Source organism: Solanum verrucosum, unplaced genomic scaffold (assembly GCF_900185275.1).
Source record: "Solanum verrucosum unplaced genomic scaffold, falcon-dt-bn FXZP01000049.1, whole genome shotgun sequence".
Classification (NCBI taxonomy): Eukaryota; Viridiplantae; Streptophyta; class Magnoliopsida; order Solanales; family Solanaceae; genus Solanum; species Solanum verrucosum.
In genome coordinates, this window is record NW_026020221.1 from 11,250,990 (window position 1) to 11,323,078 (window position 72,089).

Sequence of the window (72,089 nt, forward strand, 5' to 3'; positions counted from 1 at the left end):
GCAGGCGAGGGTAAGATTTTTAATTTTATGAATTTGTATTCTAAAAAACACAGTACATTGGATTCTTAATAGTTTATTTATACACAATTCATGAATTTTTAAATAAATCTGTAGGATCTAAGTCAATGCTATATGCTTCTGCTGAACTCCTAGATAAATCTATAGCTTCGACCTCGATTAATGGATTAGAAGGTAAGATTTAAAGTTTATTGATTTTGAATTTTTAAAAACATAAAATACTAAGTTGTTGAAAAATTATATTTATATATTAAATAAATTTATAAGATATATGTAGGATTTGGACCAAAGCTACATAGTTCTTTCGAACTTGTAGACAAAGTAGCAGCTTCAACTCTAATTTTAGGAGGCGAAGGTAGGGTTTTTAAGTTTCTGAATTTTGAATACTAAAAAACACAGTTTATTGGATTAATAATAAGTTATTTATACGTAGTAAGCAAATTTTTAAATACATATACAAGATTTGAGTCGATGCTGCTAGCTTCTATTAAACGCTTAGATAAATTTCTAGCTCCGGCCTCAATTACTTACCAAATTGTTGTGTACTATATGTTCAAATTGCAGATAGGAATGTCTTGTAGTGATAAAGGTAATTTAATAACTTTATGAATCTAAATCCATTAAGTCTCTAAAAGATATAGCATAGTATTCATTAAAAACAAATAAAGTAGAAAATTTATATTATTACCAACAATAAATATATTGTACAGATAATCTAGATTTATAACATATATTGCTTTCACATACAACTGTTATATATATTAAGTTTTTTATTTCAACCATAGGAAAAGAGGGGGAAAATATTATTTTTTTAAAACAAAAAAATGGATGAGAGTTTCAACTACATTGAACATTTTGAGATATGTTTTTCAGGTGCAGTTTCTGTTATTTCACTTCATCCAATTCTTGAATTCTATAGAGAGTCTTGGAGAGAGAGAAAATCAGGGATTGAGAATGTTGATTTGATAGATGATGCACAATCTAAGCTACAATTAGTTGGACAAAAGTGTCTAATGGAGAGTGATTTTGACATCCTTTGCAATGTTAAAGGTATGATGATTTATAATTTATTGTTTTGTTGGCTTCATGATAAATAATTTATACATATAAAGTGTATTTTAAAATATATATATATATATATATATAATTTGAGCCAAAGTTGAATGGTTCTGTAGAACCCATAGACAAAGCTCTAGCTTTCACTATGATTAATTAGGGGAAGCAAAGGCAAGTTTTATGTTTATGAATTTTGATATTTTCAAATCATACTTTATAAGGTTCTTGATAAGTTGATTATGCTTCTTTGCTAATTATAAAACACAGATACATGATCTGAGTCACAACTAGCTTCTGCTGAACTCTTAGATAAATCTCTAGCTTTGACCTCGATTGGTGGACTAGAAGGTTAGATTTTAAGTTTCTGGATTCTGAATTCTAGAAAATATAAAACACTAAATTGTTGGAAAATTATTTAAATATATTAAATAAATTTAAAACATATATGCAAGATTTGAGCCAAAGCTACAGAGTTTGTTCCAACTTGTAAACAAAGTACTAGGTCCAACCCTTATTCTAGGAGGCGAGGGTATGATTTTTAATTTTATGAATTTGGATTCTAAAGACACTATTCATTGGATTCTTAATAATTTATTTATACATAATAAGTGAATTGTTAAATACATTTGTAGAATTTGAGTCAATGCTACTAGCTTATGCTGAACTCTTAGATAAATCTTTAGCTTCGACCTCGATTGGTGGACTAAAAGGCAAGATTTTAAGTTTATATATTTTGAATTTTAGAAAACATAAAACAGTAAGTTTTTGACAAATTATTTATATATATTAAATAAATTTAAAACACATATGTTGGATTTGTACCAATGCTACAGAGTTCGTTCGAACTTATAGACTGAGTACTAGCTCCAACTCTAATTCTAGGAGGCGAATGTAAGATTTTTAAGTTTCTGAATTTTAGATTTCTAAAAAATACAGTTTATTGGATTCATAATAAGTTATTTATACGTAGTAAGGGTATTGTTAAATACATATACAAGATCTGAGTCACTGGTTCTAGCTTCTTTTGAACTCTTAGATACATTTCTAGCTCCAACCTCAATTACTTACCAAATTGTTGTGTACTATATGTTCTGTCTTGTAGTGCTAAAGGTAAATTAATAACTTTAAGAATCTAAATCCATTAAGTCTCTGAAATATATAACATAGTATTCATTAAAAACAAATAAAGTAGAAAATTTATATTATTACCAACAATAAATATATTGAACAGATAATCTAGATTCACAACCTATATTGCTTTCACATACAATTGTTATATATAATAAGTTTTTTCATTTCAATTATAGGAAAAGAGGGGGAAAAGATCTTTTTTTTTAAAACTAAAAAATGGATGAAAGTTTTAACAACATTGAACATTTTGAGAAAAGTTTTTCTGGTGTAGTTTCTGATTTTTCACCTCATCCAATTCTCAAATTCTATAGAGAGTCTTGGAGGGAGAGAAAATTAGGGATTGAGAATGTTGATTTGATAGATGATGCACAATCTAAGCTACAATCAGTTGGACAAAAGTGTCAAATGGAGAGAAATTTTGACATACTTTGCAATGTTGAATGTAAGATAATTTATAATTTATTGCTTTGTTGGCTTCATGATAAATAATTTATACTTATAAAGTGTGTTTTAAAATGTATATAAAATTTGAGAAAAGGTTGAATGGTTATGTCGAACCCATAGACAAAGCTCTAGCTTTTACTCAGATTAATTAGGGGAGGCAAAGGTAAGTTTTATGTTCATGAGCTCTAATTCTAGGAGGCGAAGGTAAGATTTTTAAGTTTCTGAATTTTGAATTCTAAAAAACACAGCATATTGGATTCATAATAAGTTACTTATACGTAATAAGGGAATTTTTAAATACATATAGAGGATCTGAGTCAATGCTGTTAGCTTCTACTGAACCCTTCGATATATTATTGGCTCCGACCTCATATAGTGGACTAGAAGGTATTTTAAGTTTATGGATTCTGAATTCTAGAAAACATAAAACACTAAGTCCTTGATAAATTATTTATATATATATATCAAATAAATATTAAAACACATATATAGGATATGAGCCAAAGCTACAGGGCGCTATCGAACTTGTAGACAAAGTACTAGCTCCAACCTTGATTCTAGGAGGCGAATGTATAAGTTTGATTTTGAATTCTAAAAAAACACGGTTTATTGAATTCTTAATAAGTTAGTTATTCATATTAAGTGAATTGTTAAACACATATACGTGATCTGAGCCAATGCTACTAGCTTCAGCTGAACTCTTAGATAAATCTTTAGCTCCGACCTCAATTAGTGGACTAGAAAGTATGAGTTTATGTAATGGATTCTGAATTCTATAAAACATAAAATAGTGAGTTCTTGATAAACTATATATACGTGTGTGTGTATGTGTGTGTGCGCGTGTGCGTGTGAGCGTGTGTGCGTGTGTGTGTGTGTGCGTGTGTGTGTGCGCGTGTGTGTGCACGTGTGTGTGCATGTGTGTGTGCGTGTGTGCGCGTGCGCATGTGTGTGCGTACGTGTGTGTGCGCGTGTGTGTGCATGCATGTGTGTATGTTAAATAAATTTTAAATTATATTTATAGGATCTGAGCCAAAGCTACAAGGTTCTGTTGAATTTTTAGACAAAGTACTTCCAACCCTAATTTTAGGAGGCGAAGGTAAGATTTTGAAGTTTATAGATTTTGAATTCTAAAAACTACAGTTTATTTGATTCTTAATAAGTTATTATACATATTAATTGAACTGTTAAATACATATACAAAATTTGATTCAATGTTGAACTCTTATATAAATTCCAGTTTCGCCCTGGATTAGTGGATTAGAAGGTAAGAATTTAAGTTTATCGATTATAAATTGTAGAAAACATAACACATTGAGTTCTTGACAAATTATTTATATATAATAGATAATTTTAAAGCATATATATAGGATTTGAACCAAAGCTACAAGGTTCTTTTGAACATGTAAACGAAGTACCAACTACAAGCATGATTCGAGGAGGCGAAGGTAAGACTCTTAAGTATGGATTTTGAATTCTAAAAATCATAGTCTATTGAATTCTTAATAAGCTACTTAATTTATACATATACAGAATTTGACTCAAAGTTGTTAGGTTATATCGAACCCATACACAAAGCACTAGATCCACCCCTGATCATTTTCTCACAGGAGAAAAGCCCCTTAGATATTGATCCAGAATCTGGACAACCTAGCAATGCAAAAGAAGAGGTGAAAGAGAAGAGAAAAAGAAAAAAGAAGCAATCTAGCAATGCTGATGGTGATTCTTGGTTGTCGGCTGGATGGGAAAAGATTGTAAAATATCGCAAAATGGGTAAACTTGCAGGCTATAGTTATAAGGTAACTAAATCAATTTTTTGAGTCTTTGTTATAATTTATATATATGACTAACTTTTTTATTTGAGTTGATTGTTAATCAAATTCCATTTTATTTTTGTGATATGCAGCTATATAAGGACCTAGGTGCAAACAAAACTTTTCGATCAAAAAAAAAAAGCTAAAGCATATATTGAGGAACAAAAAATCGTTTGAAGTTGACAGGTTATACAACCTTTATGGAAAATTGATTTTGTTCCTCAATTACGGCAAAGCTAGTTAATCTGAAGATTGGAATCCCATGGGACATGATGCAAGTTTTACCCATCAACTAGAAGATCAACATAGCAGGGATCTATGTCACATGCTTTGATGCAAATCATTGCCCGGGTTCCCTAATAATTCTTTTTGAGCCACCCAATGGTCAGGTGTGGTTCAAATTGATTTGCCCTGTGCTTTTTCTGAATTCTAGTTTGATTTCTCTTGTGATGGATGCTTTGTTTGTGTTCTACAATAGGCTGCCCTGCACACGGGGGATTTCTGATTTTGTGAAGAAATGACAAGGAATGCAGTCTTGCAGACTTGTGGTGTCCACAGTCTCATCCTAGATACTACATACTGTGACCCTCAGGTATTTAGATTGTTAATTCATTCTTGGCTATGAAGTCAAATAACCTACCAAAAATTATGTGCTTGGTATATATTTTAGGTAGTAAACTCAATATATGGTAATATATTTTGAGTGTCATGCCCTAGCCATAGAAGCAAACACTTTGAAGAAATTCTCTAGTATGATTATGTCACATGTATTATTAGCTGCAAGTGCAAATATAATTGAATTGCAGCGTATTTCGAGTACTTTCATTGAAGTTTGAAAGGAACTCTTTCAAAAGCAGGTGGAATTTACGAGGAAGCATTGTTGGGATGCCCTTCTTAGTTATGCTTGGCTTCCTTTTTCTAAAGGAATGATTACGAGTATTATGAATTATGGGCTTGCTAATTATTATCCATCTAGAACCAACTCCAGTAACAGCATTGGTGTTCATCTTTTCCCTGCTAACTGTAGTGAGATTAGGTAGTGCTATTTACAGCTTTTGATTTTCAGTCAAACTGATTTTTTGTGCAATATGGACAAAGTTGAAGGAGGACATTACAGGTGCATTTTAGAAATAAGTTATTTCGGTCGGTAGAACATGTAATGATACTTCATCTATGTTTTTTCTGAAAATAGTGGGTAGTGACAACATTCACAAACCTCAAGGTGGGGGGGTGGGTTATCTGAAACTTCCGTATAGTTTTGCTAGTAAAACGGGCTGAATTCTTGTTGTAGTGTATGCCTCTGCCTATATGCTATGTTGTACATATTATTTCATTTGTCCTGTTTCGGAAAGAAAGAAAGTTTGTGCTACTGATAGGGCGCAAACGGAGGTCGAAAGAACTTGTTCAAGTGCTTCCCGTAAGAGAATTCAGAAGAAAACTCCAGCCAAAAGTGCAAAATCTAAATATATTCCCGTGTATTGTTCTATCCTAGGAACACCATTCCGAGTGGTAAATACTCTAAATACATAACCTACTTACATGGGCTTTTGTATCATGTCAGTTCTTGGAAAAGTGCATAATATACTAATCAACATCATCTCTTCTACCAAAATTAGTAGGATGCTTGAAATACACATATATTATTGGAAGCTCTTCATATATATACACATTTGTTGGATTTACCACAATGGAGATTACATGTGTTGGTTCAAAGCAATGCCAGTGTGTATTTTATGTTGTACTAGTGGTTTAACTAACTGTATGATTTCTACGTCTTAATGCTTGTGATATTGGGTTATTGGCAATGAACATTATTGCACTATGACCCTATTTATGGGATTACACTGGACATGTTGTGGACAAAAAAGTACCAGACTTTTTTCTAACTGCTAAGCATATTGATTTCATTTTTTTTTAGTCAATTTATAATTTCCCTAGTGTTTATCATCAATAATAGAGGAATATCAATCAAGTTTGTCAGTTGCTGGTTTCTGGTTTTTTCTTTTTGTATGGTACATGTCCATTTTCCTGAACGATTATTAGTTTGAATTTTCACAGAAGATCCTTCTTGTTGGTAATCCGGTTTTAATAGTAGACTAGATTGATTTTGGTACAGTCAGTGTTAATGATCTCCCACATTATTCTATCCATTTAATTGATTCCTTGGTGCTTGTCAAATGTGCAAACTTGGCTTGTAAAAGCTGCAAATAATGACCTATGTTATGTGCTGATATAACTGTGTTCAAGTAATTTCATAGGTTTTTAGAGGAATTTCACGTACACAGTCGATATGTACTTGTAAAGGTGATGATTATTATTCAAAGGACACTTTGGTTTGCAGTTATTCCAAGTAAGAACTATTGACTTCCTCTTTTTTTTTCCCATGTTGCTGATCGAGGAAATGTTGCTCTTAGGCAAATTTCTCTTAGTCAGGAGGATTGTGGCTACCAGTACAACTCAGTGTCAACTATAGGTTTGAATCCTTTAAGAGTAGCTGACTTCTTTGATCTTCAATTACCATCAATAGTATCGGCTATCTAGAAGTGTTGAGTATTCTTGGTAGATATGTGATATAAACAATGCTTTATCTCTATCATTCTCTTACTTGGTATGTCCATATACTGACTTTGAAATCAGTTAGCTTCGTGGTGTGCTTACCATTTTCTCTTTCAGCAATGAAATGTATTCTGACGTTTACGTGTGGAGTTGTAAATCTACGGTGATGATGAGATCTCATTTTTTGCTAATATTTCTTTCAAGGGTAAATGTTTTAAATTTAGTAGAGTGAATTGAAGTTCAACTTGGTATGAGAAAATCAATGATGATGCAATGTGTTTCTTCTTGAGTAAAGACAAGTTTTGGGCTCTTTTATTCTGTTAAAGTACATATTGAGTTGAGTTTGTTACTGAAATCTGAGAACTTAGACCCATATTTGGCATTGGAAGGCCCTCAGGGATTTCTCAGCTGTCAAAAAAAAAATCTGATCTATACTTGCACTTGTTTGTGTCGAACTTTTCCCCTGCTCTATAAGCATATCTTGCTAGATCCAAGTAAAAATGTATTAACACGTAGTACTCACTCTCAGATGAAGATGTGAAAATTGAAAGTCAACGAGAGGGGGGGTGAATTAAAAATTCGTCCAGTCGACTTCCTGTGAGGAGTAGTCGACTCACCTGCAAGTTAGTTCAACAGTATAAAACAAGTTAAGATGCAGAAAGTAAATTGACATAGAATGTTTTATACTGGTTCGGATCACCGATGTGGTGGCTAGTCTAGTCCCCTTGGGTTTCCTTAAGAGCTTGGTGCGAACTTGGTTGTACAAAAAGTGTAATCTTCAAGTCATGTCTGATATGCAAATCAGAGCTTCTATGTTGACACTACCTCTACTTGTATAACCTACACTCAGAATCGTTCCTTCTCTTTTTCTTTTACAATTGTTCACTCTCGTGTACAAAGCTTTATGAAAGATGAAAGAAGATTACAATATAAGTTCAAGTGAAGTTGCACACTTCACAACTATGGTTGAGGAGGTTTATATAGGATGTGCTCTTTTCAGAAACCCAAGGGTGTTTGAATCAAGGATCATTGATTTTATCCTTTATTCGTTCGTGATTGATTTGCTGAGTCATGTCCATATCAGATATGTGCATGGAAAATCAAATCTTTCCTTGTGGGATGATCTTGAATCTTGACTAGTCTTCATGTCTTGACTTCATCCCTTAATTTGATTTTTCCCAAAAGTGATCTTGACTGCTGGACGATATTACTTCCATGAGTGTGTCTGTTGATTGATGCGTGTTGTCCTCTTAGATTTATTTAGAGGATATCTTCTACTTTGTCTTCATCTTGTTTCCTTGTGCGTCCCTCCTGATTCCTGCAAGTTGTTCCTTTTGATCTGATTGATCAAATATTTGCTTTCCTTTCTTAAGTAGCTTTATCCGCAAATCATCCACTTTCCTTTATTAGGAGAGTTTGTGCTTTGTGTTGTATCTCGTTCTTTTCCTGCATCAAGTGATGAGTTAGTTTTTGTATTGTCATTATTAAAACATTCTCGATTATATGAGGCTAACAATCTCCCCCTTTTTGATAATGACAACTTAATTGTTTAACTATAGAGATAAAGAAAAATGTAGTAAGACTTCCCTGAAATGTTGAGGTCCGTGTGAAGCTCCCCCTGAATTAAGTGCCTCTTGTTTGAGTGAACATGGACCTCGATCATTCTCCCCCTTTGGCATAATAAAAAAAAAGAGTAGTAGAAAGCACAAACTATAGTCCAGATAACACTAAAATACGAGAAAAACAGAGTAGGAAGGCTTGGAGCCTTCAATATACAGTCCAAAAGACATAGGGACACATCCCTGTTAGAAGTTGTCCAAAAGTTGCAAGAAAAGGAGATCCCAGATGTCAAATGATTAGAGCCCCAAAAGTACTTTAGAGTATTGATAACCCTGTCACTGAAAGAGTTGTAGGAGCGCTCCACATTTCTGGATAGGCTGGAATAAGAGGTTGGAACAGATATGGCAAGTTCGTTATTTGAAGAGTCGACTCCACACTTAAGAGAGTCAACTTGCCTGATTAGCTTATTAACAGTTGCAATGCCTTCTTGCTTTATACCTGTCATAGCAATACGAAGCTTACCGATATCAGAGTTGGTATCCTTTTGGAGTCGAAACACTTTTTCAACAGCATCGTGGAGAGTTTCTAATCCACGTTCCACAACCGTGATGCAAGTTTTCAGTTCATCAGAGTCCTGAAGCAAAACAACAGCTGACTCTACGGAGGTCTTAGTTGGCTTGGCCGCTTCAGATCGTTCTTGGAAAGAGTCCTTCTTCACCCACCTAATTCATACCTCCACATAGCCCATGTTGTAAAACGTGCAAGAGTCATAGGTGGCGCTGATCTCAATTGGTTTGAACTTGGAGAGATCAATGAGTTTGTCCACTAGTATTTGAGATATGAGAAACCCATACGGTAGACTTGCAGATGGATTTGATTCCTCAGCACTCTCCCACATATATTCCTTAAACCAATTTGCCTAGCTGATCCTGTATTTCTTAAGCAGACAATAGAGAACGAACACATCCCTGTTGGAGATGTTGCTCAGAAAGCCTTTCCTGGGCAACAAAGTGGTAGCAATACTATGCGCCAATATTCGATTTTCAAAACACAAAGATAAAGGGCCAAATTCGGACAGTTGTGCGTTGGGTTCAGCCACGACGGTTTTGGCACCTTCCAGGGTTACCTCAAAGTCAATAGGCCAGGAACCATTCATATAAGGAATAACACCAAAAAATTTAGTTCCAAAAACATCTTTATACAAGGGCTCACTAATAATAAGACGATTTACCAAAACTAGAGTTTCTAACTCACCACTATCACTTGATACATGGAGATTAGCATAAAATAATCGAACAACCTCTTCAAACACTTCAAGACCACAGAGGGTAAAAAGCAAAGACAATTTTTGAGCTTTAAGGAAAGGGCTTATCAGACAGTTTGAGTCGCGCAACTGACTGAGATTTACCACTCTACCAAGAACAATAGGATGAGACTTGAACCGTTCATACCTTTAATTTTGCTCCACCCCCTAGAAACGATGCATGTCCACAGGGAAAAGAGTTCCAGAAGAACTCGGTTTTGCTTTCTTTAAACCCTTTGTTTTTGCTGCAAACAACTTGCGCTTAGAGGACACAGGAGGGGAAGCAAGTGATTCATCAGATGAATCAGAGGATAAGGAGAAAACATCGGGGGAATTTGAGGAACGAAGATCAGAGCTTTTGAGAGAAGCCATCGATCATGTTTTAGGCATGGTGTGAAAGAAGACAAGGGAAGAGAGAAGAGAAAGAATGAGGGGTGAGAGGAGGGAGAAGAAGGGTTTTTATGGAGAGAAGAGAAATTAGAGGGGAACAGAAAAGGAAGAGACATAGAAAGAAAGGAAAAGACTTTTTACGGGGAGAAGAAACAACGGAGCACGCTAAACAAGGAAAAAACACAGAATAGTGTACGAAAATAGTACGATTTAAAATAAATAAGCAAATAAAAAAGGAAAAACAAATCAGTTTAGGGAGCAAAAATAGTAATGCCCAACCTATTTCGAAGGAAACAAAATCTTTCTTCAAGTAGGGGTTTTGTAAAAATATCTGCTAATTTATTTTCAAAATTAACAAATTCTAATGAAAAATCACCATTTTCAACATGATCACGAATAAAATGATGCTTAATGTCAATATGCTTAGCCCTAAAATGATGCACAATATACTTAGAAAGGCTAATAGCACTGGTATTATCACAAAAAATAGGAACAACTTCAAAAGATAAATCATAATCGAGTAATTGATTCATCATCCATAATAATTGAGTACCACAACTTCCCACTGCAAGATATTCTGATTCTGTGGTGGATAAAGCTACGGAGGTTTGCTTTTTGTTGTGCCATGAAATTAGGGATTGTCCTAGAATTTGGCAAGTACCACTAGTGTTTTTTCGATCATTTTTATCACCTGCAAAGTCAGCATCTGAGTATCCAATTAATTCAAAGTGAGAAGAGTGAGGATACCATAGCCCTAGTTTTGTAGTTCTAATCAGATAGGGAATGATTCGTTTTACTACAGTGACGTGAGATTCTTTTAGAGCAGCTTGAAACATGTACATTTGTAGACACTGAAAATGATATCTGGTATGTTTGCAGTGAGATAAAGTATAGATTCAACCATTCCATGATACATTTTTTCATCCACATCTTTACCTGGTGCATCTGTTTTGAGACATGTGGAAGGACTCATTAGAGTTCCCAAGGCTTTACCTTTTTTGAGCCCGAATTTTTTAATGAGCTTCTTGGTGTATTTGGTTTGACTAATGAAAGTTCCATTAGTTGATTTCTTAATTTGTAGTCTAAGGAAGAAAGAGAGTTCTCCCATTACGCTCATTTCAAATTCTCCTTTCATTAAACTTGCAAAGTTCTCACACAAAGAAGAGTTAGAGCTTCCAAATATAATATCATCCACATAAATTTGTACTATAAGAATATATAAACCAGATCTTTGAATAAAAAGAGTTGTATCAATTTTCCCCCTTTGAAAATTATTTTGTAGTAAAAAAGTACTTAATCTCTCATACCAGGCTTTTGGGACCTGTTTGAGACCGTAAAGAGCTTTAGGAAGTTTATATACAAAGTCGGGACAAGAGGGATTTTCAAACCCAGGGGGCTGTTTAACAAAAACTTCTTCCTTAATAAAATCGTTTGAGAAGGCGCTTTGACATCCATTTGAAAAAGTTTGAACCGTTTGAAAGAAGCATAAGCAAGTAATATTCAAATAGATTCTAATCTTGCTACAGGAGCGAAGGTTTCATCGTAATTTATACCTTCCTATTGAGAGTAACCTTGAGCAACTAAACGTGTTTTGTTGCAAATGACTTTTCCATTTTCATCCAACCTGTTTCAGAATACCCACTTGGTTCCAATGACCGAGCAATTTTTCGATCTCTTGATAAGAGTCCAAACTTGATTTCTTTCGAATTGGTCAAGTTCTTCTTTTACTGCATGTATCCAAGATTCATCTTCCATAGCTACACTTATCTGTTTGGGTTCCATTTGAGACACGAGAGCCAAAGAGGCTTGTTTTCGAAGTGAGGACCTTGTCTGAATTTTGTCGTTAGGTTTCCCAAGAATGAAGTTTTCAAGGTAACTTGCATTTTGTCTCCATTCTCTTGGAATGTTAGCCTTTTCAGCTGGGGTCGTCGACTGCTCCTCTATAATAGTTGACTCTTCAGTGTTAGGCGAGGAAGTAATTTGTGGAACTTCTTCAGTTTGCTTATGGGAAGGAATTTCATTGTCACCAGCTTCAGTTTCCTGTACTCTTGGATTAGTGTCATCAAAACCTACACGCACAGATTCTTCAACACTTAAAGTTTTTTTATTAAAAACTCTAAAAGATCTGCTAAGAGGGGCATAACCTAGGAAGATACCTTCGTCGCTTCGTGGATCGAATTTACCAAGAATATTCTTACCATTGTTGTAAATGAAACATTTGCAACCAAAAGGATGAAAGTAGCTAATGTTTGGCTCTTTTCCTTTCCAGAGTTCGTATGGAGTCTTTTTTAAGATGGGCCTGATAAGACACTTGTTAAGAATATTGCAGGCAGTACTTACAGCTTCAGCCGAAATATGATCAGGAAGATTTCGATCCAGTAGCATAGTTCTGGCTGTATCCTGTAATGAACAATTTTTCCTTTCTACGACTCCGTTTTGTTGTGGAGATCTAGGTGAGGAGAAATTTTGAGTTAATCCATTTTGAACACAAAAATCCTCGAATGCTTTGTTTTCAAATTCTCCACCAGGGTCACTATGAATGGTCGTAATGAAATAGCCTGCTTCTCTTTGAACTCTTAATATCTTTTACCTTGAAGGATGAACGAGTTTTCTTACCTATTTGATATGCATCACAAATGTGATTTTTCTCCAAATTTAATTTCGGGTTCCCAATAACTAAGTCCAATTTAGAGAGTTTCTCAAGAGCATGCATGCTTGCATGTCCTAGCTTTCGATGCCATAGCCATGGGTCACTGGTAACTGCAGTAAGATAAGTAAGAGAAGGAAAATCAACATTGTTCAGGACATATATAATATTTACTCGATCTCCGATGAGAGTGAGTTTTTTCTCTGGATGTTTGATAATGCAGCTTGCAGTGCTGAAAGTAACTTGAAAATCGGCATCGCATAGTTGACTAATGCTAAAGAGGTTGTGTTTAAGTGCTTCAACAAAGTATACTTTAATTAGATAACATGAAGAGCTAGGAGTGATGGTTCCTACTCCTGTTACTTCTCCTTTGGCATTGTCCCCGAATCTTACACATCCTCCATCAATTCTTTTTAGCTTTTTGAAATTTTCTTTCTTTCCACACATGTGTCTGGAGCATCCACTGTCAAGTACCCACATTCCTTTTTTGTAGGTTTTCTTAGACTGCTCTTGCAAACAAGAAAGATTAGTTTCTTTTAGGTACCCAAGTATTTTTGGGTCCTTGATGATTAGTAACTTTTGGTCTCCAAATCCATTTTGCAGAAGAGTATTTTCTACAATTGAAAGATTTATGACTAAGATCACCACAGGTATAACAAGTAATTTTAACAGAGTTCTCAGGGGAATGAGAGTTAGATATATATCTGTATGATCTGTTTGAATCATGATTAGAAAAGTTTCTTCTATGGAGTGTAGTTCTGTTGGATCTCATAGAAACTATGACTCAGTGATTTTCTGATGTTGTTTAGTTACATCTTTACTTCTTCTAGCTCTTCTGTAAGTAAGTCGGCTTCAATCTAAATTGCTTCAAGAAGAATCTGCAAGTCTTTCTTTTCTTGAGCAATTTTGTTGTATTCATCAATGACTTTCTGTAATTCATTAGCAACCATATCCAGAGAATTTTATAAGTCGTTGCAATTTGAACAATTAAAAGGTCTTACCTCACTTGTTTCACCTAGAGCCATGAAACACAAATTTGCCATTTCATCATGGTCATCATCAGTTGTTTCTCTTTGATCCCATGCTCCAAGAATTTTAGGATCTTCATTTCTCCGAGTGTTTCTTCTTCTTCGTTCTGGGCAATTTAGTTTGATGTGTCCTAGTTTTCCGCAGTAGTAACAACGATCATCATTCCTTTTAAATTCATTCTTCTTGAAATCTTGTTGAGGTATCTCTCTTCTGTGTCTGAGCATTTTTCTTACTCCTTGATTTATGAGAGATATTCCTTCATCCTGATTTTCATCAACTTCTTCTCCAATTTTAGATGTTTCAACTGTAAATGCTACAGTCTTCTTTTTATCGTCCTTGTTGTACCTATTAATATGATTCTGTTCATAGGCCATTAGGTTGCCTCAGAGTTAATCGTATGTCATTTTCTGCAAATCTCCATCTTCAAGAATGACAGCTTTAGTTTCCCAAGCCTTAGGAAGACTCCTAACGAGTTTCTTGACTTGTAGTGCATTTGAATACACCATTCCAAGTGACTTGAGTTCGCATACAATTTTACTGAATCTCGTAAACATTGATTCAACGTTTTCATCTTCGGCCATTTTAAACAACTCATATTCATTTACAAGAGAACTAATTCGAGCTTCTTTTACTTTAGTAGTTCCTTCATGAGTCACTTCTAGTTTATCCCACATTTCTTTTGCAGTTTCACATGTTGATATCTTGCCATATTCTGCTCCACTCACTGCACAATATAGCAAACTTATAGCTCTAGCGTTAGTTTGAATTACCTCTTGTTGTTCCTTAGTGATGTCAAATGATTCAGGGTCAAATGGCTTTTCAATGCCATCTTGATTTATCAATCCAGGAATTGGCTTTGGGCCCTTCTTGATCACTATCCATGTGTAATGATCCTCCTGGTCATGTCTATTTTTTGCCTTCTGTGTGTCATTTAGAGTGTTCCTGTAGCGATCCCAAGTCATTTATAACTTGCTGGGACTGATAGTTCAGTTACCTAGTCGTTCGTTTGGTTATTATACGGGTTTTAGTGTTTTTGGAGCTTATGAACCTTGAACGATCATCTTCGATCAAAAGTTCAAGAAGATAACATCGGAATTCAATTCTGACAATTCCATCAGCTCATAAAGGGTCATTTTAGGCTAGTAGCATGGTCAGCATGACTCCCGAGGTTTTCAGTGTGAGTCGGTGCGCTTAGGCGTTTTAACATTAAGTTTAAGCCTAAGTTTGACTTTAGTAAACATTCTGAATAAACGCACTCCGATGAGAATTCCGTCAGCGCGGTTAGCTCTGGAATATCGAGTTTGGTCTAGATTGACCCTTCTTTTGTGTCCCAAGGTTTCTGATTTTTTTCTGAGTCCTTTTGTCATTTTTGACTTAAAATGGCAGTTGAGTATGGGACCCACTTTTTCTCAAGATGACCTCGTATGGAAATTTTGACTACCACATTGAGTCTGGAATATTAAATTTGGTATGGTTGCATATCTTGTTTGCGTGCACGGGGTTCCGAACGAGATCGGAGCACCCCGTCGAAGTTTTAAGTTTTTGAAAGTTAATGCAGAAAAATCTACTATAAAATGCAGATATATCAACAACCCTTTTCCAAACTTAAAATCCTCATATCTCTCTCATTGGAAGTGCGGAAGCTTCATATTTTTGGTGACTTTGTTGTAGAGTGTTCAAAAGTTGTCGGGTGTACGTAATTCGAGGTAATTTCATGATAAACCTGACTGTTGTACCCTTTTTCGAGCTTTTGTTTTTGGCATTCTTGTTTTGGTCATATCACTTTCATTTTAGCTCAGTTTTGGGTGATTCAAAGCCCCACATGTTGGGAATTGTCGTGGCTTCATCATGGAGTGTACAAGAAGTGCGGTCACTATTAGATCCTTGTAAATTTCAAGTTTAGACTGCTCAATGTTTTCTTTTAAGTTGATTAAAGTGTGGTTTTTTTGCTTGTTGGTTTTTGTTGTGTTTTAAGCCTCGAATTGTGTTCCATCTTGGAACACAAGTTTGGGGTACTGTTTTGGGTCTCTTGACTGAGTCAAATTCGAACAGTTCGGTGCGGGTCCCACTATTCTCATTTTGACTCCAAAATTGACCCGTCTCCGTTTGTTGTGATTTTGGTGTCTAAACGATCGTACTAACATTGTGATCCTATATTGGATAGAGTGATAGCGTTCAAAGGTCGTTCGGAAAGGAAAAGCTCTGGCAAAGTGATTTGGATCCCGCGCAGTCGGTCTTAAGGTAGGCTACGACTTCCTTTCTATTAGATTGAGCATAATTGTGTAAAAGCATGTCGATTGGAGTAAATTGTGGTGGGTACCGGTTTCCTACTTTACTTTGATTAGATGCATCATGTTAGGATCGATTGGTCATATCTTGGGTATTGTATCATGTTAACCGATTTAGTAGAGTTGCATGCTTATGTGCTAAATGCTATTGTATGCTTGTATGATATGTGTTGTATGCTTGTTCATCCTTAATCGTAAGCATCATGTCCTTAGTCAAGGTTAGGCTAGCATTGCCTTAGACTTATGACCCGTGTGGGCTGGATAGCCTTGACTTTTTGCCGATTTCGTTGGGATGACTTAGCTCCTTGTAGACTGGAGTAGCAGACTTGAGTCTGATAGTTGAGCCTTAGATTAGGCGTTATCGCTGCTTGCTGCACTTCTGTATCTTCTCCCACTAATTTGTGATTTCAACGCATTCTCGAAGGTTCGGTGCATCACTAGAGACGTGGAAATGAGATAGTATAGGCTTGGAGCCTTTTCTGTGATTTCTTAGAGTGGACGACGTTCCATAGTGGATGTTGTTAGATTGGATCCTATTAGAGATACCATCACCCCCGGGATCGTTCTTTCTATCTGGGCTGGGAGCGTAATGCTGGCTGGGTAGACTCGGTGATTTTGGCTATCGCCCTCGGTCCTCTCTTTCTACCTGGGTTGGGAGAGTGCTTTTGGCTGGGTGTCCCCGGATTGCTCTTTCTAGCTGGGCTGGGAGCTGACTGCATGGTAGGATGACTCGCGATATCAACCTCACCCTCTGGTCCCTCTTTCTAGTTGGGTTGGGAGTGGACTGTTTGGTAGGGTGCCCCTTGGGGTCACTTTTTCTAGCTAGGCTGGGAGTGTACTGCTGGCTAGGTGGAGTCTGATGGGTTATCTTGGTTACTTTGGGCTGGGAGCCCAGTTTTCTTCTTTCTCAATAGACTTAGCTTTTTTGTGTACCTGTCGGGCTTTTGTGGGTCCGTTCAGGTTTTATTTAAACTGGTGCACGAGTGTACCTTTTCGGCTTCTGGGGTCTAGTTAGGTTTAGTTTAGTTGTACCTAGTTTATTTCTGGTATGCTCGTGTGCTTTCTTTTCATATCCATTTTGACCTCTCTATGTCTAGATTCTATCATTTCCTATTGTTTTTACCATTTTTGCTCAGTCGGCCTTTGATCCCTACTGAGTACCTGTTGTTTTGGTACTCATGCTACGCTCTGCATCTATTTCGTGATACAGGTCCCAGTATCAGTTACAAGCGGTGAGTAGTTCCAGCCTTCTTTCGCAGCTGTGATTCGGAGACGAGGGCGAGCACTTGGCGTTTTGCGTTAGTCTTGTCTCCTTCTTTTGTTTTAGCTAGTCTTGTTGCCTTTGAGACATGCTCTGTTGTGATCCACTTTTGGGACTTGTACTTTTTATTAAATAGCTCTGTACTATTGACTTCCAAGTTCTGGGAGAGATTTCTGTATATATTTATTTTAGTTTGTTTCTACCTTGTTTCCCTTGTTTAGATTATTGTTTTCGCTAGTTTCTGCCCTTACGCTTATTGCTTGATGTTCTGAGTTGCAGGTTAGCTTACCTATTTGTAGAGTAGAGTAGGTACCTTCATGACTCGAGAAATTGGGTTGTGACAAGTTGGCATCAGAGCCCCAGGTTCATCCGTCTCACTTGTACAGAGTTAACGTCTAGTAGAGTCCTGCGGATCGGTGCGGAGACGTCTGTAACTTATCTTCGGGAGGCTACAAGATGTCTTTAGGAAGATTTCCTCTTTTTTTCACTTTTGTCAACGTGTGTCTTATTGTTTCTTTGAAATCTTACTTGTTTCACTCTTTCACAGGATGGCTCACTCGCGGGGTGGCGCGGCCGGGGGTGATGCATCCGGGCCTGGAAACAGAGCCCCAACTTGGGGTATATGCCGAACCCGAGGTCGAGAGACGGCTGCAGCACCAGCCTAGGAGAGAGTGGAAGATCCAGAGCCAGTAGGGAACCCTCCAACACTTCGTATACCAAATCAGTCGGTGGGGCCAGGGCCAGCCCAGCCGCCACCCGGACCAATTCTAACTCCAGATCTCCAAGTCGCTATTGGTCAGCTCTTTGGTGTGCTTGAGGGTATACATCAGCCACCCGCTCCAGCTACACCAGCATTAGTACCGCAGGATCAGCCTACAGTGATGGCACCTCAGGTCCAGGTACCACCTGAGGGAGTGCAGCCCTTGGCAGCGGACAGACCTATGTTGCTTGAGGACCAGAAGATGCTTGATGTGTTTCTCAGGTTGACACCATCGAGGTTTTCTGGGGCTGTGGGTGAGGATTCCCACGAGTTTCTTACTACTTGTCGTGAGAGGCTTCGTACTTTGGGTCTAGTGGAGTCTAGAGTGGCTGACTTCATTGCTTACCATCTTGATGGGCCAGTCAAGAAGTGGTTGCACACATTCATTCAGATCATGCTAGTTAGATCTCCACCAGTATCATGGGATGAGTTTTCTGAGGCCTTGTTGGCCAAGTTTATTCCTCTTAGCATCAGAGACCGCCTCAAGGATCAGTTCTGTAGGTTGGAGCAGGGCTCCATATCAGTGGCAGATTACGAGACTAGGTTCCACGAGCTTTCCCGCCATGTAGAGATGATATTACCTACAAAAGAGGAGAGGGTTAGGTTCTTTCTCCGTGGGTTGAGATTACAGCTTTGGCTTTAGATCCAGTCCTTAGTTTCTGCGGGTCTATCTTTTTTAGACGTACTTGACCATGCCAGTACTATGGAGCATCTTCGTTGCGAGGCCCAAGGGGGTAGTGAGAAGAGGACTAGGGATGAGGGCAGCTACAGTGACTCCCGCCCCAGGTCTAGGGATTATCATGATTAGACCAGACGACGGTTTCGACAGGGTCAGTCTAGCCAGCCTACCGAGGCCTCTCTTCAGGCATCATATGGTGGTCAGAGCGAGCCCACTTTGAGTCAGGGTAGTGAGATGTTTCAGTCGGGTTCTTCAGGCCATGGTGGTCGTTCTTCTGGGAGTCACCCTCGATAGGGTTGCTATGAGTGTGGTGAGATGGGTCATTGGGCCAGGGACTGCCCTCAGTATAGTCGGGTTTCTTCTGCTCCTCAGGTATCTTCCTTATCTTTACCAGCACCTCCAGCTAGAGGCCGTGGTCAGGGTCAGGGTCAGGATCAGGATCGTAAAGGTGGTCATCAGGGTATACGGGGTGGTCCCCGAGGAGGTAGGTTAGGTGGTAGGTTTGATGGTCAGGGCAGAGGCAGACATAGCCATTTCTATACAGCTCCAGCGAGGGAGGATGCTGAGGCATCAGACAATGTGATCACAGGTATGATTATTTTATGCCAGTTGCCCGCCTTGGCTTTATTTGATCCAGGCTCTACTTTTTCGTATGTTTCTGTTTAGTATGCTTCACGCTTAAGTATGATTTTTGAGCCTCTGGTAGCACCGTTGCGTATGTCGACCCCTGTTGGTGAGTCTTTAGTAGTGGATTAGAAATTTCGATCTTGCTTAGTTACTATTCAGGGGAGTGACACTCGGGCTGACCTTATATTGCTTGACATGGTTGATTTCGATGTGATTTTGGGCATGGACTGATTATCCCCTTATCGCGCTGTTTTAGATTGCTTCTCTAAGACCATTACCTTAGCCATTCCTAGTATTCCTCTAGTGGTGTGGCAGGGATCTCATGGTAGCACACCATCGGGGTTATCTCTTTTATTCGGGATAGGAGGCTAGTGGCTAGTGGATGCTTATCATATTTGGACTATGTACGTGATATGAGTAAGGAGGTCCCTCCGGTTAAATCAGTTTCGATTGTTCGTGACTTCTTAGATGTGTTTCCTACCGACCTACCTGGCCTACCCCCAGAGCGTGATATTGATTTTCCGATTGAGCTTGAGTCGGGTACTCGGCCTATATCTATTCCGCCATATCGGATGGCTCCTGCAGAGCTCAAGGAGCTCAGTTTTTAGTTTCAGGATCTCTTAGGTAAGGGAGTTATCAGACCTAGTGTATCACCTTGGTGCACTCCTGTTCTTTTTGTTAAGAAGAAGGACGGTACGATGCATATGTGTATTGACTATAGGCAGTTGAATAAGGTGACAGTGAAGAATCGATATTATCTTCCTAGGATTGATGACCTATTTGACCAGCTACAAGGAGCTTCAGTGTTCTGTAAGATTGATTTGAGGTCTGGTTGCCACCAGTTGAGAATAAGGATAGCGGACATCCCTAAGATTGCATTTAGGACCCGTTAGGGCCATTATGAGTTCTAGGTGATGTCATTTGGGTTGACTAATCCCCTGATGCCTTTATGTACTTGATGACATGCGTGTTCAGGCCTTTTCTTAATTCCTTCGTCATAGTCTTCATTGATGACATTTTGATATACTCGCGTAGTAGGGGTGATCATGAGCAGCATTTAAGAGTTGTGCTCCAAACTTTGAGAGATCAGCATCTTTATGCCAACTTCTCAAAGTGACAATTTTGGTTAGACTATGTAGCGTTCTTAGGGGACGTTGTATCCAAGGAGGGAATTATGGTAGATCCAGCGAAGATTGAGGTTATTCGTGACTGGGCTAGTCCTAGCAGTTACTGAGATTCGGAGCTTCGTCAGGCTAGCCGACTACTACAGATGATTTGTGGAGGGTTTCTCTACCTTGGCAGCACCTCTGACCCGATTGACTTGTGTTGATGTTCCCTTTGTTTGGTCAGAGGAGTGTGAGGTGTGCTTTTTGAGGCTCAAGAAGTTATTGACCGTCGCTCCTATATAGACTCTTCCAATTGAGGGCAAGGGCTTCACGGTTTATTGTGACTCATCCGATGTTGGTTTGGGTTGTGTATTGATGCAACAGGGCCAGATTATTGCTTATGTGTCGAGGCAGCTTAAGATCCATGAGCGCAACTACCCCACCATGACTTGGAATTGGCGGCGGTAGTTTTCGTGCTTAAGATTTAGAGACACTACTGGTATGGAGTTCGATGTTAGATCTATAGCGATCATAGGAGTCTTCAGTACATCATTATCGAGAGGGACCTTAATTTGAGGCAACGTCGTTGGATTGATCTCCTGAAGGACTACGACCTCCCTATTCTCTATCATCCGGGCAAGGCGAATGTGGTAGCGGATGCTTTGAGCCGAAAGGCAGAGAGTATGGGTAGTCTAGCCTTCTTATATGTTAAGGAGTGACCCTTGGCTTTGGACATTCAATTCTTAGCTAATAGCATGGTTCGGTTGGATATATCAGATTCTAGATGCGTCTTTGCCTATAAAGGAGTTCAGGTTTCTTTGCTTGATAGGATCCGTGGTTGCCAGTTTGAGGATGAGGCGTTTGTGTCCCTTAGAGATCTAGTGTTAGCGGGTGATGGTGGTCAAGCTACCTTAGATCCTGATAGAGTGTTGAGATTCGCCGGCCGCATTTGTTTTCCGAGAGTTGGAGATTTGATACAGTTGATACTTTCTGAGGCCCATGAGTCTAGATACTTTATCCATCCGGGCACAACGAAGTTGTACCGTGATTTGAGGCAGAATTACTGGTGGAGTGGCATGAGGAGAGATATTGCTGACTTTGTTTCATGCTGCTTGTGTTGCCAGCAGGTGAAGGCCGAGCATTTGAGGCTTGGTGGTGAGTTTCAGAGTTTACCCATTCCGGAGTGGAAGTGGGATCGCATTACTATGGATTTTGCGGCTGCCCTACCGCAGACTTCTAGAGGTGTTGACAGCATTTGGGTCATCGTTGATCGATTGACCAAGTCAGCATATTTCCTTCCTGTTCAGTCTTTATTTAGCACCGAGAAGTGTGCTCATATCTACATTCTGGAGGTTGTTCGACTTCATGGGGTGCCAGCTTCTATTATATCAGATCAGGGTTCTCAGTTCACATCTAGCTTTTGGAGGACCTTTTAGGATGAGTTGGGTACTCGGGTTGACCTTAGCACAGCTTTCCACCAGCAGACTGATGGTCAGTCGGAGCATACTATTCAGGTCCTTGAGGACATGATGCGGGCTTGTGTTTTGGATTTTGGTGGTCATTAGGACCAGTTCTTGCCTTTGGCGGAGTTTGCGTATAACAACAACCACTATTCTAGCATTCAGATGGCCCCATTCGAGGCCTTGTATGGTAGGCGTTTTCGCTCTTCGGTGGGCTGGTTTGAGTCTACAGAGCCTAGGCCACGGGGTACAGATTTGATTCAGGAGGCTTTGGACCAGGTGAGAGTGATTCAGGATAAACTCAGGACGGCTCAGATAGGCACCAGAGTTATGTGGATCAGAGACGTCGACCTTTGAGATTCTCTATTGGTGATCGGGTATACCTCTGTGTGTCGCCCATGAAGGGCGTGATGAGGTTTGGGAGGCGGGGCAAGCTTAGCCCCACGTACATTAGGTCTTTTAAGATAGTTCGGACAGTTGGGGAGGTTGCTTATGAGTTGGCCCTACCTCCAGCATTTTCAGCCATCCACCCGGTTTTCCATGTCTCGATGTTATGCCTGTATGTTCCTGATGAGTCCTATGTGCTTCAGTATGATGCAGTCGAGTTAGATGACTATTTGACATGTGTAGAGAAGCTAGTTGCCATTCTAGATGGAGATGTGAGTAGATTGCACTCAAGAGCCATTCCTATTGTTAAGGTCTGTTGGAGGCATCGTTCAGTCGAGGAGGCTACGTGGGAGACCGAGCAGGAGATGCAGAGCATTTTCCTGGCTTGTTTGAGCCATCAGGTACTTCTTGACCCTTACTTTTGCGGACGAAAGTCCTTTTTAGTTGTGGATATTGTAATGACCCTCCTAGTCATTTTTGTGTTTTGCCTTCTTTGTGTCATTTAGAGCATTCCTGTAGCAACCCCAAGTCATTTATGACTTGCTAAGACTGACATTTCGGTCACCTGGTCGTTCGTTTGGTTATTGTGCGGGTTTTAGTCTTTTTGGAGCTTATGAATCTTGAACGATCATCTTCGTTCAAAAGTTCAAGAAGATGACATCGGAGTCCAATTCTGACAATTCCATCAGCTCTAAAAGGGTCATTTTATGCTAGTAGCATGGTCGGCATAACTCCCGAAGTTTTTAGTGTGACTTGGTGCGATTAGGCGTTTGAACTTTAAGTTTAAGCCTAAGTTTGATTTTAGTCAACATTCTGAGTAAACACACTCGGATGAGAATTCCGTCAGTGCGGTTAGCTCAGAAATATTGAGTTTGGTCTAGATTGACCCTTCTTTTGTGTCCCTGAGGTTTCTTATTTTTTTCCAAGCCCTTCTGTGGTTTTTGACTTAAAATCGCGATTGGGTGTGGGACCCACTTTTTGTCAAGATGACCTTGTATGGAAATTTCGACTGCACCATTCAGTCCGGAATATTGAATTTGGTGTGGTTGCATTTCTCGTTTGCGTGCACGAGGTTCCGAACATGATCGGAGCATCCCGTCGGAGTTTTAAGATTTTGGAAAGTTGATATAGAAAAATCTGCTATAAAATGCAGAAATATGAGCAACCCTTTTCCAAACTTAAAGTCCTCATATCTCTCTCATCTTTCAACCGAATTAGGCGATTAGAAGTGTGGGAGCTTCGTATTTTTGGTGGCTTCGCTGTAAAGTATTCGAAAGTTGTCGGGTGCGAGTAATTTGAGGTAATTTCACGATAAACCTAACTGTTGTATCCTTTTTTAAGCTTTTGTTTTTGGCATTCTTGTTTTGGTCATATCTCTTTCATTTTAGCTCGGTTTTGGGTGATTCGAAGTCCCACGTGTTTGGAGTTATTGTGGTTTTGTCGTGGGGTGTTCAAGGAGTGTTGGGCACCATTAGATCCTTGTAAATTTTGAGTTTAGACTGTTGCATGTTTTCTTTTAAGTTGATTAAAGTGTGGTTTTCTTGCTTGTTGGATTTTGCTGCGTTTTGAGCCTCGAATTGTGTTCCATTTTGGAACACAAGTTTGGGGTACTGTTTTGGGTCTCTTGACGGAGTCAAATTCGAACAGTTCGGTGCAGGTCTCACGATTTCTGTTTCGACTCCAAAATTGACCCATCTCCGTTTGTTATGATTTTGGGGTTTAAACGACCATACTAACGTTGTGATCCTCTATTTGATAGAGTGACAGCGTTCAAAGGTCGTTCAGGAAGGAAAAGCTTCGGCAAAGTGATTTTGAGCGCGTGTGGTCGGCCTTAAGGTAGGCTACGACTTCCTTTCTATTAGATTGAGCTTAATTGTGTAAAAGCATGTCGATTGGAGTGAATTGGGGGTGGGTACCAGTTTCCTACTTTACTTTGATTAGATACCTCATGTTAGGATCAATTGGCCATATTTCGGGTATAGTATCATGTTAATCGGTTTTGTAGAGTTGAATGTTTATGTGCTAAATGCTATTGTATGATTGTTCATCCTTAACCGTAAGCATGATGTCCTTAGTCTAGGTTAGTCTAGCATTGCCTTAGACTTATGACCCGTGTGGGCTGGATAACCTTGACTTTCTGCCGACGTTGTTCGGATGACTTAGCTCTTTATAGACTAGAATAGCAGACTTGAGTCTGATAGTTGAGCCCTAGATTAGGTGTTATCGCTGCTTACTGCACTTTTGTATCCTCTCCCTCTAATTTTGTGGTTTCAACGAATTCTCGAAGGTTCGGTGCATCACTAGAGACGTGGAATTGAGATAGTATAGGCTTGGAGCCTTTTCTGTGATTTCTTAGAGTGGATGGCGTTCCATGGTGGTTGTTGTTGGATTGGATCCTATTGGAAATACCATCACCCTCGGGATCGTTCTTTCTAGCTGGGCTGGGAGCATATCATTGGTTGGGTAGACTCGCTGATTTTGGCGATGGCCCCCGGGCCTCTCTTTTTAGCTAGGCTGGGAGAGTGCTTTTGGCTGGATGTCCCTGGGTCGCTCTTTCTAGCTAGGCTAGGAGCTGACAGCATTGTAAGACGACTCGCGATATCAACCTCACCCTCGGGTCCTTCTTTCTAGCTGGGCTGTGAGTGGACTGTTTGGTAGGGAGCCCCCTGGGATCACTCTTTTTAGCTGGGTTGGGAGTGCACTGCTGGCTGGGTGGAGTCTGATAGGATATCTTGGTTACTCTGGGCTGGGAGCCCGGTTTTATTCTTTCTCAGTAGACTTAGCTTTTCTGTGTACCTGTCGGGCTTATGGGGGTCCGGTTTTATTTAAACTTGCGCACGAGTGTACCTTCCGGGCTTATGAGGGTCCAGTTAGGTTTAGTTTTGTTGTACTTAGTTTATTTCTGGTATGCTCGTGTGCTTTCTTTTCATATCTGTTTTTACCTCTCTGTGTCTAGATTCTATCATTTCCTATTACTTTTACTCTTTTTGCTCAGTCGACCTTTGATGCCTACTGAGTACCTGTTGTTTTGGTACTCATGCTACGCTCTGCATCTATTTCGTGATACAGGTCCGAGTACCAGTTACCAGCAGTGAGTAGTTCCAGCATTCCTTTGCAACTGTGATTCGGAGACGAGGGCGAGCACTTGGCATTTTGGGTTTGTCTTGTCTCCTTCTTTTGTTTTAGCTAGTGTTGTTGTCTTTAATACACGCTCTATTGTGGTTCACTTTTGGGACTTGTACTATTTATTAGATAGCTCTATACTACTGACTTCCAGGTTCTAGGAGGGATTTTTGTATATATTTATTTTGGTTTGTTTCTGCCTTGTTTTCCTTGTTTAGATTATTGTTTTCGCTAGTTTCTGTTCTTACGCTCATTGCTTGATGTTATGAGTTGCGGGTTGGCTTACCTACTGGTAGGGTATAGTAGGTGTCATTATGACTCTAGAAGACAAGTTGGTATCAGAGCCCTAGGTTCATCGGTCTCACTTGTATAGAGCTAACGTCTAGTAGAGTTTTGTGGATCGGTGCAGAGACGTCTGTAACTTATCTTTGGGAGGCTACAGAACGTGTCTTATTGGTTCCTTGAAATCTCACTTGTTTCACTCTTTAATAGGATGGCTTGCTCGCGAGGTGGCGCGGCCGGGGGTGATTCACCCGGGTCTACAAACAGGGCCCCAGCTTGGGGTAGACGCCGACCCTGAGGTCGAGAGAGAGCTGCAATACCAGTCTAGGAGAGAAACGAGGATCCAGAGCCACTAGCGGATCCTCCAGCACCTCATATAGCAAATCAGTCGGTGGGGCCGGGGGCAGCCCAGTCGCCACCGAGACCAATTCTGACTGCAGATCTCCAGGACGCTATTGCTCAGCTCTTGGGTATGCTTGGGGCTATACAGCAGCCACCCGCCCCAGTTACACTAGCACTAGTACCGCAGGATCAGCCTACAGTGAGGGCACCTCAGGTCCAGGTAGCACCTGAGGGAGTACAGCCCTTGGCAGCGGACATACCTATGCCGTTTGAGGACCAGAAGATGCTTGGTGTGTTTCTCAGGTTGACACCACCGAGGTTTTCTGGGGCTGTTGGTGAGGATGCCCATGAGTTCCTTACTACTTGTCGTGAGAGACTTCGCACTTTGGGTCTAGTGGAGTCTAGAGGGTCCCACTTCATTGCTTACCAACTAGATAGGCCAGCCAGGCAGTGGTTGTGCACATTCATTCAAACCAGGCCAGTTCAATCTCCACCAGTATCATGGGATGAGTTTTCTGAGGACTTCTTGGCTAAGTTTATTCCTCGTAGCGTCATAGACCGCCTTAGGGATCAATTATGTAGGTTAAAGCAGGGATCTATGTCAGTGGAAGATTATGAGACTAGGTTCCACGAGCTTTCCCGCCATATAGAGATGATATTACCTACAGAGGAGGAGAGGGTTAGATGTTTTGTCCGTGGGTTGAGACTACAGCTTTGGCTTAAGACCCAGTCCTTAGACATAGTTTCTGCGGGTCGATCTTTTTTAGACGTAGTTGACCATGTCAGTACTATGAAGCATCTTTGTTGCGAGGCCCAGGGGAACAGTGAGAAGAGGGATAGGCATGAGGGCAGCTACAATGACTCCCGCTCCAGGTCTAGGGATTATCATGATAGGACCGAACGACGATTTCGACAGGATCAGTCTAGCCAGCCTACCAAGGCCTCTCTTCAGGCATTAGATAGTAGTCGGAGCGAGCGCAGTTTGTGTCAGGGTTGTGAGGTGTTTCGGTCAGATTCTTCAGGCCATGGTGGTCGTTCTTCTGGGAGTCACCCTCGACAGGTTTGCTATGAGTGTGGTAAGATGGGTCATTGGTCCAGGGACTGCCCTCAGCATTTTTTTATTGCTTCTGCTCCTCAGACAGCTCCCCCATCTTTACCAGCACCTCCAGCTAGAAGCTGTGGTCTAGGTCAGGATCGTAGAGGTGGTTATCAGGGTATACGGGGTGGTCCCCGAGGAGGCAGGTCAGGAGGTAGGTTTGATGGTCAGGGCAGAGGCAGATAGAGCCATTTATATGCAGCTCCAGCGACGGCGGATGCTGAGGCATCAGACGATGTGATCACCTATACGATTCTTTTATACCAATAGCCTGCCATGGCTTTATTTTATCCGGGCTATACTTTTTAGTATGTTTCTATTTACTATGCCTCACGCTTAAGTATGATTTATGAGCCTGTGGTAGCGTCGTTGCGCGTGTCGACCCCCATGGGTGAGTATTTAGTAATGGATCAGGTATTTTGATCTTGCTTATTTACTATCCAGGGGAGTGACACTCGGGCTGACCTTATATTGCTTGACATGGTTGATTTCGACATGATTCTAGGCATGGACTAGTTATCCCTTTATCGCGTTGTTTTAGATTGCTTCTCTAAGACTGTTACCTTAGCCATTCCTGGTATTCCTCCGGTGGTGTGGCAGGGATCTCGTGGTATCACACCAGTTGGGGTTATCTCTTTTATTCGGACTAGGAGGCTACTGGCTAGTGGATGCTTATCATATTTATCCTATGTGTGTGATGTGAGTAGGGAGGTCCCTCCGATTAAGTCAGTTCTGTTTGCTCGTGACTTCTTAGATGTGTTTCCTACCAACCTACCTGGCCTACCCCCAGAGCGTGATATTGATTTTCCAATTGAGCTTGAGTAGGGTACTCGGCCTATTTCTTTTCTTCCTTATCGGATGGCTCCTGCAGAGCTTAAGGAGCTCAGTGTTTAGCTTCAGGATCTCTTGGGTAAGGGAGTTATCAGACCTAATATATTACCTTGGGGCACTCCTGTTCTTTTTGTTAAGAAGAAGGATGGTACGATGCGTATGTGCATTGACTATAGGCAGTTGAATAAGGTGACAATGAAATTTATATCCTCTGCCTAGGATTGATGACCTATTTGACCAGCTACAAGGAGCTTCAGTGTTCTCTAAGGTTGATTTGATGTCCGGTTACCACCAGTTGAAGATTAGGATAGCGGACATCCCTAAGACTGCATTTACGACCTGTTATGGCCATTATGAGTTCTAGGTGATGTCATTTAGGTTGACTAATCCCCCTGTTGCCTTTATGGACTTGATGACGCGCGTGTTCAGGCCTTTTCTTGATTCATTCATCATAGTCTTCATTGATGACATTTTGATATACTCACGGAGTAGGGGTGATCATGAGCAGCATTTGAGAGTTGTGCTCCAGACTTTGAGAGATTAGCGGCTTTATGCCAAGTTCTCAAAGTGCCAGTTTTGGTTAGACTCTGTAGAGTTCTTGGGGCCCGTTGTATCCAAGGAAGGCAATATTGTAGATCCGGTGAAGATTCAGTCTATTCATGATTGGGCTAGGCCCAACTCAGATACTGAGATTCAGAGCTTCGTCGGACTAAAAGGCTACTACAGATGATTTGTGGAGGGTTTCTGTACCTTGGCTACACCTCTGAACCGGTTGACTCGTGTTGATGTTCCCTTTGTTTGGTCAGAGGAGAGTGAGGGGAGCTTTTTGAGGCTTAAGGAGTTATTGACCGTCGCTCATATATTGACTCTTCCAATTGAGGGCGAGGGCTTCATGGTTTATTGTGACACTACCGGCATTGGTTTGGGTTGTGTATTGATGCAGCAGGGCCGGGTTATTGCGTATGTGTCGAAGCAGTTTAAGATCCATGAGCGCAACTACCCCACTCATGACTTGGAGTTAGCGGTGGTAGTTTTTGCGCTTAAGATTTGGAGGCACTACTTGTATGGAGTTTGATGTGAGATCTATACCGATCATAGGAGTCTTTAGTACATTATGAGCTAGAGGGACCTTAATTCGAGGCAGCATCATTGGATTGATCTTCTGAAGGACTACGACCTCTCTATTCTCTATCATCCGAGAAAGGCGAATGTTGTAGCAGACACCTTCAGCCGGAAGGCGGTGATTATGGGTAGTCTAGCCTTCTTATCTGTTGAGGAGCGACCCTTGGCTTTGGACATTCAGTTCTTAGCTAATAACATGGTTATGTTGGATATATCAGATTCTAGACGCGTCTTTGCCTATATGGGATTTCAGTCTTCTTTGCTTGATAGGATTTGTGGTTGCCAGTTTGAGGATGAGGCCTTGGTAGCCCTTAGAGATCGAGTGTTATCGGGTGATGCTGGTCAGGCTACTTTAGATCCTGATGGAGTGTTGAGATTCGCCGATGGCATCTGTGTTCCTAGAGTTGGAGATTTGATACTGTTGATACTTTCTGAATCCCATAAGTCTAGATACTCTATCCATCCCAGCGAATATGTATCGTGATTTAAGACAGCATTACTGGTGGAGTTGAATGAGGAGAAATATTGTTGAATTTGTTTCTCGTTGCTTGTGCTGCCAGCAGGTAAATGCCGAGCATTTGAGGCCTGGTGGTGAGTTTCAGAGAATATCCATTTCAGAGTGGAAGTGGAATCGCATTACTATGGAATTTGTGACTGGCCTACCGCAGACTTCTAGAGGTGTTGATAGCATTTGGGTCATCATTGATCGATTGACCAAGTCAGCACATTTCCTTCCTGTTCAGTCTTTATTTAGCACCGAGAGGCTGGCTCGTATCTACATTCGGGAGGTGGTTCGACTTCATGGGGTGCCAGCTTCTATTATATCAAATCGGGGTTTTCAGTTCACGTCTAGCTTTTGGAGGACCTTTCAGGTTGACCTTAGCACAACTTTCCACCCACAGACTGATGGTCAGTCAGAGCGTACTATTCAGGTCCTTGAGGACCTGCTGCAGGCATGTGTTTTGAAGTTTGGTGGTCATTGGGACTAGTTTTTGCCCTTTGGCGGAGTTCGCGTATAACAACAGCTACCATTCTAGCATTCAAATGGCCCCGTTCGAGGACTTGTATGGTAGGTGTTGTCGCTCTCTAGTAGGCAAGTTTGAGTTTACAGAGCCTAGGCCGCAGGGTACGAATTTGATTCAGGAGTCTTTGGACCAGGTGAGAGTGATTCAGGATAGACTCAGGACGACTCAGAGTAGGCACCAGAGTTATGCCGATCGGAGACATCGACCTTTGAGATTCTCTATTGGTGATCGGGTATTCTTCCGTGTATCGCCCATGAAGGGCATGATGAGGTTTGGGATGCGGGGGTAAGCTTAGCCCCAGGTACAATGGGCCTTTTGAGATACTCCGGATAGTTGGGGAGGTTGCTTATGAGTTGGCCCTACCTCCAGCATTTTCAGCCATCCACCCAGTTTTCCATGTCTCGATGTTGTGCCGGTATGTTCCTGATGAGTCCTATGTGCTTCAGTATGATGGAGTCGAGTTGGATGACCGTTTGACATGTGTAGATAAGCCAGTTGCCATTCTAGCCAGAGATGTGAGGAGATTGCATTCGAGAGCCACTCCTGTTGTTAAGGTCCGTTAGAGGCATTGTCCAGTTGAAGAGGCTACCTGGGAGACCGAGCAGGAGATACAAGAGCAGTTTCCTGGCTTGTTTGAGCCTTCAGGTACTTCTTGACCCTTACTTTTGTAGACGAAAGTCCTTTTTAGTAGTGGATATTATAATGACCCTCCTGGTCATTTTTGTGTTTTACCTTTTGTGTGTCGCTCGGAGAGTTCCTGTAGCGACCCCAAGTCATTTATGACTTGCTGGGACTGACAGTTCGGTCACCTGGTCGCTCGTTTGGTTATTGTGTGGGTTTTAGTGTTTTGGAGCTTATGAACATTAAACGATCATGTTCGATCAAAAGTTCAAGAAGATAACATCGAAATCCAATTCTGACGATTCGATTTGCTCGGGAAGGGTCATTTTAGGCTAGTAGAATTATCGGCATGATTCCTGAGGTTTTCAGTGTAAGTCGGTGCGATTAGACATTTTAACTTTAAGTTTAAGCCTAAGTTTGACTTTAGTCAACATTCTGAGTAAACGCACTCAGATAAGAATTCCATCAGTGTGGTTAGCTTCGGAATGTCGAGTTTAATCGAGATGACCTCGTATGGAAATTTTGACTGCGCCATTGAGTCCGAAATATTGAATTTGGTGTGGTTGCATATCTCGTTTGCGTGCACGGGGTTCCGAACGAGATCGGAGCACCCCGTCGGAGTTTTAAGTTTTTTGAAAGTTAATGCAGAAATATCAGCAACCCTTTTCCAAATTTAAAATCCTCATATCTCTCTCATCTCTCAACCGAATTAGGAGATTCGAAGTGTGGGAGCTTCGTATTTTTGGTGGCTTCGCTATAAAGTGTTCGGAAGTTATCGGGTGCCCGTAGTTCGATTAGGTTCATAAGGAACCACCAGCACTAAGTCGACTTCAAAGACTCTCCACTGATTAAGTTTTTTGCATACGAAAATGGAATGACCAACTTCAAATGATCATATCTCTTAGAATTTAAAGGGTTACAAGTTTCATCAACTACCAAATTAAAGGTCTTTGAATCTTTTTTTCCAACGCCACTAATCATTTGTAAATCTGAGTCCACAGTAAAAAGTTATAATCATTTTACCAAAGATGCTCCCGTCTGAAAATTTTGTCCACGCACTACGAGTCACAACATGGTTCATACTTTGATTGTAACCTTTGTACTAGGACCCGCAGAAAAGTTTAGAGAGTCCAAAAATTTGACCCAGGCAACCACGAGTCATACTAAGGTAGAATAAGAAGAGAAAGAACTTAGAAGAATTGTGATCGTATTTCCCTCAATTCATTTGTGGTTACAACAGAAATATATATTCATGTTTTACTTTACAAGATTTCTATGAAAATAAGATAACTGATACTAAAACATAACTAGTACATAATATAGAGTTCTACTGACGATAAACTAGTGAAATAGATAATGAGAGGCAGACAAATACATGTATAACACCTTAGAAAAAGAATGGTTGCATAGTTGACTGCAGGTTCAAGTCTACGGGTCTTGTTTACGGATCGTATAAGGATCTACGGTCTGTAGAAGTGATTCAGATAAATGCCTTAAGAATTTATTGATTTATTTAGATCTATGAAGTTTTCTACGGACCACCAGGATGGTCCTTAGAATGTTATACGGTCCGTAGGAAGTGGTCATAGAAGGGTTCCAGACTTAGGTTGAAAATTTGTTGGACTTTTTGGTTCTACGGTTGGGTCTACGGTCCATAGAATTTCAGACGGACTGTAGATTTATATCGTGAAAATAGATTCAGAAAATTGGACCCAGTAACCAGTTCTATGGTTGACCACTACGATCCGTAGAAGTTTATACAGACTGTAGGTCAACCCATATGACCCTTCTTGCATTTAGTCTTAAAGGGTATTTGGGTTTTCCTATGTATTTAATACATATACTACGTCAGTTGAACCCTAAATCTAATCCTTATAAATACCCTTCACCCTTCGATATTTCCTCCAACTTATTCATTCCTCAAATTCATAAATTCTCTCCAACGGTTCTCTCCAAAAATCTTCTCTCTAGATCAAGGAAGAAGAAGCTGAGATTCTTCAAGTTCAAGTCCCCTTTCTTCATCATTGCTTAGGGATTCAATCAAGGTATGTAGGGAGTTCATAAATAGGTTCCAATCACCCATTGAGTCCCCAAAGTTTCTTCAATTTTCCAATTCAATTTCCAAAAAAAATATTGATTAGGTTTTATTTAATTCCTTATGAGTTCTATTTATATCGATTCAATTGCTTGATTATGATCTAGTTTTGATGATTTAGACTTAATTACATGCTTTTCAACTAATTATATGTGAAGCCATGCATTGATCTATGAATTTTGATTATGTACCCTAACTTACATGAATTTATGAAAAAACTTGAATCTATGAATATGTTTTTATGACATCATGCATATTTTTATATAAGCAATGTGTATGACTTAAGTAAGATTATAGATGAAGTTATCTATATGTTCTATGAAGTTTGCCTACATGACATGAATGATATCTTGATTTTCCCTCAATGCTTTTGGGCTATTCTCCTAAATTAGGCCTTGATTAGTATGCTATCCGAATATCCTATCAATGATTATAGATCATGCTTTTAAGACTATTTCTTTTAGTAGTAGGGCATGTTTAGTACGAAGTTAATGACTATGGGCCTTATAAAGCATTATGAAAAGATCATCAATGGTGAAAGATTTTCTCACGCATGGTCTAAGGAGCTACTCTATGATGTTTCTAGCTTGAATTAGTATCTTAATTGTACTTTTCCATGGATGATAATATGAATATAATAAATGACTATTCCGTGGGAGTTTAATTAGCACCGAGTGGCTTTCAGGTGGAGGCTCAATTAGGTTAGTCTCTAGTATAAACCTCTAGTTCTAAACTATGTGCCCACGTAAGAGTTGTCTTAAAATACCTAGCTAGTGGATCCACATATAGCATATGATATGATGTGTACGGGTTCTACCTTGGCAAGTAGAATTCCCTTCTTTCGGTATGACGGATATACCAGATTCAATATTATAGCTCACATGGTCTATGTCAGTTAATGGTAAACTTCTCACAAAATGAACTAAGTTAATTATTAATGTTTTATGAAGCTTCCTTTATGATTTAAAGATGCATTGGCCATTTTCATGATTTATGAATCTTCTTAAGTGATTTTACTATGTTTTAACTTGGTCATACATTTCATATTTTTTTATTACGTCCCTTTATGATCACATCTAATGTTTTAGTGCATTCCCCTCATACTTAGTACATTCCATGTACTAATGCATACTTATGCCTACATTGTTTCAGTAATGTAGGGCTTGACTATTCTTCTCCCTCCGTTCATGGCTAGTTGATTGTATTAGAGACTTGAAGACTTAGTGATTCCTCATACTTTGAGAACGATGTCACTCTTATATGTTTTCCTTATTAAAGTTTTCAAACATTATACGTGATGTATGGGTTACGTCCCAATCACTTCTATTGATGTTTAGATGGCTTGATGTGACTATGTTAGACTTCCACTTTTGTCAAACTCTTTTATGATATAAGATTGTTTCTTTGAAATCTCTATTTCTTTTATCTTGTATGATGTATGCTAAATGACTTGTGTAGGGCCTCTCGGGGTCTTATACGCCATATCACATCTAGGGTGTACATTGGGTTGTGAGAAACTTTGTATTCAGAGCTCAGGGCTTAGAAAGGTCCTAAAATGTCTCACAAACCACGTCAAGAAGAGTCTTGTTCAAGAGTGTGAAGCGCACCATATTTATGAATAAGAGGTTATAAGATGTTTAGGAAATCTCACTTCTTTCATTACTCAAAAGTCGTGCAATATATTTTATCTCTATAAAGATCCTCTTCTAATTCCTGTTTATACTTCATAGAATATGCCTCCACGAAGGAATCCCGTGAGGAGGAATGTTAGTGAAAATGTGGAGGCCGAGGTTCCTCAAGTGTCGGTTGACCCTTTGGCCGAACAAGTGAATAATGATGAGTTTCGAGCCACATTTCATGCATTGGATCATGCTATGATGGCTAAAGAAAATAAGGAGGTTCTGGCTCCCGTGCACCTAAGGGTGGGTATGAAGGCAACAAGGGTGAGGGACTTTACTAGGATGAATCGCCCGGATTTCTTCGGCTCCAAAGTAGAGGAAGATCCTCAAGAATTCATCGATGAGGTTCACAAGATTTAAGAAATTATAAGTATCACTTCAGTAGAAAAATTGGAATTGGCTTCTTACAAACTCAAAGATGTTGCTCAAATTTGGTTTAATCAATGGAAGGAAGAAAGGGCAATTGATGAGGGTCATTTTGATTAGGAGAAGTTTAAGGTTGTCTTCCTAGATAGGTTCTTAATTCTTGATATGATGCAGGTAAAGGTGCTTGAATTCATTAATCTTCGTCAAGGCAACAGGAGTGTCAAGTAATATGCATTGAAGCTTACTAAACTATCGAACTATGCTCCAACCATAGTTGTCGATCCAAGGGAAAGGATAAGTAAGTTTGTGTCGGGTGCTTTCGACTTGGTGGTCAAAGAATGCCTAACCACCATACTTGTTAATGAGATGGATGTCTACCGCTTGATGATACACACTGAACAAATCGAAGGAGAAAATCTTAAGGAAAAGGGTAAGGATTCAAAGTGGGCAAGAAAGGATAATGGTGATTTGTCACATTCAAGGCCTGGTGGAGGTAATCATTCTCAAGGTAATGGTTCTAGTGAGAAAATTATGTCTGAGTGTTGGAGGTGTGGAAAAGCCATAGTGGTCTGTGTCTGGCCGATTCAAATGAATGCTTTAGTTGTCAAAAGAGTGGTCACAAGGTGAGTGATTTCCCATTTCTTTCTACTAATGGAAAGGATGGTAGGCAAGTTCAACCTAGTGGTTCCGGTTCAGGTACTCCAATGCAAAATAGTTTCAATGCACTTCGGGACTCAACAAGATCCCAGATGCAGAAATTGGTAAGTTATGATCTTTTAGCTTGTGGTTATGCTTTGCTTGATTTTGGGTGTTTCGTTGGCTATGGTAAGACTCCATGTATGGTAATTGTGTTTGAAGTCGACCTTGAAATCTTTGTGAAAATTCCTTAAGCATTTACTTGTATCGATGGTTTTGTGGTTGTTAAGACTATGGTGCTATGCTTGGGTTGAGGGAGATATATTTGAAAAGAGTACTGAGGTTTGATCCTAAGGAGGAGATAGTGTTTTTTACATGGTTGGTATGTGTGTGGAACTATTTAAATTATTGGGAGGGTTCTTTTCTATGGTTTGGTATGGGAAAGGCCGGAGGCGATGTAATGTCTTAGTATCCCTATCTCTTTACGTTATCTTCGGGTTTAGTTTAAGGAATTAACCTCTCATGTTCACTCTTTAGGAGTCTTGTGCTCTTAGTCTTGTGCTCTTAGCCATTCTCATGTTTTTCATGCATGCATGCTTATGAAAATTTTGAATTTTGAGATTTTTATTTAGCTTCATTGATTGCTTCTTGATGATGTGCATTTTGTGTGTGATTTGCATGTATGTTTATGAAAGGACGTTCTAAAAGTATGTTTTAGCTTGGAGTTGATATTCCTCCTTGATTATGTGCATTTTGATGAAATTGCATTCATGTTGGGTTGTTAGTTTCTCTCCTACTCTATTTATGCAAGCTTGAGTCTCATTCGAGGATGAATGTTCCCAAGGGGAGATATTGTAACACCTCAGATAAAAAATGGTTGCATAGTTGACTACAGGGTCAAGTCTATGGGTTCTGTTTACGGACCGTATAAGGTTCTACGATCCGTAGAACGGAGTCATAAAAACCGCCTTAATGATTTCTTGATATTTTTGGATCTCTGAAGTTTTCTATGGACCACCAGGACGGTCCGTAGAAGGTTATACGGTCCGTAGGAAGTGGTCGTAGAAGGGTTCCAGACTTCGTTGAAAATTTGTTGGACTTTAGGTTCTACATTGGGTCTACGGTCTAGAAGTTTAGACGGACCGTAGAGTTGTATCATGGAAATCAATTCAGAAATTTGGACCTTAGTAACCAGTTCTACGGATTACCAGTACGGTCCATAGAAGTTTATACGGACCATATGATCCTTCCAATAGTTATTCTTAAAGGGTATTTGAGTCTTTTCCTATGTATTTGATACCTATACTACATTGTTTTACCCCTAAATCTAAGCCCTATAAATACCCTTCACCCTTAGAAATTTCCCCCAACTTATTCATTCCCTCAAATTCCTAAATTCTCTTCAAGGTTCTCTCCAAAAATCTTCTCTCTCAATCAAGGAAGAAGAAGCTAGGGTTCTTCAAGTTCAAGTTTCCTTTCTTCATCATTGATTAATCTTTCAATAAAGGTATGTAGGGATTTCATCATTGGTTTCCAATCACCCATTGAGTCCCCAAAGTTCCTTCAATTCTCCAATTCAATTTCCCAAAAAATTGATTATGTTTTCATTCAATTCCTAATAGGTTCTATTTGTTTGGATTCAATTGCTTGATTATGATCTTATTTTGATGATTCAGACTTAATTACATTCTTTTCAACCAATTCAATGTGAACCCATGCACTGATCTATGAATTTTGACTATGAACCCTAATTTACATGAATTTATGAAGAAGCTTGAATCTATTAATATGTTTTATGAAATCATTCGTACTTTAATGAAAGCAATGTGTATGAAATAAATAAGCTTATAGATGAAGGTATCAATATGCTCTTTGAAGCTTGGCCACATGACATAAATGACATCCAGATTTGTGCTCAATGCTTTTTAGCTATTTTCCTAAATTAGGTTTTGATTAGTATGATATTTGGATATGCCATCAATGATTATAGATCACGCTTTTAAAACTATTTCCATTAGTTGTAGGGAATTTTTAGTATGAAGTTAATGACTATAGGCCTTATAAAGATATTATGACAATATCATGGATGGTGAAAGTTTTTCTCACGCATGGTCTAAGGAGTTACTCTACGATGTTTCTAGCTTGGATTGGTATCTTAATTGTACTTTTCCATGGATGATAATATGAATATGATTAATGTCTATTCTGTGGGATTTTTACTTAGAACCGAGTGGCTTTGAGGTGGAGGCTCAATTAGGTTAGTCTCTAGTTGCAACATCTAGTCCTAAACGAAGTGCCCCCGTAGGAGTTGTCTTATATGACCTAACTAGTGGATCCATTTATAACATATGATATGATGTATACGGGTTCTACCTTGGCAAGTAGAATTTCCTTCTTTCGGTATGAGATATATACCAAATTCCATGTTATAGCTCACATGGTCTATGTCGGTTAATGGTAACCTTCCCACAAAATGAACTAAGTTAATTATAATGTTTTATGAAGCTTCCTTTATGAATTAAAGATGCATTGACCATGTTCATGATTTATGAATTTTTTAAAATGATTTTACTATGTTTTAACTTGGACATGCATTTCATGTTTCGATTATGTCCCCTTATGATAATGTCTCATGTTATATTGCATTCTCCTCATACTTAGTACATTCCATGTACTAATTCATATTGTGCCTACACTGTTTCACTAATGTAGGGCATGACGATTCTTCTCCCTCCGTTCGTGGCTAGTTGATTGTATTAGAGACTTGAAGACTTGGTGAGTCCTCATACTTCGAGGCCTATGTCACTCTTATATGATTTCCTTATTTCAGTTTTCAGACATTGTACGTGATGTATGAGTTACATATCAATCACTTCTATTGATGTATTAGATTGCTTGTTGAGACTATGTTAGACTTCCACTTTTGTCAAACTCTTTTATGATATAAGATTGTCTCTTTGAAATCTTTATTTATATTATATTGTATGATGTATTCTAAGTGACTTGTGTAGGACTTCTCAGGATCTTATACTCCATGTCACATCTTGGGTATATTTTAGGTCGTGAGCACAGGGAACTAACACTCCCCCCCCTCCTCAAGCTGATGGAGGTAGGCAGTGAAGACGCAGCTTGTCACGATAATAGAGATATGATTTTGAACCCAATGGCTTTGTCATAATATAAGCAAGTTGGTCAGCGCTTGCTATGAATTTTACAACTAAATTGCGATGGTTTACCATGAAAAATAAGATTTGAAGAAACGTAGATGGCGCCAATGTGTCATACCAGAGAGTTGATGTAAGGGTATTCAAAAATTCAAGCTCCTTAAATAAGGAACAGATCCACAATATATACTTCAGATGCGACGTTAGCCAAAGTTTTGTGTTCACTTTCAGTAGATGAACGAGCAATAGTGGGTTGCTTTTTCGACGACCATGAAATTAAATTGGACCCCATAAATACTAGATATTTGCCAGTGGATCATCTATCATATCAAGGAAGCCAGCCCAATCACTATCCAAGAAACTTTGGAACTGCAAGGTTGAATTTTTTGAAGTGTAAACCATGAGAACTAGAGCCGCGCAAGTAACGAAGGACTCGTTTTGATTGCTTGCCAATGAACATCTATTGGACAGTGCATAAATTGAGCAAGCTTATTGACTGAGAATGCAAGGTCGGGGTGGGTAAGAGTTAGGTATGGAGTGCCCCAACAACCTTTCTATACTACTCTGGATTTGCAAGAGGACTACCCATGAATTTTCTTAAGTTTGGCGACATTGCCATAGGCGTGGAGCATGGTTTTGATGTCTGCATATTTGTTTCAACTAGCAACTTTTCTACATATTTCTGTTGAGTGAGCAAGAAGCCTTCAGTGTGGGGCTTTACTTATATGCCCAAAAAATAATGTAGCTAGTGTACCCAAGTCTTTAACAGGAAAGACCTTTTTTTAAAACCAATGAAGAAGTCCAACTTGCAAGGATCTGAACATGTTAATAAGATATCATCAACTTAAACAAGAATAAAAATTTCAGATCACCTTGGCAGAGAATGTAAAGGGAGCTATCAGCTTTTGATCGAGTGAATCCTGATTGTATTAAGAAAGTTGATAAGCGATGGAACTAAGCTCGTGGAGCTTGTTTGAGGCCATAGAGTGACCGATGTAGTTGGCAGACATAATCCGAACAGGAAGAGTGAACAAAATCAGTTGGTTGCTCCATGTAAATCTCATTTTACAGATGTCCATTCAAGAAAGCATTCGAAGTATCAATTTGTCTTATGGGCCAGTGATGAATTGTTGCTAGCGAAACCACAGTGAGAACATCGGTAAATTTAACAACAGGAGAAAAAGTTTATTTATAGTCTACACCACATTGTTAGGAGTATCCCTTTTGCCACTAAGAGAGCCTTGTACCTATCAATATCACCATTGGATTTCCGTTTGATTAGGAATATCCATTTGTTCCCAATAATATTCTTACCAGGTGGTCGGGAACTAAAGTAAATGTTTGATTTTGAAGGAGTGCATTTAGATCATCTTGCTTTGCTTGTCTCCATTCTAAAATAGTTTTGCTTGTGCTAATGTTGTTGCCTCTGCGTACAAGTAATTTGGTTGGGTTATAACTGTGAAAGCACACCGTTTGGACATGGTGGTAGGACGCAAGATCATGTCATGAGTTCAGGAATTACTGGATTGTGGAGGTGGTTCGGGCGAATATTGGCTGAGATCAATAGGAAGATCTATGGCTCTATTTGTTGTTGGAGTTGAGGATAGGGTAGACTCAGATCCAAATGAATTTTCAAGAGCTACCTAATAATGTGACTACTATATATTTCAAGACTTTTACATATCTACTTTTGGCTTTGTGTGGCTAAGCACTTCTTTTTTGAACCATGAAAGAAGAGCCATGAAAGAAGCATTTGATCCTTTTTGAACACCTCTTAACGTATTACTTAAAAGTGATATTTTACCAATAAATAACTTACCAAATTGGTGTCTACTATATGTTCAAATTACAGATAGGAATGTCTTGTAGTACTAAAGGTAAATTAATAACTTTATGAATCCAAATCCACTACGAACATTGAATTTTGTAATCAATTAGGTAAGTCTCTGAAAGAAATAACATAGTATTCATTAAACAAACAAATATAGTAGAAAATGTATAATATTACTAATAATGAATTTATTGTACTATCTTGCTTCACAACATAACTAACAAACCGAAAATAAAAAAGATGAAAAAAAAGAACTAGCTTAGTCTATAGAACTCATTGTGTGTCTTTAAGGAATTTAATCCCCTCACTGTACACAAGGTTGTGGATTATTTTCTCCCAAGATAAAACGAATAACTTTTAAGAAGTAGTGGTACCTCAAACTTCAATAACTTCGACAAACTCAAAAGTTAGAAATGAGTTCATACACATATTCTATTTTGTTTGTAAGAAAATGTATGCAGAAGAAGGAAAAATCGATTTAGAAAATGAGAGAAAACCCCTCTATTTATAACCAACAAAGGGTAATATGAAAAGGTGTTACTTGTGCCTTATCGGAGAGGTCACAACTCTTTGGAAAAGGAAAAATCTTTCAAAAAGGTCACAATCCTTTGAAAAAGTCACAACCTTTCAGAATGGTCACAATCCTTTAGAAAAGACACAATCTTTTTTTCTAACACACTCCTTCGGAAAAGTCATAACCCTTTAGAAGAGTCACAACCCTTTATTTCCTATTCATACCTTTAAAACCCAACAATCTCAAACATGAATGGGGAATGACTATTGTTAAAATGTATGTATGAAAAACTGTGTGATTCGTAATTAAGGATTAATTGCATGCCTCTGGATAAGTAGGTTTCTCTTTAAACTTTCTGTAGTGAACATATATCGGATATACTCGATCAATTGGTAGATTTGATATCTTTGAACCATCGAGCATTAGTATATACCTTGACAACATAAGTCACACAATCAACCCTTTATTTTTTTTGATTTTCTATGTTTTGTTTGTTTCAGTCATGAACACTTCTTGGTTTATAAGTGCATCGAGATCTGGCCTTACTAGATTCTCGTTGAAGTGGCTTACACTTCACACTTACATAGATTACTTCTAAATGTGTTATCTCATAGATTAAAAATCCCTAATGTCTTTATCCTTGTTACTGAACACTATCTCATCATGAGAATGAACCATAAATAATTTTGATAATGTTGAACCACCATCAATAAGTTTGTTTGATCTCCTTGAACCTAGATCTTGGGATCTCTGGTCTTCTAGGTAGAGTTACCATTACAATGACTTGTCCTCAGCCACAGTCCCATTCCCTTTGATGATCTATCAACTCCCTCTCTAGTTAGGCATTTTGTATGTGGATCCAACACATTATTCTTTGACTTTACGTAGTCAATTGTGATAATGCCATTAGAGAGTAGTTCTCTAATGATATTATGTCTACGTCTTCTATGAAGAGACTTTTCGTTATACATCATGCTCCCTGACCTACCTATTGCAGCTTAACTATCATATTGTATGCATATTGGAATCAAAAGTTTTGGCTAAATAAGAAGATCTTTCCAGAAATTATGGAGCAATTCAGCATCTTCATTGGCCTAATCTAGAATGGTAAGAATATCTTTGTTGGATATTTGTTATAATGCAAAACATAGTTTTTAAGTATATTTTAAACACTCCAAAACTATTTTCATTTTCATCTAATGAGTTTGATTGAGATAATTCGCGAGCCGATAAGCATAATATAATTGTGAGTCACATTTGCCTTTATTCTTTTGAAGTGCAAAATCTCACATTTATTGGAATCTTAGCAGTACTAAAATTTAAATAATTTTGAATTCATTTACCATCATAATGTAACAACCCAAAGTACACCCTAGACGTGACATGGTGCATAGGACTCCGTAAGGCCCTACACAAGTATCTTAGCATACATCATACAAGATAATAGAGTTTAGGAGTTTCAAAGGCAGTTTATATCATAAAGAGTTTGTCAAAAACGAAGCGGAAGTCTAACATGGCCTCAAAGCCATCTATTACATCAAGAGTGATTTGGACGTAACCCATACATCACTTACAATCTATAAAAGTAAGGACAATAAGCAATAAAGGGTTCGGTCCTCGGAACATGAGGGCTCACCACTCTCCAAAAGCTACTAAGGTGATCAATAGCCATGAGAATGTGGAATCTGAGCGTCCGACCCTACAGTTTTGGAAAGAATGTAGGTAAGAGTATGAGTTTGTACAAAGAATGTACCAAGTATGATAGCAATGCATAAATGTTACAAAATCATATTAAACGGACTTTTTATGACATGCAAATATCAAGTTAAAAGTTAACATAAGAGGTTAGAAGCATAATCATGATCATGGTCAATGAAAGTTGAAATCATCTTTCAACATATGTGAGATACTTCTAGAAGTAACCTTAGTTCATCATTATTGCGGGAAGTAGCCCTAACTGACATATAGACCATGCGATCTATAACATGGAATCCGGTGTCTATCCCACACCGAAAAGAGATGTCTTCCTTGCCAAGGTAAGAACCATAAACTTCTAGCTTAAGTGGATCCACTAGCTAATGTCTATCTAAGACAAATCTATGGTGGCACATAGTTTATAGGACATGGGTAATCACCTCTTTTCCACTTGGAGCTAAGTATAAATCTCACAGAAAAGTCATTAGTCTTTACTTGTCTTATCATTAAGGACATGGGTAATCACCGCTTGTCATGGAAGGCACATCAAGTAGCCAATCCAAGGTAGGTTTCATTAGAATAGCTCCTAAATCCTAATTCAAAGTTTTGTTGAGAAAACCTTTCAACTCTAAGAATCCTTTATGTGAGAAAACCCTTTCACGACAACAACATTGATGCTTTACTCTCAAAGCAACTTAAATTATTTTTTATCAATTTCATAAAGAACATGCATATCTTCATAAATTCATCTTGCATAGTTCAAACCCCACATTGTATCATCATAGTCTAGAAAACATGGGTTATGCATGGGTTCATGGGGAATTCAACTTAAAACATGCAATTACTTCAATTCATGCATAAGAAGATATAAAACAATAAATTGGATCAACATTGGAAGGAACCATCACAATTGAATAAAACCCTAATTTGATTGGGGAATCTAACTTTACAAAAATGGAGAACTTAGGAACCCTATTGAGGAAAGAGCTCCAAAGGTGAAGACTATCATACCTTGATGCCAAAAGCTTGCAATCAATGGTGGATTTGGAGACTTGATCTTGAAACCCTACACCTTTTCTTCTTCCTTACAGAGAGATATTTGAGAGGATGAACTTGTTCATCTTCTTTTTTGGGAATTTAGGAGAATCAATTGAATGAGTAATTTGGAGGTCAAAAAGTTTATATAGGGCCTAGGGTAAAGGGTAAAACGACATAGTATTGGATTAAAACAATTATAAAAAGACCCAAAAGCCCCTTTAAAATAACTATTGAACCTTCACCAACGGTCTAACCTACTGTTCATAGGTCCTACCACAGACCGTCCTGATCGACCGTTGGTGGGTTCAGAGACCACCATCTTGGCCCCCAACTACGAGACCCCATATATGGTCTATGGGTCCACTTACGGACCATGCTGTGGGTCCCAACTTTTGATCCTATAATTTCACTAAGTTTGGGACTCACCTATGAGACCTACATACGACTCGTGCATTGAATGACGGACTATCCTGGTGAACCATAGAAGAGTACTGGGACTGGACATTTTTCCTGAACGTGAACATGCAACCACGATTCCACCTACGATCTGTGGTCCGACCTATGGTTTGTCAGTGGTTCCTTCTGTACTGACACCACATCTATGAAACCTATAATCTTCCTTCTTTCCGAATCTGAGATGTTACACATAGTTTGGTCAAACTTCACATGCCATTATTTGGGTGTTTGTTTTAGTCCATCAAGTGACTTAAGAAGTTTTCACACCTTCTTTTCTTTACTAGAAACCACAAAGCCTTTAGGTTGTTTCGTGTAAATTTCTTTTTATAATTCTCCATTTAAGAAATTTGTTTTCATATCCATTTGATGAATTTGAAGGTCATATACCACAACTAGTGTAATTAACATCTGAATGGATGTAATCCTCGTTAGTGGCTATTATGTGTCAAACTAATCAAGGCTTTTTTGTCTAAAGCATGTGACGACACATCTTGCTTTGCATTTTTCAATAGTTCCATCAACTTTCTTTTCTTTTTGAAGATCCACTTTAAACCCAACTGCTTATTTCCTAGAGAAAGATCAACCAACTCCCAAGTATGGTTACTCAAGATTGAATCAATCTCAATATTGACAACATCTTTCCAAAAGAATGAGTCCACGGAAGACATAGATTTTTTGAATGTATGAGATTCATTTTCAAGAGAAAATATTACAAAAATTAGATTCAAAAAAAGATGTCCTTTGACATTTACGACGCCTTTGAATCTCTTTATTAAGTACATTCATCTATGATATTTTCCAATTTTGTTTAGAGAACTCATGTTTAGTTTTATACGGATAAATGTGTTCAAAGAACTCAACATTATCTGATTCAATTATCACATTATCATGAATATTCAGATGTTCGGACGTATGAACAAAAAATCAATATGGTTTACTGTTTGTAGCATATCCATTAAAAATGCGGTCCATAGTCTTAGGTACTATTTTGACTCATTTAGGTATAGAAACTTTGGACTTTGGCTAGTCACCCCAGCTGTGTCTTCAAAATTGTTCAAGAGTTATTGTTATTATAGATAGACTTTAAAGGGAGACAAGCAATTTTCTATACAACAAAGCCTGAACAGACAAAACTTTTTCTTGCTCCCTTTATGAGCAAAACTTTTTGTTATTCCCCTTTGTTGTAAGAATAGCTTACCCTACATGTTTTGTGGTAAACCTAAACTTATAAGTAAGACATTCATCATTTCCTTCAAAGTTAGGTTTTTTCTTTCCGTAATTTCACTAGATTGAGGTGAGTATTAGACAATAGTTTGATGGTTGATTCCATTTTTCAAACATAATATCTATTGCAATTGTCAATAAAATTTATGAAATACTTTTTTCAACCATGAGATTTTGTTGAATTCATATAAAAAATGTTAGTGTGTATCAACTATAAGAGATTGGAATTCCTTTCAAATTTTGTTCTTACTTATTACAATTTTGTGAGATACAAATATTGTTTAAAGTCAGAACCTTGTTAGATGTCTTTTTCGGAAAGACCTTCTCATAACATTCAATATTGGCTATACAAACATTGACAAATGACATTTCACCAATGTTCATGTCTATTCAAATAATTATATTTTAATAGACATATCTTTTCATGAAAAAATCACAAGTACATATATAATTTGGTAGTTTTATACTAGTCATATCATATTATACTTGTAAAAGAGAAATTTAGCGACCACAATATCAATACACTTCAAGAATTTTGTGCTTCTAACACATACAAGAATGTCATTTCAAAAGTATTTGAAAATGATTTTCCACATATTTTTTCCCATGCCTTCTCATTGTATAGTATCAAAATACACATTGATAGCATGAAACTTCTTTTGGAGATAATATTCTACAAAAGAATTGTAGTGTTTCAATTCTCTTTGACAATTTTTACAAAATGTCAAAGTTTATTCCATAGAGACACCCATTGCAGGCGCAAAATCACTAATTTTATGTCACTAGTCTTGATTTTAATCTCCAGAAACAAAAAATACAACATTGTTTCTGGTTAATGATGAAGTTTTTATATTCTTCAAATCATTTAGCCTTAATATTCCCGATGAAGTTTTTATACTATTCAAGTTAGAATATTCATTCAAATAGAGTGCTCAATAAATTAATGAGTTTTTATATTCTTCGAACCAAATGCAAAATTTAATTTATCCAATGAGACTTTTAAATTCATCAAACCAAAGGAGTAGAAAATCAAAAGATTTTAGTCTCCTAAGAATCAAAATTCATACTAAGTGGAAAGCTACAAAAAAAAATTATCTACAACCATAATATACATTATTAATAATAAAAATATAATAAACAAGGGAAAAAAAAATAAAACCCGATTTTTACTCTCGTTGAATCTTTTCTATCTATCAACAATGATGCCATGCAGGTTACTTTTCTTGCTAATTTTTTTCCCGCTTCCATCGTACTCCATTTTTCTTAGAAGGCATTGAATTCAGTGAGAAACTAAACTCATGTTAAAATATTGTTCGAAGACAACATCTGTTCATTAACTTCTTTTCACAGTTAGATAAAAACCAAAAATATAAGAAAAGATAATGAAATTCCTTAAGCTTGTTATCTCCTGTATTCAAATTAGCAAAGTGTAAACAATAAAGATAAAAAGAAAAAAACTATCTGAGTCCACATAACTCACTATGTGTTATTAAAGAATTAAATCCCCTTATTGTACCTAAGGTTGTGGATTATTTCCTTCCAAGATAAAATGGATAACCTATTAAAAAAGTGGCGGTACCTCAAACTTCAATAACTTCGACGAACTCAAAAGTCAGCAACGAGATCACACACAAACTCTATTTTAATTGTAAGAAAATGTATGCAGAAGAAGGAAAAAATTGATTCAGAAAAAATGGGAGAAAACCCCTCTAGTTATAGCGAACAAAGGATAGTATGAAAAGGTGTGAATTGTGCCTTATCATAGAGATCACAACTCTTTGGAAAAAGGGACAACCTTTTCAGAAGGTCACAACCCTTTGGAAAAGATCAAACTTTTCAGAATGGTACATCTCTACTGATTACAATCTATTTTGTTTGTGGATTTAGCCATTTTTATGCCTTTGATGCTTCACCAACATCGAGAAATATACACTTATTGCTTTTGTCATCAAGCTTATTCCTCTTCTCGTCGGAAACATGTGCATAGGTAATGCAACCAAAAAATTCAAAGTAATCGATAGTTGATTTTCTTCCACTCCAAGCCTCTTCTGGAGTCATATTTTGAACAACAAATGTTGGACTTCTATTAAAGCCATGAATGCTCCAATTAATTGCTTCAGCCCAAAAAGCTTTTTCCATTCTTCCTAGCAAACTCTGCACCATATTGAGAATGGTTTTATTCTTTCTCTCTGATACACCATTTTGTTGTAGTGTAAAAGCAGTGGTGAGCTCTCTTCAAATTCCATTAGATTCACAAAAATATTTAAAGACTTTTGAGAAGTACTTGCCACCACGATCAATTCAAAGAGTCTTTATGACCTTTCCAGTTTCATTTTCTACATGAGCCTTGAAGCTTTTAAGTACTCCAAAAGCTTCTGATTTTTCCCTGCAAAAAATACATCAAAATTTTCCAAGAATAATCATCTGTAAAGGTAATGAAATACCTTTTACCTCTATTAATAAATGATTTAATTGGGCCACATTTATCAAAATGCACCAGCTCCAAAAGATCCTTCGTCCTCAATGATTCCCTTTTGGAAACTGAAATCGATGTTGTTTGCCAACAACACATTCCTCACAAACTTAGAAAGGAATGAGTATTTCAGGAAGGCCTATCACCATATTTTCCTTTTGAAGAGTTTTTAATCCATGTTAGTTGTAGTTTTGATGATTTGACAAACCCAGGAACCTTGTAAACGGACCTGATACGATGAAAATGTATACACAACTGCCAGGCTGGAAAAAGTACAATTGTTTGGTTCACAGTCTCAAACAATGGCAGAAGTGACAGAAACCTTAGCCAATGGCATGGCTTCGAAGGTTGTGACTATTCTTCATATATATTATGTCCAATAGTCATAACCTTAGTTTTTGCAACTTGAAAACTCTCAAGAACTCTTGCAAAGGATACACAAAAGTGAAGAATCATCCTCAAGAACAACAGGGACCTGATAGAGCTGCAAGCTTAGTTGTCTTAGGATTATTTCTTCTACAAGTATATTGTAAATTTGTTCCTAAATCTGTAAGGGATTCAAATATTGTGTTTTGGTTGAAAAGTCTAAATCGGTTAAGGGTAACTGATTTAGTGGGCAGCATCGTTTTGTTGCTTAGTCAAAGTCTAAGTCATCTAGGATGGCTAGTTTAGTGGGCAACCTGTGTGTTGCTTAGTTGAATCCTAAGTTGTCTAGTGGTGATAGGTTAGTGGGCAGTGTGGCATCTGCTTACGCTCCTCAAGTAATAGAGTTATTACTTGGTTGTGATATTAATAGCTTTTTCTCACTTTGGTTGTAACTGGGTTTCACTTTTGCTTAAGGAAGATTAGTGAAAATAGTTGAAAATCATGTGTGGTAGGTCGTGGTTTTACTCCCTTAAGCAAGGAGGTTTCCACGTAAACTGCTTGTGTTGTGTTCTTGTTATTATTCACTCTTCGTTACTGTTCTTGTTGAGTCAAGAGACCTGGTCCATTGACTGAGAGTGGACGCAAGCATTCTATTAATTGGTATCAGAGCAGGTACTCTCTAGTTGGTTAACACCAAGAGAGATAGTTTTGCAAAAGAATGGTTGCTCCACTGAACCTCAAAGAAGGACAATTTTCAACACGACCTCCTCGTTTTAATGGTCAATTTTACAGTTGGTGGAAAACAAGGATGCATGACTATCTTATGGCTGAGGACAGCGAGTTATGGGACATAGTGTTGGATGGACCTTTCATTCCATCCGTGGAAGTGAAAGATGGTGAAATCACTAAAGTTGTTCCAAAGACTCGCCAACAGTACAATGAGGCAGACAGAAAGAAGATCGAGAAAATCTATCGAGCTAAGAAGTAGTTAGTGTGTGGTATAGGTGCTGAAGAGTATAATCACATCTCTGCTTGTGAATCGGCAAAGTAAATCTGGGACAGCCTAAAAACAGCTCACGAAGGGACAGAGCAGGTGAAGGAGTCGAAGGTAAATATGCTAACCACCCAATATGAGAACTTCACAATGATAGAGGGTGAAAGCATTCATGACATGTATACAATGTTTTCATCCATAACCAACGAGCTATGAAGCTTGAGAGAACCCATTAGCTCTAGTAAGCAGGTCAGGAAGATTCTTTGAATTCTTCCCAAGTCATGGGCAAGTAAAGTAGATGCCATAACTGAAGAAAAGGACTTGAAAGTTCTGACGATGGATGCTCTCATTGGAAATATCAAAACTCATGTAATGAATAGAAATCAGGACACCTCAAATAAGGAAGCTAAGAAAGACAAGTCTCTAGTTCTCAAAATCAAGTCTGGAGATGACTCTAGTGAAGAGGATGACATGGCTTATATCACTAAGAAATTTCAAAAAATTGTGAGAAAACATGGAGGGTTCAAGAAAAGAGGGAATCTCCCTCGTACTGCAACTACCAGTGATTTTTGTAACAAGTGCGGAAAGGCGGGGCGCTTCATACGAGATTGCCCGATACTCAAAGCTGAAAACAAAGAGTATCAAAGATCTGGAGGTGAAAAAGGCAAGAAAATGGACCTGGTACCTGAGAAAAATGTAAGAAAAGTTGCAGCTGACTACGTTGTAGAGAAGGCACTTGCTGTTTGGGGAGATTCTTCAAGTGAGTCAGAAGAATCAGAATGTCCTAATGATGCATCTATGCTGGTTGTTCAAGATGATGCCAACATATTTGATAGCATGTTTGCTCTCATGGAGATATCAGATGATGAAGACAATGAAGAAAAGGTAACCTGCTTGATCTTAAACAAAACATGAACACTTACTCTATTAGAAGGCTAAGAAACCTAGTTGGTGTTTTGATTGACTTTGTCATAGAGTTAACCACTGAAAAGGACTTCATGAACAGCATTCTGGATAGTCTGAGTGAAGAAAGAACAGTGTTGACTGTGCACACGTCAGTTATTGAGGAACAAGTAATGGTTCTAGAATCTGAAAACTTAGAACTTAAGGAACAATTGAGTCTGATGATTGAGAAATCAGGAAAAAGAAAGGGGGAGGCTACTAACTTGCAAGCAGAGCTAGAAGCTAGTCTGAATACAGCTAAAACCAGACTTGCTCTAGCCTTGGAAAGAAATGATCAGATGGAAAGGGATCCGGTCCGTCTTAAAGAAGAACTTCAAACTTCTCTAAAATGGACCAGTTCCTCTAATCTACTTTCCAAAATCACCAGTCAAAGTAACTATAACAGAAAGGGGTTAGGTAGCCTAAATATCACCCCTCCTTACAATCCCCATAGTAAATATGTCTCTGTGTCGGATAATTTACTATGTCTTCATTGTGGTCGAAATGGCCATTTGAAAGGGGAATGTCCTGCCTGGAAGGCCTCTCAAGAAAAGTTTTCAGTCTATTCTTGACAGAAGACAACTCCAAGAAAGGGACCTGGTCGTATTCTTAAATCCTTGAACAAGAAAGGGGCAAGCCTGCCTCACTGGGCAAGAAATACTCTAATTACGCCCTTATCAGCTTACTGGGAACTCAGATTGAAGTGGGTTCCCAAATCTAATAAGTGATCTGTGTTGCAAAGGCGTGAAGGAAGTAGCAGTCAGTGTTGGTTCATAGACAGTGGATGCTCGAAACACATGACTGGGAGCGCCAAAAACTTCCTTTCACTCAAGACACTTCAAGGTGGAGGTGTCTCATTTGACAATGGAAAGAAGGAGTACATCCTAGGAGTTGGCAGAGTTGGAAAGTACTTGAAGATTCTATTGAAAATGTTTACTATGTGAGTAGTTTAAAATACAGCCTTCTCAGCGTCTCTCAAATTTGTGACAAGGGAAATGAAGTCAAGTTTTCTTCAGACAAATGCATTGTCACTAGCTTGACTAACAAAAAGGTGATCCTAATGGCTAGCAGATGGAAAAACATGCATGTGGCAGATCTGGAAACAACTCATGGAGACGATCTGACATGCCTCAGTTCTCAAAGTGAAAATGACGTTCTATGGCATAGGAGGCTAGGTCATGTGAGCTTGTCTCTATTGAACAAGCTTGTATCTAGGGACCTGGTACATGGTTTGCTAAAATTGAAGTTCAAGGACGTCAAAGTGTGTGACGCATGTGCCAAAGGGAAACAGACCAGATCCTCATTCAAACCAAAGAAGCAAGTAAGCTCTTCAAGAGTTCTTGAGTTGCTACACATGGATCTGTGCGGGCCTGTGAAAATCCAAAGTCGAAACAGAAAGAAGTATATCCTGGTGATTATGGATGACTACTAAAGATTCATGTGGACTATATTTCTCAAGTCCATAGCTGAGACAGCTGATGTGCTAATGATATTTTTCAAGATGATCTAAACCAAACTCAACTGCTTGATTGCAGGGATCAGGTCCGACTATGGAACCGAGTTTGAAAATTTGAAGCTTGATACTTTCTGCGCATATAGTGGTATTAATCATAACTTCTCAGCTCCCAGAAAACCTTAACAAAATGGTGTGGTGGAAAGGAAGAAATATTGCCAGAACAATGCTCATCGAGTCTAATCTTCCTGAAAAATTTTGGGCTGAAGTTGTCAATACTGCGTGTTAAGTGACTAACAGATGCTTGATTAGGTCTCTCTTGAACAAAACTTCGTATGAACTGCTCAACAACAAGAAACCCAAGCTCAGTTATCTAAAGGCCTTTGGGTGCAAGTGCTTTCTGCTAAATAACAGCAAGGATGTTCTGCGAAAGTTTGATCCCAGAAGTGATGAAGTTGTCTTTGTGGGATACTCATCTTCAAGCAAAGCTTATAAAGTCTTCAACAAAAGAACATTATGTATTGAGGAAAGTGTTCATGTGATTTTCGATGAAAGTGGTGATCTGAAAAACCTGGATATGAAGGACGATGATGATCTTATTGAGCTTCTCAAAGTCCAGAATATTGAAGCTAAAGGGAATATGGAGTCTGATGGTGCTGATCTTGGTCTAGCTGAGAATATGAAGAAGGATGACCAACCTACTATGGGACCTGGTCCGTCTCATGATGCAAGTCAAGAGGAAACTTACCCTCTTGAGAATGATGATTCTGAAGATGAAGAAGAACAGACAGCTCCACCCCAACCCTTGGCCTCTAAACCAGGGTGGAAGCACAGTTCATCTCACCCCCTGAGAATCTCATGTCCCCTCTAAATTCTGGAATGCAAACCAGGTCAAAGACAAGAAATCTGGTTGTATTTTTAGCCTTCATCTCTACCATTGAGCCTAAAAATGTGAAAAAAGTCTTGAAAGATGTTGATTGGGTCAATTCAATGCAAGATGAACTTCATCAGTTTGAGCGGAGCAATGTATGGTACCTGGTCCCAAGACCTGCTGACAGAACCATCATAGGGACCAGGTGGGTATTCAGAAATAAGCTTGATGAAAATGGGCTTATCACTAGGAACAAGTCTAGACTGGTTGTTCAAGGCCATAATCAGGAGGAGGGCATAGACTATGACGAGACATTTTCCCCTGTTACTCGAATGGAAGCTATCAGAATCCTCATAGCATTTGCAGCCTTCATGGGTTTCAAGCTCTTCCAGATGGATGTCAAACGTGTTTTCTTGAATGGAGATCTAAAGGAAGAAGTATATGTAAAACAGCCACCTGGATTTGAGGATACAGATTTCCCAAATCACGTGTTCAAACTCAACAAGGCCCTGTATGGACTAAAACAGACACCTAGATCCTAGTATGAAAGGCCGTCCAAATTCCTACTGAAGAATGGTTTCAAGAGGGGCAAGATAGACAACACCTTGTTTTCAATGAAAAGGAAACAAGAATTGCTCATTATTCAAGTGTATGTGGATGACATCATTTTTGGAGCCATCTCTGAAAATGAATTCGAGATGAGTATGATGGGGGAGCTGAATTTCTTCTTAGGCTTACAGATCAAGCAAACCTCAAGTGGGACTTCACTTTGTCAAGAGAAGTACACAAATGAGTTGTTGAAGAAGTTTCACATGGTGGACTCGAAGCCTATTGATACCTCCATAGGTATAAACTCTAAAATGGGAACATATGAGGCTGATCCACAAGTGAATCAAACCATGTACAAAGGGATTATTTGTATCTAACAGCTAGTAGGCCTGACATTGTCTTCAGTGTAGGAATGTGTGCGTGATTCCAAGCATGTCCTGGGGAATCACATTTGAAGGCGGCCAAGCAGATTCTGAGGTATCTAAAGAAGACAAGGGACCTGGTCCTATTCTATCCGGCAGGTGACTCGTTTGAATTAGTAGGGTATGTAGATGCTGACTTTGCAGGATATCAGGTTGACAGGAAGAGTACCTCTGGAATGGCACATTTTCTTGGATCCTCACTCATCTCATGGGGTACCAAGAAACAGAATTCAGTAGCTCTCTCAACAGCTGAGGCAGAATATGTAGCTGTTGCATCTTGATGTGCTCAACTACTATGGATCAAACAACAACTTGAAGATTTTGGAGTTCATATCCATACTATTCCTCTCATGTGTGACAATACCAATGCAGTCAACATGGGAAAGAATCCAGTTCAGCACAAAAGAACAAAGCACATTGATGTCAGACATCACTTCTTGAGAGACAATGTTGAAAAGGGAAATATCAGCATACAGCATTGTAGGACAGAAGATCAAATTGCAGATATTTTTACCAAGGCTCTCCGCAAGGATCAATTTGAGAGTAATAGGTTGAAGTTAGGAATGATGAATTTGCACTGACTTAATCCCATCCAAAGGCAGCCAATCCTTGTTTTGGCTATGATCTGGAGGGCAGGTATCCTCATTAGTCGTAATGTATTATTTAAGTGAGATCAACTATGTACCTATTTCAGGTATACACTCGTGGAAATCACAGGAGCAAGGAATGGTCAAAACCATTCAAGAATCAAACCTCATCTGCAGTTGAGGACCTGGTCCCCTCTCAAGGTTAGCATCCTGTACATTTCGCTTAAACTGATTGAATGAGAACCATTAAGATCTTCACTTGTCAGTCATCGGTCCCTCTGATCATTGTCCCATCGCTTTAAGTCCAAGCGACGCGTCTACTCAAGGACCTGACACATCATTTCAAGTTCTTTTTATAAGACTTTTCTTCACTCTATCTCTCCTCATTTCAAATCTCCTTCTCTCTAAAAAACCTTCCGCCAAAACCCTTATTTCTCCTTCTCTATCGCTTCTTCTCTGTCACTATTCATCTCTCTCTCTCAAACAAATTGTCTCAATCCCCATCTTCTTCAAAGAAAATGCCAGACTCACTGAATGAAATAGACCTAGTGGCATTCTACACATCTTTCGATGCTCCATCTCCTTCCAAAATGTCGACCATCTCTCCGGTCAACATTGGTGAAACCAGTCCTCCTAATCCCCATTCTCCCTTAGACCTCAATAACCCAGCACCCGAACCTGGTACCTATTCTTCTATGCTGTCAGACCACTTATTTGAGGGAGACCTTCCCGAGAATAAATTGTTTGAGTCAAATATTCTTGCAGTCAGTGAGAACCTAGTCATCGAGAGTCTAACCCAGATGAGGGGAGGGTTACTAAGCGAAGAAGCAGAACAGTTTGTGGACGACTTGTTTGGGGGCTCTCAACCAGTGTTTGACCAAACTCTTAAGTTTGATGCGTACCCTTCGTCCGATTCTACTGACACAGATGAGGATAATTGCCCCCTCTGATGGATTGTTCAAAATAAAAAGGTCCTTATATCCACAGAAGAAAATGAGAAGGTCCCAGAGGAGACACCTAAAAGAAGGCCTTCTACTAGATCTAATTCAAAGAAACTCATAGGTGATGCTATGAAATCTAGTATAACAACGACTGCAAAAAGGCGCAAGAAAAGGAAATTGGGTAATGTACTTTTTGAGATACCTGATATTGATGTGGTGGATGTCTCGATTGAAGATTCTGAACATGAAGGTGTGGAAAAAAGTTCTGAAGAAGAAAGGGAAAAACAAGTAAAGAAACCAGGAAAGGGAAAGTCTAAAGCATCTGTGGCAAAAAGGGTTGTGTCCAAAAAGGGAAAGAACAATAGGAAGAGAGAAACCTCTCCTATCATCAAACCAGCATCTAGAACGGGACCTGGTCCCGTGGGAAGTGAGGATGACCACAGAGAAAGCAAACAGTCAATTGTCAACAACCTACGTCTCCAGAAGGTTCTAGGAGGTCGAGTGTTTGACCCGGACATCATCACCAAGCATGGGATGAATTCTCTGTATGATCTTGTGGAAATCCAGTCATGGACTCACTTGTTCCAGACCAAATCACCCATTTTACATGAGGAAGAGGTATGCGAGTTTTACTATAACATTGAGTTTGAAGAGGATGGTAGCATAAACACCAAAGTAGGGGACAAAAGTTTGCATCTGACTGAGGAACTTCTGGGGCAAATACTGGGGGTACCGAGAGAAGAGACCAGGTCTGTCATTGGAAAAACTTGCACTCTGGAGTTTGTCAAAGAATTCTCTAAAATTACTAACATACGACATGCTGGATTCAAAAGAAACTCATGAAAGGCGAGTACTAGCTGCTCTTTGAATTTGTCAACAAAGTACTTCTTCCCCGAACAGAAAAATGCATTGTTGTTTCTGCATCTGATCTGTTCATCATGGAGTCACTTGCAAGTTTGATCCCATAGATCTTCCAGCCCTCATGCTAGAGCACATGTACAAAATGGTGGTTGACCACAAGGGCAAACATGGCATGGGATCTGGCTACTTTTTGACCAATGTGTTTCATCATCTGAACATACCAGTGGGAGCAGGTAAAATTGGAACTGCTAAACAATCATTCACTCTCAGTATGCTGGTGGAATGTGAGTGTGTAGAAGGAAAAGGAAATCCATTGAGCAAGGTATCTCAGTTGGTTATGGAATAAGACCAGTTGAAGCATGAACTGGAGGAGATGACCGTGCGAGTGAGAAACAAAGATGTTGAAATTGCCTTATTAAAGGCTGAATTGCTCAAAGCGCAAACTGAGGGACCTGGTACTGAAGAGGTTAAGGAACTGAAGAACCAGAATGAGGAGCTCCTTACTAAAATTGTTGCTCTCCAAGAGATAATGATGCAGCAAATTCCAGGCTCACTCTTGTTATCAACTCCCTCTCCCATCAGCCTCCCTCTTCATAGTCCTCTCTGTTCCTTCCTGTGTCATTTCTTTTTGTGTGGACAGTGTTCGGGGTTCTCAATTTCAGTTTAAACTAAATGTATTGAATGCTGACTTGTGTGCAATGAAATTGATTCCTGTTTTGTTGTGACTAATTTCTATCGTTTCCTGTTTTTATAACTCTGTTAGTGTTGCCCCTGGCTGTGATCTTACTTAAATGATCTTACGTGTTCTATTGGTTTACTGCACTTCCTTTTTATGATGCCAAAAGGGGGAATCATTGGGTGCTTAGGCTGGTAGAAGGACTGGTTGACAGGGGGAAGAATCGCAGGGAATAAGGTGTTGTTGGCAAGGGGAAGAACTTGCATGCATCACGTGTACAGTTTGTCATCATCAAAAAGGGGGAAAATGTTAGTTGTAGTTTTGATGATTTGACAAACCCAAGGACCTGATACGATGAAAATGTACACACAACTGCCAGGCTGGTAAAAGTAAAATTGGTTTGTGCACAGTCTCCAACAGTGGCAGAAACCTCAGCCAATGGCATGGCTTCGAAGGTTGTGATTATTCTTCATATAGATTATGTCCAATAGCCATAACCTTAGTTTTTGAAACTTGAAAACACTCAAGAACTCTTACAAAAGTGAAGAATCATCCTCAAGAACAACATGGACCTGATAGAGCTGCAAGCTTAGTTGTCTTAGGATTATTTCTTCTGCACGTATATTGTAAATTTGTTCCTAAATCTATAAAGGATTCAGATATTGTGTTTTGGTTGAAAAGTATAAATCGGTTAACGGTAACTGATTTAGTGGGCAGCATCGTTTTGTTGCTTAGTCAAAGTCTAAGTCATCTAAAGTGGGTGGTTTAGTGGGCAACCTGTGTGTTGCTTAGTTGAATCCTAAGTTGTCTAGTGGTGATAGCTTAGTGGGCAATGTGGCATATGCTTAGGCTCCTCAAGTAATAGAGTTAATACTTGGTTGTGAGATTAATAGCTTTTTCTCACTTTGGTTGTAACTGGGTTTCACTTTTGCTCAAGGAAGATTAGTGAAAACAGTTGAAAATCCTATGTAACAGGTCGTGGTTTTACTCCATTGAGCAAGGAGGTTTCCACGTAAACTAATTGTGTTGTGTTCTTATTATTATTTACTCTTCGTTACTGTTTTTGTTGAGTCAAGGGACCTAGTCCATTGATTGAGAGTGGATGCAAGCATTCTATCAATCCACCAAAAACCCAAGTCACTATATCTAATATGCCATAACCATGAAGAATCTTTTACCTATGTTTTTAAACAAGATTGAATACTCTCAATATTCAAGGGAAATAACCTTTTTGAATTCATTTTCGAAATAGCAATAGCTCCTGTAGTAGGAATATAAATCTCACACACCTTTTCCATTGAGAAGAAAATATATTTTTTCTTGTAATTGTCCTACACTCAATAAGTTTCTTTTTAAAGTAGGAACATAAAGCACATTTGATATTATTTATTCAAAAACATTATTCATTTTGATTTTAATATCACCTTTTACAATTGCATCCACAGTAGAGCAATCACCCAAACTAACTTTAGAACTAAAGGCTTCATTTAAATATGAAAAACAAGACTTACTATCACTAATGTGATTACTCCAGCCTATGTACAGATACCAAACATCTTGCACAAGTTCTTTTTGTGCTTGTATCGCCATCAAAAAATTCTCCTATTCCTTGCTTTCAACAAAATTGGACTTCTCGTCCTTGTCATTAGGCAACATAATATAGCAATCAGATTCATAATGACCAAATTTATGACTTCGATAACATTTTACCTGTGATTTGTGAAAAAACAATTCCTTTACATGTGTCGTAGTCATCATTGACCCTAAAATTTTTGCCTCCGTCTCTATTTTGATGTTCTCCTTTCCCTCTTCGGTACATGTAGAGGAAGAGGGAGAGGATACCGTGGAAATAAACATGGAGGCATAAAATTAGACTTCTCGTCCTTTTCTTTAGGCAACCTACACTATAAATCAGATTGATAATGACCAAATTTATGATATCGATAACATTTTAACTTTGATTTTCTTTCCTCTGCCTTTGTTGTATTCATTGTTGACCCTTAAATACCTTCCTCCATCTCTATTTCCAGGGTTTCCTTTCCCTCTTCCTCTACCCCTACCTCTACCTCTTCCTCTAGAATTAACAGAGTAAAAGTAGAATCTTTCAAGGCCTGCTCCTCAAAAGTTGAAATGTGATTGATCTTCTGTTCATGCACCAATAAGGCTGTGCAATTCTTTAAGCGAAAACTCATCTATACTTTTTGAATCCTCAATGGAGAATGACATAATCGTACTCTGGCATTAAAGAGTGTAGTATCTTGTCAACAATTGTGACATCATTCATCTTCTCACTATGGAACCACATTTTTTTGTTGATCTCCATTGTTCTAGGGTAGTAACTCATTACTTACTCTTCTTCCTTTATCTGCAAAGTCTCAAAATCCCTTCTCAAGGCTTGAAGTTGGGTACGCTTCACTCTGGCAGTGCTTCGATAATTTATCTTCATAGAATCTAAAATATCCTTAGAAGTTTCTTTTCAAAGAATAGTTTCTAGGATGGGACGACCCATAGCCTGAGAGAGATAATTCTTCACGTTCAGGTCAAAACAAATTCAGAATGGTGATTTGATTATTCCAACAAGACCAAAATATATTTTATGATCAATTTTTACTATTAGATTGTGTTTGGGAAGTTCCAAGACAATTATGAGATTGGGTTATTTTTTTGGAACTGGTGTCTTCTGGTGCAGTGATATATGATCACATTCGCGATGAAGCATGGATTTGGGTCCTCTCATTCATGTTTAGACCTTCTTGTTAATAAAAAGGAATGGTGTTGATTCAGTTTTAGGTCTCCATTAGGTTCGCGAAATGGCCTCTCGCTTTCAAGGTGTTGGGTCAACCTAAAATTGTGTATTTTACATTCTTCAACTAGGGAAAAGGGAGCCAAATATTTGTCTAGCAAAATGCTTCCATTCTTCAGCATATTCACTTGGAGAGTAAAAATATCTTTCCTTTTTGAGAGGGATATATAAAATAGAGAATGTTTTTATTAGGATTATAAAATCGTAATTGGGAGTCCAATGATATTTCTACATGTATAAATACCTCTTAATGTATTTACTTAAAGTGATATTTGACCAAAAAATAACATACCAAATTGGTGCAAGCACTACTAAAGGTAAATTAATAACTTCCATTCTTCAGCATATTCACTTGGAGAGTAAAAATATCTTTCCTTTTTGAGAGGGATATATAAAATAGAGAATGTTTTTATTAGGATTATAAAATCGTAATTGGGAGTCCAATGATATTTCTACATGTATAAATACCTCTTAATGTATTTACTTAAAGTGATATTTGACCAAAAAATAACATACCAAATTGGTGCAAGCACTACTAAAGGTAAATTAATAACTTTATGAATCCAAATCAACTTTGAATTTAAAATTTTGTAATCTATTAGGTATGTCTTTGAAAGATATAGCATAGTAGTAATTACAAACAAATAAAGTAGAAAATGTATAATATTACTAACAATTAATATATTGTACTACATATATTGCTTTCACATACAATTATTATATATAAGAAGTCTTTTTCATTACAATCATAGGAATTTCAGTCATAGGAAAAGAGGGGAAAATGCTTTTATTTTAAACAAAAAATGGATGAGAGTTTCAACTACAATGAACATTTTGAAAAAAAAAATTCACCTGCTGTCTCTGATGTTTCACCTCATCCAATTCTTGAGTTCTATAGAGAGTCTTGGAGAGAAAAAAGATCAGGGATTGAGAATGCTGATTTGATAGATGATGCACAATCTAAGCTGCAATCAGTTGGACAAAATTCTCAAATGGAGAAAGAATCTGACATCATTACTAATGTTAAAGGTAAGATGATTTTTTTTAAAAAAAAATTTAATTCTAGAAAACATATTTTATTGGATCCATGATAAATATTTTATACATATAAAGTATATTTTAAACACATATACAACATCTAAGCCAAATTTGAATGGTTCTATCGAACCCATAGACAGAGCTCTAGCTTTTACCCTAATTGGGGGAGGTGAAGGTAGGATTTATGTTTATGGGTTCTAATTTTTTTAAAATCACAATTTATTAAGTTTTCTATAATTCTTTTTATGCATCTTTGTTAATTTTAAAACATATATACAGGATCTGATTCTCTACTAGCTTCTGCTGAACTCTTAGATAAATCTCTAGCTTCGACCTTGATTGGTGGACTAAAAGGTAAGGTTTTAAATTTATGGATTTTGAATTCTAGTAAAACTAAACACTAAGTTGTTGAAAAATTATTCATATATATTAAATAAATTTCAAATATATATACAGGATTTGAGCCAAAGCTACAGAGTTCTTTTGAACTTCTAGACAAAGTACTAGCTCCAACCCTAATTCTCGAAGGCGAAGGTAAGATTTTTCAGTTTATGGATTTTAAATTCTAAAACAACAATTTATTGGATTATTAATAATTTATTTATACATAATAAGTGAATTGTTAAATACATACACAGGATCTGAGTCAATGCTACTAGATGCTGCTGAATTCTTAAATAAATCTCTAGCTCCGACCTCAAATAGGGGACTAGAAGGTAAGATTTTAAGTCTATGGATTTTGAATACTAGAAAACATTAAATATTGAGTTCTTGAGAAATTATTTATACATATCATATAAATTTTAAAAACACTTATACAGGATATGAGCTAAAGCTACAGGGTTCTGTCGAACTTGTAGACAAAGTACTACCTTCAACCATGATTCTAGGAGGCGAAGGTAAGATTTTTAATTATGAATTTTGAATTCTAAAAAAACATGGTTTATTGGATTCTTAATAATTTATTTATAAATATTAAGTAAATTGTTAAACACATATACAGGATCTAAGTCAATGCTACTAGCTTGTACTGAAGTCTTAGCTAATTCTCTACCTCCGACCTCAATTAGTGGACTAGAAGGTAAGATTTTAAGTTTATGGATTATGAATACTATAAAACATAAAACAATGAGTTCTTAAAAATTTATTTATATATATTAAATAAATTTTAAAATACATTTACAGGATATGATCCAAAGCTACAAGGTTCTGTCGAAATTGTAGAGAAAGTACTTCCAACCATGATTCTAGGAGGCGAAAGGTAAGATTTTTAAGTTTATGAATTTTGAATTCTAAAAAACATGATTTATTGAATCCTCAATAAGTTATTTGTATTAAGTGAATTGTTGAACACATATACAGGATCTGAGTCAATGCTACAAGCTTCTGTTGAACTCTTAGATAAATCTCTAGCTCTTACCTCAATTAGTGGACTAGAAGGTAAGATTTTAAATTTATGGATTCTGAATTCTAGAAATCATAAAGCAAGGAGTTCTTGAAAAAAAAATTATATATATTAAATAAATTCAAAATACATTTACATGATATGAGCCAAAGCTACAAGGTTCTGTCGAACTTGTAGACAAAGTACTTCCAAGCCTGATTCAAGGAAACGAGAGTAAGATTTTTAAATTTATGAATTATGAATTCTAAAAAAAACACAGTTTATTGGAATTTTAATACATTATTTATACATATAAGTAAATTTTTAAACACATATACAGGAGGATTTGAGTCAATGTTACTAGCTTCTGCTAAACTCTTCGATAAATCTCTAGCTCCAATCTCAATTAGTCGACTAGAAGGTAAGATTTGAACTTTTGAATTTGAATTATAGAAAATACAAAAAAAAACTAAGTTCTTGACAAATTATTTATGTATATTAAATAAATTTAAAACGCATATACAGGATTTGTGCCAAACCTGCAAGGTTCTTTAGAACATGTAAAAGAAGTACTAACTCCAAGCCTGATTCAAGGAGCCGAAGGTAAGATCTTTAAGTTTATGGATTTTCAATTCTAAAAAACACAGTTTATTGGATTCTTAATTAGTTATTATACATATTAAGTGAATTTTTAAACACATATACAGTAACTGATTCAATGTTGATGGCTTATGCTGAACTCTTAGATAAGTCTAAGGCTGGGCACCGGAACGGGTTGTACCGGTACCATTCCGGTCCGTTCCGGTACCATTTCGGTCTGTTCCGGTCCGGTAGTATTCGGGACGGGATGGGATACATTGAACCGGTACACGGAACGGAACGGTACCATGATTTGGTACCGGTATACCGGTACCGGTTCATCCCGATTCATTCCGGTTCCGTTCCGGTCCGGTCCGGTACCGGTCCGGTCCCGGTAAATCATTTTTAATTAAAATAAAAAATAATATTTTTGTCATTATTTACTTTTATTAGCATTTATTTTTTGTTTATTTATTTTTTTTAAAATTACAAACTTAAGTTATTTAACTTACAAGTTATAAGTATAACTTAATAACTTATAAACTTCCAAAGATTCAAAACTTTAAAACTTATAACATAACTACATAAGCTCAAAAACTAAAAAAAAAAAAATTTATTAAACTTAACTTACAAACTTATATACGTAAAAATTAAAAAAAATATCTTTAAAATAAACTTAAGTAAAATTATTATAAATTTTAAAACTTAAATACTAAAAACTAATATAACTTAGAAAAATTAAAAAAACATTCGTATTTTCGTAATTCAAAATAACTCAAAAAAAATAATTATTTTTTGAAATAGCTATATGTGCCGTCCCGTTTATCCCATCCCGTTCCGTTCCGGTCCATTCCGGTCCGTCCCGGTTCTATCCCGGTATATAGTGGGACGGGACGGAACTGAGCCTTCATCCCGGTAGTTCCGGTCCGGTTCATCCCGGTACCGGTCAAACTGTCCCGTTCCGGTCCGGTACCGGTTCGTTCCGGTCCGGTGGTCCCATTCCGGTCCGGTGCCCAGCCTTAGATAAGTCCATAGTTTTGATCTCGATTTGTGGCTTAGAAGGTAAAATTTAAGTTTATGAATTCCAGATTCTAGAAAACACAAAACACTGAGTTCTTGACAAATTATTTATATATAATAAATAAATTTTAAAAAATATATACAGGATCTGAGCTAAAGCTACAAGGCTCTTTCGAACACGTAAATGAAGTATTAATTCCAAGCATGATTCGAGGAAGCGAAGGTATGACTTTAAGTATGAATTTTGAATTCTAAAAAACATAGTTTATTGGATTTTTAATAAGTAATTTAATTTATAAGTATACAGAATTTGACTCAAAGTTGGTGGGTTATGTCAAACCCTTACACAAAGCACTAGCTCAACCCCCAGATCATTTGCTCAAAGGAGAAAAGCCCCTTAGATATTGATCAAGAATCTGGACAACCTAGCAATGCAAAAAATGAGGTGAAAGAGAAGAGAAAAGGAAAAAAGAGGCAATCTAACAATGCGAAAGATGATGTGAAAGAGAAGAGAAAAAAAAAAAAAAAGCAATCTAACAATGCGAAAGATGATGTGAAAGAGGAGAGAAAAAGAAAAGAGAAGCAATCTAGCAATATTGATGATGATTCTTGTTTGCCGGCTGGATTGTCAAAGATTGTGAGATAACGCAAAACGGGTAAACTTGCTGGCTATAGTTATAATGTAAGTAAAACAATATTTTTGAGTTTTTGTTCTAATTTATATATATGACTATCTTTTCATTTTGAGACATGACCCATGAATCCTTTATTTCAAGTACCACATCACTTGAACCTATTTGAAATAATCTATATAATATATATGAGTTGATTTTAATCCAAGTCTATTTTATTTTTGTGACATGCATCTTTATAAGGATCCAGATGCAAAGAAAACTTTTCCATCAAAAATAAAAGCTATAGCATATATTGAGCAACAAAAATCGTTTGAAGCTAACAGGTTATACTACATTTACGTCAAATGCTCCTCCTTTCTCATTTTCCTAATATTTAAGTTCTCTATCACTATTCTTATATTATTACGTAGTAAATATTGTGAAATCATAGCATCTTGTTTTGATTGTGTTGTTTATGCATGATCAACGATTTTTTGTTTAGACCTATTCAATCTTTCTTACAACTAAATTGTAATTTTCTATTTTGGTTCCTTCTATTTTTAGGGCTAAAAAATATTTAGAAGACACAGAACAAGGTGTTCAAGCTGGTAAGACTTTGAATAAGTTAGATTTTCTAAAAATTTGGTACAATTTTTCTAATTGAATTCTTTGTTCTCATCCTATTTTGAATATTTTTTATTTTGAAAAATACTAACAAGACGTTCTTTTTTTCAGCTGAAGACATACAAACTATATTGATCAGTGATCAAGTTATTGCATCTCAGGCTGAAATTAGTGGGACTGGTGTAGATGTTGTGTTAAATGCCAACACCTGATCAAAGTTGAAGTGAACACTTCTACTATTAGCGCTTATAAGTGATTAAATATATTTATTAATGTGGGTTAGCCATTTTGATTGTTGTCAATGAATGATAATTTAATGATCATGATTTACAATGTATATTATTCAAATATTATGAACAAGTTTGTGTATTCTATTTTTATTATTATACTTTTACCATGTATGTTCATGTGGCTTTACAATAAAAGACTAACTTCTCAACATCATACTTCTATCGTATTTTCATTGATCGATTTTATGCTTTTCTTGACTGCCTTGATCTGAATGTCTCATTAATAATGGAGAAATCTATTTGAAAAGAAAATTATTAAGTAAGAAAAGTATGCTCAAATGTAAAAATATTTCTACTATTATTCTATTTTAAAATTTTACCAACATAAACTTAGTTTTAAAAAAAATAGAATATTCATGGATGAAGATAGAAAAAAAATCAGATTATAAATACTTGGACTATATTATTCTCGATAGAAACTATAATATGTTAATCTTCCCTATAAGAGAGAATAAAAGTTAACTAAATTTGCAATTATCAAGATGATGTCAAAGTGTAACATCCCCAAAATGATGTCAAACTCTACTACCCCCAAGATGATGTCAAAGTCTACCATCCCAAAAATAATGAAATCTACCCAAGTATCATACCCGGCCAAGGAAACAAGACAGAATTGATACACTTGATCCACCACTAAGGATTCACCCACTGGTGTAGAAACATGAATAGGCATAGTCATGCAATCAGACAACATATCAAACCCAACAGCAAAATAGGTAGATACATATGAGAAAGTATACCTCGGATCAAATAATACAGATGTGGGTCGATGGAAAATTGGGATGATACATATGATCACAACATCAGAAGTCTTTGCCTCAAGCCTCCTCGAAAAGCATATCACTGCTATCTCGACTGCCTGTAGCTTGAGTAGAACCTCTACCTCCACACTACAGAGCTGGAGTATCCATACCAGAAGTTCTACCACATCTATCGGTCTAACCTCTACCTCGACCCCTGGCCGAAGGCACTGAACCTCTAGCTAGAGCAGCTGCATAAGAACGTTGATGTGTTGAATGAGTATGTAGAGGACACTATCGCATCATATGACTTGGATCCTCACAAGTAAAGCAAGATCTCGGCAAGGATAACTGTCGTTGTGAACCAGACTAACTACCATGGATACCTCGGCCAGAATCATAAGCTCCTCGAGCTAAATGCCGACTATCAGCTACTGGCATAGAAACAAGAACCGGTCCACGGAGTTGAAAGGAACTAATACCTTTATGTGAACCTTTGCCTCCAGATGAGTCACCAAAAAACTGACCAGAAGAATAGGCTCTCTTAAGCTCCCAAAACTCTTCTAAAACCATCAACTCCGCCTCCTTCGCGTCCTCACAATAGATTAGAAGGAAGCCCCCTCTCTGGGTGCTATGAACACATAAGACCTCATAGATAAAGTCAACCCTCTCATCCGTAACAATAGTCATAGCATGCCTAGAAAGCTCACAAAAATGGGTCTCATACTCGGTCACAGACAGACTCGCTTGAGTCAAGGTCTCAACCCTCAGACAACTCGTCTCTCTCATGCTCCAAAGAATGAAGCAGTCATGGAAAGCACTAGAGAACACATCACACTATTCTAGGGGAGATCCAACTGGTCTAGACCTTACAAAAGTCCTACACCACTCCTTGGCACGACCACGAAGCTGAAGTGCAACAAACCGAATACCACGAGCATCCACCATACCCACTGCCTCTAGCATCTCATGGCACAAAGTCAAGAACTCATGAGCCTCCTCGCTCTTACCACCCTGAAACTGGGGTGGTTTCATCTTATGAAACCTCTCATAACATTGTTGATCAACAGGTGTAAAAATAACCTTGGGAGAAATCTGTGCACCAACAGCCGGTGTAGGAACCACTGGTGATTGGCCCACCTGAACATTAATACCCCTTGTCAATAAGTTGCTTTTTAAGCAGGAACATAAAGCACATTTGATATTATATATTCAAAACCATTCGTCATTTTAATTTTAATATCACATTTTACCATTGCATCCACAGTAGTGCAATCACCAAAACAAACTTTAGAATGAAAGGCTTCATTTAAATAAGAAAATCTAGATTTACTCTCACTCGTGTGATTACTCCAGCCTATGTCCAAATACCAAACATCTTGCACTGATTCTGCTTGTGCTTGTATTGCCATCAACAACGTCTTTTATTCCTTGCTTTCAACAAAATTGTACTTCTTGTCCTTCTCATTAGGAAGCCTAATATAGCATTCAGATTGATAATGAAAAAATTTATGACATCGATAATATTCTACCTTTAAGTTGTCATTTCCTCTACATTTGCCATAGTCATCATTACCCTTAAATTTCTACCTTCATCTCTATTTTCATGTTCTCATTTCCCTCTTTGGTACAGGTAGAGGAAGAGGGAGATGAGACCATGGAAATAGAGATGGAGGCACAAAATTAGACTTCTTGTCCATCTGATTAGGCAGCCTACTATAGCAATCAGATTGACAATGACCAAATTTATGACATCGATAATATTCGACCTTTGATTTTTCAAAATTCTTTCCTCTGCCTTTGTTGTAGTCATCATTGACCCTTAAATTTCTGCCTCCATCTCTATTTCCAGGGTTTCCTCTCCCTCTGCCTCTACCTCTACTTCTTTCTCTAGAATTGGAAGAAATAAAAGTAGAAGCTTTCAAGGCCTACTCCTCAGAAGTTGAACTGCATTTCATCTTTTGTTCATGCACCAATAAGGAGCCTCACAATTCGTCAAGTGACAACTCATCTATATCTTTTGACTCCTTGATGGAGTAAACGACATAATCATAATGCGACGTCAAAGAGTGTGGTATCTTCTCAACAATTGTGACATCATTCATCTTCTCATGGAACCGCACATTGTTGTTGATCTCCATTGTTCTAACACAGTCACTCATTATAGACTCTCCTTTCTTTATGTGCAAACTCTCGAAATCCCTTCTCGAGGCTTGAAGTTGTGCACACTTCACTCTGGTAGTTCTTTGATATTTTTTTCTCCATGGATCCCAAATATCCTTAGAAGTATCTTTGTAAAGAATAGTTTCTAGGATGGGACGATCAATAGCCTGAAAGAGATAATTCTTCACTTTCAGATCTTTCAACTTTTTGCAGCCAATTCTATCTTTTGAGCATTCATCAAAATTTTGCCTTTCACCGGAGTGCTAATCCCTTCCTCGACAATTGGCCAATACTCCTTTGACTGTAAGAAATTCTCCATTAGCATGCTCCAATGATCATAATGACCATCAAAGTTAGGATATGCTGCTTGCACAAAATTACTTTCTAATGCCATTAGTTATGCGGAAAAGAGATTTACCTGCTACTATTTTGTTTTTACTCCAGAAACTCACGCTTTCTCTGATACCAATGTAAACAGATGCACAACAAAGAAGAATTTTCATAAAGCACAAAACTGAGAAGAGAGTCAATATGCTGAAAATAAAAGGAACTCATTTTCTGATTATATTTAGTACACTGCGGCTATAGATTTTACAGGAATAAAGAGATAACAACATTAAGCATGAAAGTTGTAACCACTAACTAATACTAATCCTAAAAGTAGGAAACAAATTCATGATAAATTAATCTCCTAAAGACTAGGACAAAGCTGTAAACAGGACTTTTATTTTCTAACATTCTCCCTTAAACTGAAAGCTCTCAAGCTTCAGGTTAACTTTAGCTACTTGAACTCTTCCATTGTGCCAATACCCATCAACCTCCTCAACTTTTGTAAAGGGAAAATTTTTAGAAGTTTTGTGAAAAATGTCCACAAATTGATCTTCACCGGCAGTACTGCAGCTCTTTTGGTCCTTCATTAGGGAGATCTCGTAGAAAATAACACTTCACATCAATGTGATTGCTTCTTTCATGGTTCACGGATTCTTAAACAACTTGATGGCAGAATTTTTATCACAAAATATTGTAGTCCGTCTTGAATTGCAACTCAGCAAGGATTCTCCTAAGCCAGACAGCTTAACAAGAACAAGTTTTGGCAGCAATAAGTTTAGTTTATGTAATTGATAATGTGACAATTGTTTGCTTTTTGGAGGACCACGACACAGCCCATGTGCCTGGTAAAAAGACATAGCTTGAAGTGCTCTTTCTATCATCTTGATATCCTGCAGTAAAGCCAGTCAAATCTGAAATATCTCCTTTCATATAGAAAATTCCAAAATCCTTGTTTTCTTGCAAGTAACAGAGAATTCTCTTCGTAGCTAAGAGGTGCATTTGAGTTGGGCACTCCATATATCTACTTACAAGACTAAAAACATACATGATGGCTGGTCTTGTAGCAGCTAGATACATTAAACTACCCACAATTTACTTGTAATATGTGCTATCTACCTTCTTTCCACTCCAAACTTTACTTAGCTTCAAGCCAAACTCAACTAAATGTTGGTTGAATAGCAATTCTGCATCTTAAACTTGTTTAAAATTTCTCATACGTACTTCTTTTGAGAAACAAATATCCCGGCATTAGATTGCACCACTTCTAAAACAATAAAATAGTGCATCTTACCAAAATCAAACATCTTGAATTCATTCATCATACACTTCTTGAGTTTGGCAAACATGACACTACTCTTCCCCGTGAATATAAGATCGTCAAAGTATAAGCACTCAATGAGAATTTTCCCATTCTCCCAAATTTTCACAAAAAGTGTATGCTCGTGTGGACATTATTGAAAACTCATTTTCTGAAAATAAGCCTTAATGCAACTATTCCAAGCTCGAGGGGCTTGTTTTAATTCATAAAGAGCTTTCTTCAATCGATAAGCCTTCTGCTCGTTACCAATCTTAACAAAACCAAGGGGTTGTTCGATAAATACCTCTTCCTCCAATTATTCATGTAGGAAAGCTGATTTGACATCCACCTGGAAGAAAGGCCAGGAATTTTGTGATGCCAAGGCAATTAACATTCTGATAGTGTCATGCCTTGCAACTGGAGCAAAAACTTCAATGTAATCAACACCATATTCCCTCTTGTATCCCTAAGACAACCAATCGCACGTTATACTTATCAATTTCACCATCTTATTTTAGTATTGTCTTCTATACCCACTTGACACCAATGATTTTGTGTTTCTCAAGAAGATCAACAAGCTCCCAAGTATCATTCCTTTCAATAGCTTTAATTTCAAAATCCATTGTCTTCCTTTATTCTTCTTAAGTATTGTCAGGTTACAATATGCAAACAAAGAAAAATGAGTAATGGCATCATCATTTACATTGATTCCTTAAACTTAAAGTCTAGCATCCGCGCAGGCTTCCTGCGAGCAGGACGAAGAGACTGAGTTGTTGCATTAGTTTCTTCCAAAGTTGCCTGTAAAGTTGGTGAAATTTCAGCACGAGTTTGTAGAGTTTCAGCAGCTATTGGAGATGAATTATGTACACTTTCAGGAATTTCAGCAACTTCTTCAACTTCACTGTCAAATACGATTGGAGTAGACTGTTGTATACTCAGGTCCCAAGTGTTCTCTTCCATAAAAATAACATCTCTACTGATTACAATCATCTTCGTTTGTGGATTTAGCAATTTATATGTTTTTGATGCTTCGCTAACATTGAGAAATATACACTTTTTGCTTTTGTCATCAAGCTTCTTCCTCTTCTCGTCAGAAACATATGCATAGGTAATGCAACCAAAAATTTCAAAGTGATCGATAGTTGGTTTTCTTCCACTCCAAGCCTCTTCTGGAGTCATATTTTGAACAACAAATGTTGGATTTCTATTAAAGCCATGAATGCTCCAATTAATTGCTTCAGGCCAAAAAGTCTTTTCCATTCTTTCTAGCAGACTCCGCACCATATTGAGAATGGCTCTATTTTTTCTCTCGAATACACCATTTTGTTGTAGTATAAAAGCAGTGGTGAGCTCTCTTCAAATTCCATTAGATTCACAAAAATCTTTAAATACTTTTGAGAAGTACTTGCCACTACGATCAATTCGAAGAGTCTTTATGGCCTTTCCGGTTTCATTTTATACATGAGCCTTGAAGCTTTTAAATACTCCAAAAGCTTATGATTTTTCCTACAAAAAATGCATCAAAGTTTTCCGAGAATAATCATCTGTAAAGGTAATGAAATACATTTTACCTCTATTAATAATTGGTTTAATTGGGCCACATATATCATAATGCACCAGCTCCAAAAGATCCTTCGCCCTCCATGACTTCCCTTTTGGAAACTGAGATCGATGTTGTTTGCCAACAACACATTCTTCACGAACTTAGGAAGGGATGAAAATTTCAGGAAGGCCTATCACCATATCTTTCTGTTAGAGAGTTTTCAATCCACCAAAACCCAAGTGACAATATCTAAAATGCCACAACCATGAAGAATCTTTTACTTATATTTTTAAACAAGATCGAATACTCTCAATATTCAAGGGAAATAACCTTTTTGAATTCATTTTCGCAATACCAATAGCTCCTATAGTAGGAATATAAATCTCACAAACACCTTTTTCCAATGAGAAGAATATATCTTTTTTCTTGAAATTGTCCTACACTCAATAAGTTGCTTTTTAAATCAGGAACATAAAGCACGTTTGATATTATTTATTCAAAACCATTCTTCATTTTAATTTTAATATCACCTTTTACCATTGCTTCCACCATAGAGCAATCACCAAAACTAACTTTAGAACAAAAATCTTTATTTAAATATGAAAAACAAGACTTACTCTCACTAATGTGATTCCTCCAGCCTATGTATAGATACCAAAAATCTTGCACAAGTTCTTCTTGTGCTTGTATCGCCATCAACAAGTTCTCTTAGTCCTTTCTTTCAACAAAATTGGACTTCTCGTCCTTCTCATTAGGCAGCCTAATATAGCAATCAAATTCATAATGACCAAATTTATGACATCGATAAGAATTTACCTTTGATTTGTCAAAGTTTTTTCCTCTACATTTGCCGTAGTCATCATTGACCCTTAAATT

General features: G+C 37.9%; 1 protein-coding gene and 2 pseudogenes across 1 annotated transcript; 2 read left to right on the forward strand and 1 right to left on the reverse strand.

The window, feature by feature from the left end:
- The first annotated feature begins 15,205 nt into the window (after positions 1-15,205).
- LOC125831547 (uncharacterized) lies at positions 15,206-25,077 on the forward strand (annotated as a pseudogene).
- A 23-nt stretch (positions 25,078-25,100) lies between these two features.
- Positions 25,101-30,990, forward strand: LOC125831549 (uncharacterized; annotated as a pseudogene).
- Positions 30,991-67,484: 36,494 nt separating this feature from the next.
- Positions 67,485-68,437, reverse strand: LOC125831550 (uncharacterized). The gene is made up of 3 exons (XM_049510711.1): positions 68,300-68,437; positions 67,870-68,210; positions 67,485-67,770 (listed from the first exon to the last, which is right to left on the reverse strand). The coding sequence occupies exons 1-3, from the start codon at positions 68,435-68,437 to the stop codon at positions 67,485-67,487; spliced, it is 765 nt and encodes a 254-aa protein (XP_049366668.1).
- Between the last annotated feature and the right edge of the window lie 3,652 nt (positions 68,438-72,089).

Coding starts and splice junctions, on each gene's coding strand:
- LOC125831550 (XM_049510711.1), bottom strand. CDS start 68,437: ATGGCATTAGAAAGTAATTTTGTGCAAGCAGCATATCCTAACTTTGAT. Junction 68,211..68,299: donor AGGAAGGGATTAGCACTCCG/GTGAAAGGCAAA, acceptor TATCTCTTTCAG/GCTATTGATCGTCCCATCCT. Junction 67,771..67,869: donor GAGTTGTCACTTGACGAATT/GTGAGGCTCCTT, acceptor TTCCAATTCTAG/AGAAAGAAGTAGAGGTAGAG.